The 72,089-nt window shown below is 37.4% G+C and overlaps 3 protein-coding genes across 7 annotated transcripts; all 3 read left to right on the top strand.

The window, feature by feature from the left end:
• The first annotated feature begins 5,053 nt into the window (after positions 1-5,053).
• On the top strand, positions 5,054-12,052 carry LOC109150894 (putative late blight resistance protein homolog R1A-10). 3 transcript variants are annotated; one of them, XM_019298893.1, is made up of 3 exons: positions 5,054-5,078; positions 8,804-11,550; positions 11,688-12,052. In XM_019298893.1, exon 2 carries the CDS (start codon positions 8,841-8,843, stop codon positions 10,842-10,844), a length of 2,004 nt encoding a protein of 667 aa, XP_019154438.1. In that variant the 5' UTR covers positions 5,054-5,078; positions 8,804-8,840; the 3' UTR covers positions 10,845-11,550; positions 11,688-12,052. The 3 variants fall into 3 exon arrangements, with proteins under 3 accessions (XP_019154438.1, XP_019154439.1, XP_019154437.1); XM_019298894.1 differs by lacking the exon at positions 5,054-5,078 and having other exon boundaries at positions 8,771-9,855; XM_019298892.1 differs by lacking the exon at positions 5,054-5,078 and having other exon boundaries at positions 8,771-11,550.
• Positions 12,053-23,999: 11,947 nt separating this feature from the next.
• Positions 24,000-26,512, top strand: LOC109150796 (protein FAR1-RELATED SEQUENCE 5-like). The gene is made up of 4 exons (XM_019298774.1): positions 24,000-24,066; positions 25,336-25,484; positions 25,844-26,190; positions 26,491-26,512. The coding sequence occupies exons 1-4, from the start codon at positions 24,000-24,002 to the stop codon at positions 26,510-26,512; spliced, it is 585 nt and encodes a 194-aa protein (XP_019154319.1).
• Positions 26,513-35,793: 9,281 nt separating this feature from the next.
• Positions 35,794-43,820, top strand: LOC109150871. 3 transcript variants are annotated; one of them, XM_019298850.1, is made up of 6 exons: positions 35,794-35,920; positions 36,029-36,114; positions 36,250-36,452; positions 37,831-38,202; positions 38,497-42,931; positions 43,386-43,820. In XM_019298850.1, exons 3-5 carry the CDS (start codon positions 36,312-36,314, stop codon positions 42,892-42,894), a joined length of 4,911 nt encoding a protein of 1,636 aa, XP_019154395.1. In that variant the 5' UTR covers positions 35,794-35,920; positions 36,029-36,114; positions 36,250-36,311; the 3' UTR covers positions 42,895-42,931; positions 43,386-43,820. The 3 variants fall into 3 exon arrangements, with proteins under 3 accessions (XP_019154395.1, XP_019154396.1, XP_019154397.1); XM_019298851.1 differs by lacking the exons at positions 36,250-36,452; positions 37,831-38,202 and having other exon boundaries at positions 35,796-35,920; XM_019298852.1 differs by lacking the exons at positions 35,794-35,920; positions 36,029-36,114 and having other exon boundaries at positions 36,358-36,463; positions 37,831-37,924.
• Positions 43,821-72,089: the final 28,269 nt, after the last annotated feature.

Here is a 72,089-nt window from a genome sequence, read left to right as displayed (position 1 = left end):
TCAAGAGCATCATATAATCATCAAGGATATCAAGAACACCACATAATCATCAAGAACATCAAGAACACCATATAATCATCAAGAATATCAAGATCACCCACGGAATCACAACACCAATATAACGAATCATCAACACACAAGAATATGGGGGAAATCCTAAGAGGGGAATCATAGCTATGAAAATAGGTTTTGTTGAGACATGGGTTACCTCTTAGCCTTAATTAATTCCTTGGCTATGAAGGGTCTTTCTTTAAGCTTTCTTCTTTCTTGATTTCTCCTAGGGGAATTCTTGGAATTCTTGGTGTGGTGAGAGATTATTGTGGTGGGGGTTCTAGGTGCCTCCTATGTTCCCTATTTATATATCTAAGAGTCTTACTTAGGGTCCAATTACTATAGGCTTGCTAACTCTATTCCTTTTAGGACTAGGGGTTGGGTTTAGAGATGATGGCCCACAGACTATGGTGGGCCTTTTCCTAATTAATTATTGTAATTTAATTCTTTCTTTTGGGCAATTGGTTAAATGATTAATTTGGTTTTAGGGGTCATAACACGGGGTGTTACATGAGTTCACAAGACCTTGACCAATTATGATTTTCTAGATGTAGGCTTTTCTTTTAGGAAAGGAAAATGGAATGAGTCCATTTGTGTTTTAAAAATGAGGTGGTTGTTCAGGAGGCCAGGAGCTTTCTAAGTTGTAGTTGACATGGCCGATAGATAGATTTTTTAAAGAGTTTTGCAGCTTTGTTGCTTTATAATGTTAGAATGTTACAATATCTGATTTGCTCTTTGCTCATATGAACTTATTTGATTTTTGTGGGGTAAGGTTTAGTATGATTCTAAGTGGAATGTACTATCTCAAATGCTAGGTGATACTGGAGAATTATTGTTTTGTTATGTTTTAAGTTCAAATCTATAGTATAACATGTCAAAGCAGCAGTTCAGCAATACTACTTTAGCAGTTTGGTCTATTTATATGCCTAATTGATTTGTAATGTCTGTTAAGTAATATTTGTTCTAACTTACTTTTGTCTGTATTAGCAAGTGCACATTTGTTGACTGCAGTTACATTTTACAAATACGGAAATGCTAATGTGTGGAAGACTTTCACTGATTTGTTTGATTTGGTTAGTACTGCATCTTGACCCCTAATATTTATCTTGATACTAGGTATAAGATCTAACTCCTCTCTTTAATTGTTAGCATAATGGTGGTGTATATTTTAGAATGATCATCATTCGTTATTAGATTTTGACTATTAACCCTAATCATTTGAAAGCAGCTACTACTAAAGCAGAGTCTGAACTGCCATCTACACATCCAATACGATTAGGCATGGCTTTGAACTTCTCAGTCTTCTACCATGAAATTATGAATTCCTCTGAGAGTTAAGTTATTGTTTTGCCTTCCATAGTCAAGTCTTTGTACTCTTCCCCCTCTTGGGGTTTTCTCTGTAACCCTTCTTGGTTTGACTTGCATAACAGGGCCTGTCACTTTGCAAAGCAGGCTTTTGATGAAGCCATTTGAGAGTTAGATAACTTGAACGAGGAGTCCTACAAAGATAACACATTAATCATGCAGGCTTTTGATGAAGCCATTTGAGATTTAGATAACTTGAACGAGGAGACCTACAAAGATAACACATTAATCAAGCAACTCCTAAGGGACAACCTTACATTATGGACTATTGATGCTCCTGAGGATGGAGGTAATGATGTTATTAAATTGTGAAGTCAACGAGAATGTATTATTCATACAAAATGTCTAAGGAGATGACTTTTCTTAATTCATAATTTACTTGAGAAGGATTGTTGTGGATGATTATTAGTTAGAATATATTAGTATTGATGAATGTAATTGAATATTATTATTGGATTGAATTGATTATTGTGGATAATTGAATTGCGGGTTATGTTGAATATATTATTATTCATAGATGGATTGAATTGATTATGGATTAAATTAGATTATGTGAATATGGTATTGTAGTAGGTAGAGTTTTCAAAAAAGAATGGGCGTCTGTAAACTAGAACCATTATGTGAATATGGTATTGTTTACAGACGACCATTCTTATTTTTTAATAGAAAAGGCGTCTATTCTTATCAAGATCAGACGCCTATGCCCTATAGTCCTAGGCGACTGTGAACAACAGACGCCTAATGTCCGTACTATTAGCGTCTTGTTCATAAACACTAGTTGTAAAAAAGACGCGTTTTGCATTTTACAACAAATGTGAATGGCATGTTTTGTACTAGTGTTCGTGGCTTTTAGCCGATCCACTAGCCAACACAATAGGTACCAATTGTATGCCACTAGCCACAGGTCTACCGATTCGTAAACCAAAGTTCTCCGGAGCATCATCATGTGTTTTTGCAACTCCAACGTTGCTGCCGTCAACCGGCATCACGGAATGTGCAACATCGTTGCTGTTTTCGACGATTTGAATGTGCACCACGAGCAACATTCACGAATCTAATACTCTTGGAATCTATCGACTTGTTCATACAAAACAAAGTATAAAGTTTTAAAATTGTTGGGAATAGTGAACCAAAGTTGATTTAATATCGTAAAATAGTATTTATATATACACACGAAAATATATATAATACTATTCGATATATATCCGAAATAAATAAATAAATAAATAAATAAATAAATATATATATATATATATATATATATATATATATATATATATATATATATATATATCAACCAAAAAAATGGAACTTATAATCCTCATATTTAATTCCAATCCAACGACAATATCAAATATAGAGAGAGGATTTTTGCTTAGAAGCATAATCCAAACCGAAAGAAGAAAGAGATGGCTCGTGTTTGGGTATAGGGTTTTTAGAGTGAGTCAAGCGATCACTCTTTCCTTAAAACCTTATTTGCCATCTCCTAAAAAGTGTTAGGAGCGTTGTGGCCTAGGTTTCCCAGGATAAAACGTGCTATGGTTCAACGTTTGAGCATCCAAACTTTGAACTCGACGAACTAGAGCAAAGTGTTGAACACAGTTAGGCAAAGAAAGGAGTAGGAGCAGAGTTTTGAGGAGAAGAAACAGTTTCTGTGTTGCGTGTTCTTATCGTGCTTGAGGAGAAGAAACAGTTTATGTGTTGCGTGTTCTTATTGTGCTTCACTTGTAAAAAAACTGCTACGTTCTTATCGTGCTTCACTTGTAAAAAAACTACTGCCCCACTACATTCTTATTTAGGGATGTAGGACATAGCATTAAACTTAGCCTTGTAACAACTGAAACAGCAAACTGGGATTTGATTTGCACCCCCTGCACGCGAAAGAGAGCCCCTATGCTATACAATTCAATAAGCCTTTAAAAGACTCTTGTATAAATAGTGAGGCAAATCCTCTTCCCAAACCAAATGTGGGACAAAAGCTCATCGTTTTCCCTTTATTTTTCCAACTCAATGGGTCTACTTTGAGAATCAATACCTCATTCACTCATTATTCGTTTTGAGCGTACAATATATCAATCTCTTCGTCTCACTACGAAGAACTCAAATCCACTTTGACCCGACCCAAAATGAAAGTGAACCCTACTGATAATTGTACCACAAAATAGCCACTTAAAATGTCATTTTAATGCTATTTTTCCAACAATAAGTACTCTACAAATTCGAAACATATTAATCTATAATGCCTAAAATATACAATAATTCTTAAATTCGAAATATATTAAAAATGATTTTTCTAACCCATAAAATTTCCAAAATTAAAAGTATTTAAAAATGCATAAATCTTACAATGTGGTGGCCGAGTGAGAGAGTGGAGGCGACGGCCGGTGGCGACAAACAGCGACTGAAATAAAGGCAACGACGGTGGTGGCGCGAAGGCGGTGGTATGGAGTCGTTGGGAAAGAAAAAAGGAAGGGAGGAGAAGAAGAAGAAGAAGTTGCGGTGGATTTTTTTTTTTTTTTTTTTTTTTGTTGTTGTTGTTGTTTGAATTTAAGTGAAGAAAAAGAAGAATGCGCGCTAGGTTTGATAGAAGGGCATTCTTTTAAGTTAGTTATACGACGTCGGTTCTTCACTTAACTGACGTCGTATAGTATTAATTTATTAAAAAAAAAAAAAAACAAGTACGACGTCAGTTCTATCCTGAATTAAAAAACAAATTATACGTTTAATATACGCCGTTGATTATACAAAAACCGACGTCGTATATCTACTAATTTCTTTTTACTTTTTTTACAAAAATGTCACAACATTGGCTCGTGGACGAACCGACGTCTTAACCTGAATTAAAAAAAAAAAAAAAAATACGTATACTATACGGCGTCGATTATACTAAAACCGACGATGTATAAATATTAATTTTATTTTAAATAAAAAAGGTTACGACGTTGATTCTTTAACGAACTGATGTCGTAACGTTAAATTAAAAAAAATAGATATATTATACGACGTCAGTTACAAAATAAACCGACGTTGTATATTTTGTTAACTTTTTTATTATTTAAAATGAGTTATAACGTCAATTTTTAAGAAAAATTGACGTCACACCCCTTTTTAATAAAATTATAAACTTATTTAATATTTTGACATGTTTTTATAAGAAACTGACATTATAAGTTCGAAGTCATATGTGATTTGTGTAGTAGTGGTTGTAGTTATAAGTGCATGTATTTCAGGGAAAACAACCAAAGTGGGCAAAACTCAATGAATTCCTCCAATATTTTTGAGTGGCTATATATTTTTTTCCTTAGCAGCAGTAGAAGCAGATCTTGTTTGAGCGCATCTGTTCGCCACATAACAGTACAGTTCAGTAGCAACAGCTAGCGAGTGAGCGCCATGTTTCAACAACATCCATAGCCATACATTAGCAGCAACAAGCAAGGAGGAGGAAGATGAAGAAGAAGTAGTGCCGCCGCCGCGACCAGATTTTTTTCATCGCCGATGTCGCATGATGAAAATCAGTGCCGTCGATCAGCACCATCACCCCTACATTTTCTTCAAGGACTCAATTACCGCCATGTGGAGATCGATGAGCTTAGGCTTGACTTGTGGTGATCGATAGGGTGAAGAGAGACTGGCCGGGATTTCTTAATGTTGCTTTAATTTAGGTAATCTTCTTCTTCTTCCTCTTCCTGTTATTATTTATATGAAGACTGAAGAGCTACAAACTTCTGTTAAGAATATAGCGGAATAATGCGGAAGCGAACAATCAAAAATTGAGAATTATAGAAGTTAAATAATAGGGAAAATAATATAAATGACAGAATAAGGCAATTGCTAATTTGGGAGATTATAAAATATATATATATTAATCTCTAAATAGAGAATACAAAGAAAATATATATATTAAATATATACTCTACGTGAGAGAAGATAAAGAATTGAATGAATTAAAATTGATGCATGATTACAAAGGAATTCTAGCCTATTTATACATTTCAAACTAGAGACAAATGTGGTGATTGTAAGAAGACCCAAGAAATTAGGTGAAGATGTGAAACATGGATGCTAGTTTCATGGTGAGTGGTCTTCATGATTTTGAGCCACACAATTTGAGCCACATATTATATCTAACAATCTCCACCTTGGATCAAATTCATTGTGAGAATTAACATTTGGAACAGCCGACTAAACTCAAGCACTACTTGAACTTAGCAACAGGAAGAGCCTCATAATAGCAGGATGGATCATCATCAACCTCCTGTGCGACTGAAAGAGCATAAGCAACCAAGTTGGTTTCATCATCACTAGCATACCTAGCAGGTTTTTTAATTGTCCTCCTAGGACGATCCATAGCAATGGAATACTCTCGTTGTGGCTCGACGAGAGGTGCGGTGCTAATAGATGCATCATCTTTAGTATTACCATCAGCAGTAGTAACACTATCAATAGGCCTGAACTCAAACTCCACCTTCTCACCAGTACTTTGCGTCTCATCTGTACTGGGAACTTTTCCAGAAGAACGTAGTGCATTTTCATCAAAAGTGATATCTCGACTCAGAATGATTTTCCGAGAATCAAGAGACCATAGACGATACCCTTTTGACTCAGAGGCATAACCAAGGAAAATGCATTTGACAGCTCTCGGGTTCAATTTACCCGTACTGGAATGAGCATAAGCAGGACATCCAAAAACTCTTAAGATAGAGTAGTCAACAGGATTACCTGACCAAACTTCCTCTGGAATTTTGAAATCAAGGGATGAATGTGGAGATCTATTTACCAAATAGCAAGCAGTAGAAACGGCCTCGGCCCAAAAATCACGCCGTTTCCATAACCCAGCATTAGAGAGCGTACAACGAGCTCTTTCCAATAGAGTCCTGTTCAAACGTTCGGCAACACCATTCTGCTGGGGTTTACCAGGCAAGGTCTTGTGCCTGGCAATTCCATTTGCCGCACAAAAGTCATTGAAATCTGACTCACAGAACTCAAAGCCATTGTCTGTCCTGAGCTTCTTGACTTTTTTACCTGTCTGAGTCTCAACAAGTATTTTCCATTTCTTGAAAATAGAAAATGCTTGATTTTTATGTTTCAGGAAATAGACCCAGACTTTACGAGAAAAGTCATCAATAATAGACATAAAATATCTACAGCCTCCCATAGACTGGAATTTAGTCGGTCCTCATAAATCGGAATGTATATATTCCAATACATCTTTGGTACGGTGTGTAGCAGTAGAGAAACTAACCCTCTTTTGTTTCCCAAAAATACAATGCTCACAAAATTGTAATTTACCCGTACCTGAACCACCAAGGAGGCCTTTTTTGCTCAGGAGATGCATGCCTTTCTCACTCATATGCCCCAGACGCATATGCCATAATTGAGTGAGATCCGCATCAGACATCGATGAGGATACCGCTACTGAACCCGTCACAGTACTGCCATGCAAGACGTACACGCTTCCAGAACGAGAAGCTTTCATGAGAACAACAGAGCCTTTTATGACCTTCAAAACTCCACCTTCAGCTATGTACTTGTACCCCAGAGATTCCAAGGTGCCCAACGATATCAGATTGCGTTTCAAATCAGGAATATACCGCACATTGGTAAGAGTCCTAATAACGTTATCATGAGTTTTAATCTGCACACTTCCAATTCCACTAACCTTGCATTGGGTATCATCACCCATCAAGACAACTCCACCATCAACCGGTTCCAGAGAGACGAACCAGTCTTTGTGAGGACACATGTGGAATGTACAACCAGAGTCCAGAATCCACTCGGTTTCGCTCCGTTTGCAACCGGAGCTAACAGATAACAAAACATCGCCTTCTGAATCACTTTCAACAACACTAGCTTCAGCGGACTTCTTTTCTCTCTCTTGCTTGTTTTTCAACTTGAAGCATTCAGTCACATCATGACCATGCTTCTTGCAGTACTTACAGGATTTGTTGGACTTATGTCCTTTGGACTTGGATCTAGAATTTTTATTGCTACTCCCTGATTCAAGTGAACGACCCCTTACAGTCAAGCCTTCACCTTTGTCCTCAGACTTAATTTCAAAGTCAAACTTTTCTTTGGACAATAAGTTTGACTTAACACTGTCGAAAGTAAGGGTATCACTACTATTACCATACAGCATAATTTCTTTGAAATGCGTGTATGATCTAGGGAGAGAGACAAGCAATAAAACAGCGCGATCCTCATCTTCAATTATAACATCAATATTTTCCAAGTCCAATAAAATAGAATTGAATTCATCCAAGTGAGATTTAATAGAAGTACCTTCCGTCATACGGATTGTGTACAGACGCTCCTTCAGGCGTAGCGTGTTCGCCAGAGTTTTGGCCATGTAAAGCGTATCCAGCTTGGACCATAAATCTGACGCAGTCGTCTCACTTAACACCTCACGTAGAACCTCTTTAGACAGGCACAAAAGAATGGTTGAACGTGCCTTGTCATCCAGATCTTCCCAATCTACATCTGTCATTGTAGCCGGTTTCTTCTTCTTCCCAGCTAGCGCTTTCTTCAAACCGTTCTGGGTTAGAACGGCTTCCATCTGAACCTTCCAGATAGAAAAGCTAATTTTCCCGTCGAACTTCTCGATATCGAACTTGGTAACAGTTGACATCTTTGAAAATAACTCTCAATTAAACTTGGCTCTGATACCACTTGTTAGGAATATAGCGGAATAATGCGGAAGCGAAGAATCAAAAATTGAGAATTATAGAAGTTAAATAATAGGGAAAATAATATAAATGACAGAATAAGGCAATTGCTAATTTGGGAGATTATAAAATATATATATTAATCTCTAAATAGAGAATACAAAGAAAATATATATATTAAATATATACTCTACGTGAGAGAAGATAAAGAATTGAATGAATTAAAATTGATGCATGATTACAAAGGAATTCTAGCCTATTTATACATTTCAAACTAGAGACAAATGTGGTGATTGTAAGAAGACCCAAGAAATTAGGTGAAGATGTGAAACATGGATGCTAGTTTCATGGTGAGTGGTCTTCATGATTTTGAGCCACACAATTTGAGCCACATATTATATCTAACAACTTCAATTTGGGGATTTCATTAATATGAACAGCTAGAAGCTTCAATTTGGGGATTCCTCCGTGGAAAAAATTAAACATTTCTTATTATTTTAGAAAAAAATCTACCTGACAATCCTAACTAAGCACAAAACGACAAATTGCCTGTTAAAATAGTTGATTATACGGAGTAACATTTTTCTAATTTCATAAATTTATTCAGAACTTATTCAAATTGAGTCATTTAATTGCAGTTTTCCAAATAGTTTACTCACGAATTCCAGCTATCAACATTTTAGCGTTGACTAACGAATTTTTATCACATCTTTCATGTTTCTTAGTACTGCTCTGACTACCTTACCAGAGAGAGAGACACAAATGGCTTACGCTGCCATAACTTCGCTTATGGGAACTCTGCATCTACATTTCTTGCAATCACAACCACGTTTCCCTCTTCCACACAAACAAGAGATAGTTTCTCTCCATGAAAATCTTGGTTTCCTCCAAGAAATTCTTGAGAAATCTGAGATTGCCTATGATGATGCGGGGGCGATGAAAGATTTAGAGGCACAGATCAAAGATGTATCATTCAAAGCCGAAGAAATGATTGAGATGGAGTTGAGTAGCATATATCTTCAATCAAGCAGTATAGAGGCTTGCAGCCTCCTCAGGCTTCATGGAATCTTCAATCAAGCACTTAAACAGACTGATTACCTCAAGACAAAGATTATAAGTGAAAAGCAGCTTGCAAAAGGTTCATCACAAGTTGAAAGAATTGCTGACGTTTCACTCCTTGCTCGGATTCGACAAAGAAGACTACACCTTGGTTCAACATCATCACAGCCTGATCTAGAACTGGAGAACATTAAGATGAGTAAATTTTCCAAAAGTACTTCAACTTTTGACAGTAGAATGGTTGGATGCGACGAGGAGTTCGAGACGATATTGGATCAGCTCACCCGACAATCAGTGAAACATCTACAAGTTGTATCAATTGTTGGCATGGGAGGAATAGGCAAGACCACTTTAGCTAGGAAAGTCTATGAAGATCCATCAATTACTTCTCATTTTTACATGCGAGTATGGGCTACTGTGTCTCAAGAGTATAATGTGAAGCAAATGCTTCGATGCCTTATTGGTTGTGTTATTGCAGCATCAAGAGATGAACACCCTCAACAGAGCAATGTACTCAAAGAACAAAGAAATCCCAAAGAAAAATTAGCAGAACGTTTGCGTAAACTCTTGAAGGAGCAGAGATATTTGATTGTGATAGATGATATATGGAGCACTTCTGCTTGGGATAGTGTGCAAAGATGCTTTCCAGATGATAATACTGGAAGTCGTATACTAATGACTTCTCGGCTCAGAAAGGTAGCTGAATATGCTAGTTCAGGTAACTCTCCCCTTAAGATGTGTCTCTTAGATATGGTTCAAAGTTGGAATCTCTACTGCAAAGTGTTTGGTAAAACGGAATTCCCTTTTGGGCTTGAGCAAATTGGTAGATACATAGTGAAGAAATGTGAAGGATTACCTCTAGCTATTATTGTAGTAGCTAGTCTTCTCTCCAAAATGGAGAAGGAGGAAAAGTGGATGAATGTTGCCAAAAATGTGAGTAGATCAGTGATTGGTGGTTCTAATGATGCATGTTTAAGAATACTATCTTTAAGTTACAACCAATTACCACACCACTTGAAAGCTTGTTTTTTATATTTTGGTATTTTTCCGGAAGACTATGAGATCCGTGTGAACAATTTGGTTAGGTTGTGGGCAGCCGAGGGATTTTTGGGGGCTGTGAAGCATCAGAATCCGGAGGAAGTGGCCATGGAATGGTTGCAAGATCTTGTTGATAGAAGTCTTGTTATAGTTAGCAAACAGAGGTACAATGGGGAAATGAAGACAATAAGGATACATGATCTGTTGCGAGACTTTTGCTTGAGAGAAACTCGACGTGAAAATCTCTTGAATGTCATTGAAAAGCTTCCATTTTACAAGAGGATATCACAGAACCTGTTTTCAAAACCTTGTCGTTGGATAAGTTATAGACCAGGATCTTTTTTGTGGTTGGATAATCAAATCAAGTCTAACTGCTTTCACAAATCCCATTCCTTACACTCTAGTGCTGTTCACTTTAGAGATATGAAACATCTATTTTCACACTTCAAACTACTAAGAGTACTAGACATTGAAATTGTATTCGGGGAGGGTCATGATAACGCACTAAATGTGCTTGCAAATCTTGTTCATTTGAGATACTTAGCTTTGTCCACAAGTGAAGATGCCTTCACTTTTGATGTAAAGCTCTTTGAGCATTGGAATATGCAGAGTTTTATTGTTCGTTCTTGTGCTGGTATATTGGATTGCTCTCAGGCATCTCAAATTTGAAAAATGTCACTGTTAAGGAATTTTTATGTTCGGGTATGTTTTTCATTAGAAACTTCAGAAGTTATTCATAGAAATTTACAGACCATATTTTGGTTGGATCGCAAGTGTTGTACAAAGGATCTCTTTACAAGGATTCCGAATTTAAAAAATTTGGGGATTCGGGGTGGAGTGTCTTCTGGAAATCCGGATTATTTTTATAATTTATTGCAGTTGGGGCAGCTTGAGAAACTAAGCATCAGAGGGTGGCATCCCAAAGGTATTCTATGTAGCGGCATTCCATGGGAAACTAGTTTTCTACCAAATCTTAAGAAGCTCATCTTCAAAGAGACTGGTCTGCCATGGTGTGATATGAGGTTTATTGGTATGTTGCCAAATCTAGAGGTTCTAAAACTGATAAATGCTTGTGAAGGCCCAAAGTGGGAGCCATCTGAGGGTGGATTCCGTCGATTGAAGATGTTAGTAATTGAAGAAGTATTTCTCAATTGTTGGGATGCCGCGGGTGACCATTTCCCTGTACTAGAATGCTTAGAGTTGCGTAAATGCTATTGGTTGCAAGAGATTCCTAGTGGTTTTGTTGATATCACCACACTAGCATTGATTCAGTTAAAAAGCTGTGGGGATTACCTTTTGGCTTCTGCAAAAAGGATTCAAGATGAGCAACACAGCTATGGAAATCATGCCCTCCTTGTCAGTTTCGAAAATATTGGTCTCTTTCCATCCCCTCTAATAAATCTCTGACCATTTCTGTATCTGATGGTTGCAATTTATATGCTTTCTCTCACTCGATCTCATTTGTCTGTATCTGATATTTATTCCTTACCTATTCATTTTTGCTTAATTTAGGGTCCCGAACCTAAAATGTTTTACAAGGAAGGATGGTATGAAGCATGGATTGTGATGGCCGATTTTAGAAATGCAGAGAAACCACTTGATCTAATTGAAGCTCATGGCTGATGGACATTCTTGAATCTGCACAGGAAGATGGTTTCTGCTTCTGAGAAGAAGTTGCTATTGCAATTTATCTTACTATATAGGAGACATGAAAATAGATAAGTATGTGTATGTGTTTTTGGTTTATTTTCAGTTCAAGTGTTCTAAGTCTTTTAGGATTGAGATTTTTTCCTGCTTATTACTGTATTGTGTGGCAAGATGATACAAGTGTATAAATTCCCTCTGTTATATATATAGCTCTCCCTATTTGAGTTTCACATTAAAGTCTTGTAATCTCATTCTTAAACACAGACAAGGGGTGGAGTGTGTGTATGAAACCTTCAATGATCCCAAGTAGCTTTTAACTTTAATTTATGCTCAAAGTAAACAGATTCCTTTCGCGCACCGGAATTTGGCCATGCCTGCTGAACTATTGAGTCACCATAATTTACGTTTTTCCAAATGCGCATTTGGCTATGTCTGGTGAGCTATTGAGTCACCATAATTTACGTCTTCCCAAAAATGAAAAACCCCCCAAAACCATGGCTCTAAAACATATTATTACAGACACACATAAGTCAAAATGCCTTCATCCAACATGTTACATAAAATTTCTGCCTCTAAACTTTTGATTGCCTCGATCTCCATCTCTGGACATCTCAGGTTCATCGAGAAAACTAAGTACTCTGCTTTTGCAAATTAAATTAAGTGAATTTCAAATTCTACTCTCTAAATCAACTCTATGATGAGTAATGTTATTTTTATTCTTAAAATTTACTATGTTTCAAAGTGACATCCATGTCACTGTTTATTAATTAAAAATAAAAATAAATTAAAGTATGAGGTGGCTTGCAATCCTTGCAAGACTTATTGGAAAGTGTGGCAAAAGTACAACGCCGAGCATCTCCAATAGCTGTGGCAAAAGTATAATGCCTTCAGAACATTTTCAATAGTTGTAATTTTTGAGAAGTTTTTGTTGGTGTGACTAGGAAATAGAAGATGAGAGGGGAGAGAAAAAAAGAAAAAAAAAATGAAACAAAATCTTAAAAATGAAAAAAAGTTGTGTCAGGTTAAGGCGCCCAGGCACGTGAAGTGCAAGCGCCGGCTGTGTGTATTTTGTGTGCATCACACGGCAAATGGGGCAATTTTTTAAAATTTTTATTTTGGATGGATCCCACTTTGGAGACAAAAGACCATGTCTTTAGCTAAGAACTCAACTCTTTCTCTCTCCTCTCCCTCTCCCCTCCACTTGAGCATTGTCTCCTCAAAAACCTTCCCAAAAATCATTGATGGAGATGCTCTCAGTGGAGAATGTGTTTTTGTCAGTTTTTAATTTTTTTAATCATTTTTTAATAATTTAAATAATAATATTAATATTAATGAAAGATAATGATTATTTAATGTGATGTAAAATGGGAATCCACTTTTGAAAGTGAATTAAAATTACGTAAAAAAAAATAGTGAAAGAATTATAAATTTGATGATGTGGAAGTATGACTCATTTTTGAAAGTGAGGGAGTATTGCAATAATAAGCATAACCTAAGTTTAGATAGAACATCTTTATCTTGTGGATCCCTGACAAAATTGTTTACGGTCATATATTTGGGAGTAGGGAGTACATGTACAATTTTTGTTAAATTAAACTCCACAAAGATGAAATTTCTTCATCCCCAGACCTCACCGGATGGTGAAGTGATCAGTTCATTAAATGAGAGGACCAGTGTCATTACAGGTATCATGTTCTGGATTCTTATTCACAATCTATCATTAAATTGAACTCGGTATGGATTAAATGGCATAGTCTCTTAATTTAACAAGAGATTTGACGTGTGAATTTAATTGACTAGTTAATGAAACTTGTAGTTAAAAAATATTATATTTAAAATAAAAAAATTATGTTATACTCTTTTTTTTTTTAAATATTCATGATTCCTTACAAAGTAATATATGTTATATACTTTCTTAAACTTTTTCAGTCTAAAGAATCAATGCCCCTATACTGGAATTTGATTCGGTAACTACTCATTTGAAAGGGTAATAAATGTGTAATCATATTACATAGTACTTAACAAAAATTATATTCTACTATTCAATTGGAATGAGAGATATAAGATGTGCGTTGTCTTAAGGAAGATGAAGAAATTGAATGTTGTTTTAAAAAAAAAACAAAAATCCAAAAATGAGTACTTTATTTTTTTAAAGAACGAGACACCCTATATATTACACCAAATTAAACCAAATGTTTCTACTAAGGTTCAAACCTATCACCACCACTTAAAGGAGCAATGTGGTACCATTAGACTGCAAGGTCTTTTGTTTCAAAAATGAGTAGTTAGTACTAATGTTATAGTTCAAGATATTAAGACCAATCTTTTAACTTGAGTTAGGTTAAGTGGTTAACTAAATTTTCACCCATTACTTTAAATAACATTAATAATTTATTACTCGAATTTGAAACTCCTTATGAAAATTAATAAAGATGTTACTCCAATGTTTGGTACTCACAAAGAGCTCACCAAAGAAGTAAAATTGCCAAGGTTTAATTGCGAGATGTAGCTTAGTGACTTAGGGCTAGGCTAAGATCCTCTTCTATTTAGGATTCAAATCTGGGTATTTGATGAGTCACTACACCACACTCAATCTTGTTGTTGTTCCCAAAAGGTTGAATCCCCAATCCTAAGAGCCCCCATGCATGCCCTGGCCTGACAGAGCATCTGAGATGATGTAAATCATAGTAACTGCGCATAAGGAGTCCCCTCACTTTGAGATGTTGCTCCCACACTACCGCGGGTGAGACTCGATTATGGGTCATTGTTTTCAAATTACACCCATGTGACCAACTAAGCTGCCTATGAGGGCCACACTCCATATTTCCATCACTAAGATATGTCCTGCGGATATCTACAAATCTAATAAGAGTCAATAAAGTTAGGCCTTTAAAGAGAACAAAAAAAATGTTGGTGTAATTGTTTTTTGAAATGAACGGTTCATATTATTTTGATTTTAATATTTTTTTAATAATTTTCTTTATTTACCCTCTATTATATTATTTCATTAACTATTTATTATTCTTAACTTACTCATTAATTTTTATAAGAAAGGTCTTAGGTTCGAACCTCATCCCCATCAAAGTTGACATAATTGTTAAACATATACTACGAATATGTTTTAAAAATACAATGTAAAATTTAACATAAACTTTGATCAAATAATTAGCCCGACTAAATACATAGCATTCAAAGTTGAACATCAAAGATTATAAATCAGGAACTTTGAAAATCATTTTCATGCATTTAAAAAAAAAAAAAACAACAAATTTAGGTTAAGTTTTTTTTTTTTTAATTAATCTTCTTTTGATTATTTAGAACAAGACTCAATATTTAAATTATGCTTTTGCATTATTGGAATGATTTAGGTCCTTATGGCATTAATATATATTTATATAATTGTACAATTGTACATTACTTTACAAATACAATTATACTATTATTTTTTATCGGACAAAATTATTCGTACATCATTGTCAAACCTGCGCGACCTAACTACAAAGTTGTTGATCAAAATACAACTACACATGAAGTCTAAAACGGTAGGACCATTTTTCAAGGAATTGACAAGGTTAACATCTCACTGGCTCCAATTGAATAAGTTTACTCATCACTCTCAAAATTTTATCAATGCATAAAAATTTTTGAAGAAATTTGTAAAGTTAATTTTTACTATATCATTATAACAATATCTATTGTAACCATATATTTTGAATTATTTATTATCATCCTCTATTAACAGCAATTGTAGCAATTGTCATTGACAAATTCCAAGAAATTTGACGTGTGAATTTAATTGACTAATTAATGAAACTTGTAGTTAAAAAATATTATATTTAAAATAAAAAATTATGTTGTACTCTTTTTTTTTTTAAATACTCATGATTCCTTACAAAATAATATATTTTATATACTTTCTTAAACTTTTTCAGCCTAAACAATCAATGCCCTTATACTGGAGTTCGATCTTATAACTACTCAGTTGAAAGGGTAATAGATGTGTCATCACACTACATAGTAGTTAGCAAAAATTATGTTCTACTATTCAATCCCAATGAGAGCATCCCCATTAGGGGGATTGTTCACAATTGTTAATAAAAAATTGCCACCATGGATGAAAGAGAAGCAAGTGAGAGAATGCTAGTGGTCCTCCTGCAAAGAATGAGATTTTTATGGTCCCGATGCAAGATAAAGATAACAATTGGTTGTTCTTTTTTTCTTGCATTAAAAACCTCTTTTCATTTTTTTTTAACTTTTTTTTTTCTTTTTCCCTTTCCTCCCCATCTCTCGTACTTGGCACCTAAAAAGCCACACCAAAATCTCCACTATTGAGGATGCCCTGAGAGATATAGGATGTGCGTTGTGTTAAGGGAGATGAAGAAATTGCTCATTATTCTCACTATTTAATGTAATTAGCTCATATTTACTATATATACTCAGTATACTAACTTGCTCTCAAAAGGTGAAATTGATCACTCCAAGAGCCCTCAGACCTCAAGTTCACAAGATGGTGGATGGGTAAATTATAGTTACTCAAAAGTATTATAGGTGGGATAATGGAATGTTATGTTGTGCAACCGTGTGCACCATGCAAGATTCACACAGAATTTGATTCATAATTTCTATACTATAGATTCATAATTTCTATACTATAAATTCATAATTTCTATATTGTAGATTCATAATTTCTAAACTGTAGATTCATATCTATACTATAGATTCATAATTGCTATACTATAGATTCATAATTTTTAAATTGTATAATTATCAAAGAGTTAATTACCGATTTGGTCCCTCGACTATGAGGATTTCACCAATTTGGTCCTCGACTACCAAAATTCCTCAATTTGGTCCCCGACTATGAAATTTTTACCTGATTTGGTCCTAAGTGTTATTTTCTGGTCAAACCTAAAGAAAAATTTGGGGATTATTAAAAAGAATTATTATTATCTCATCATCTTCAATCCAAATTATTATTATCATTCCCGATTTCCAGCCAACATCATCATCATCAACACCAACATGCCATTTCTTAACTAGACTTCACCCTTAATTCTCAACATCAACTCAACACCATAGCCGATCACCTCTCAACTACACCGCCGGACATCATCACTATTCACAATCTCACGGATGCTGCCGAAACGTTCCGCCATCGCTGCACGCCAGTCAACGCTATCTCCAACTGCTATTGCTAGGTTAGCTGAGAGAGGAGAATGATGGTAGAAGGTGGGACCAAAGCTCCTCCAATACTGCCACCGCGACAGGAAGCGAGAGAGGGAGGTCGTTGCTCGCCACTGACCTGCTATACTTCGCCGGAAAAGGGCATCGCCAGACTTGCTTTTGAGATGAAAGGGATAGCGAGGGAGAGAGAGACGGATGTCCACCGCCGTGCATTTTTTCTGCCACTGGTCAACACTTCGCGGATCTACAGTCTGCGTCGTCGACGAGTGATGAGCGAGGGTGAGAGGTCGCCGGAAAGGAGCTAGCCGAAACCAGAAGTCACCGCAGATCCACACGCGTCAGTGCTCTGCTCGCTCACTGATGTAGGGTTATAGTTGTTGCTTGAAAGATTGATTATTTCTCAACTCATTGCTCAAATTTTCGACTGGAGTTGTGCAATTAGGGTTTCGTATTTGGAAATTCAAGAATTAGAAGGTTTTGTTTTTCTGAAATAAGGCAAAGTGTGGAATTAACTTAGAAAGCCGAGAAAGGAAACAATGTGCAATTACAAAAATGTCCTCAAGTTTATTGTCTTAAAAAGCTAGTTTGACTTTAGGACCAAATCAGGTAAAAATGCCATAGTTGGGGACCAAATTGAGAAATTTTGGTAGTCGAGGACCAAATTGGTGAAATCCTCATAGCCGAGGGACCAAATCGATAATTAACTCGTTATCAAATTATGAACATATATAGTTCAGCGATTTGTGAATACAGAGTTCAATAATTGGAAATATGAACATAGAGTTTTGTAATTGTGAATATAGAGTTCAATAATTATGAATTTATAGTATAGAAATTATGAATCTATAGTATATAAATTATGGATCTATAATATATAAATTATGGATCCCCAATTCTGTGTGCACCATGCATGGTGCACACGGTTGCACAACATAATTTGACGTGGGAGGACCAGTATTTGGTAGTCACAAAGAGCCCACCATATTGAGTGTAACTCTCACGTTTGGTTCGTAAAAAAATGAATTAAATTTAAATTTCATGAAAGTTGATGATGGGAAATAAATTCTTGGAATAATCCTTTATATAATAAAGCTATATGGTTTGGGAAATAATTAATGTTACAATTAATGCCACAACATCCTTTATTATATAAAAAAAAAAAAAAGCACAACATTTAAAAAATAAAATAGCTATATATTATATAATCATATAAAAAAATATACTCTTGAAAAATAAAATAGCTATATATATTATATAATCATATAAAAAATGTGTTCAATTAGAGTTTAAATTTACACATACAAAATTTGAAATTTACTTTTCAAATGTAATTATCTTAGTTATTATTTGTATTGTGAAAATTATAATATAGATGAAATACAATTAAGAATAAATCAATGTAATTATGTAAATTATCTCTATAAGTTTATTTGAATATGCACATAATTAGAGATTATATTAACCATACAAAATTATAATTATAATTTAATTTTAATTTTAATTTTAATTGTAATTTTGTATTCTATAAAAATAATAAATACTTGACCAATGGAAGCTAAAAAATATTATTATATTAAATAATTTAAAATATTTTAATTTTTCTATTTTTTTATTTATATTTATAATAACATAATTTTTTTTCCGTGCATCGCGCGAGTGAATTACTAGTTAGTATAACAACTCAAATGTCCTTAATTATATAGTAAAGATATATGAGAATAATATATTAATTTATGCTCTAACTTTTACAAGGCATTTGGTTGAAGGGAATTTAAATTCACTTCCCACTTAATTCTCACCTAATTTCAAAGGTCACAAAATTCCCTTGTTTGGTTGAAAGGAATTGCAATTCCCCTATTTTCATGGATTAAAATCCCATGTCCCCCTGCGATTTTAATTCCTGGGATTTTAGGAAGAAAAAAAGATAGTGATGAGTCAAAATTACCCCTTCCTTTTTTAACCTAAAATTAATGCCTAACGACAACAATGGACATTTTTGACTTTATATTAATTATTCCCTTTCAATTCTCATGTATACCAAACATTGGAATTGAAATTCCAGTAATTCTATTCCTGTAAACCAAACACTGGAATTTAAATTCCACTTTATTCCCAGTAATTCATCTCCTATGGAATTGCAATTTCTTTCTCACGTAATTCCCCCTCTCGAACCAAACGCCCTGTTAGATGTGAAAAATAAAGTACCAAAGGGGAGTAAGGAATCTTTTTTGAATGCTCCTGGCTCTATTACAATGTAGTATCTGTTCATATATTTTCTCAACCTACTGAAACACAAAGAACTAATAACGCCTCCGCTGAGGTTCGAACTTACAACCTTCCAAATGGAAGAACAACCACCATAAAATAGAGTAAGGAATCTATTTTCATGAAATTTGAAGAATTCATTTTTAATGGAATAAATTATCCACGAACCAAACAATGTAAAATATGTTTTTTTTTCTCAAATATAAAAACGGAAACCTTTGATTAACAACATAGGTAAAATATGATATTAATGTGTCTGTTACAATTGATGTAACAACATATTTCGTTGATTTATATGAATGTAAAACCCTGCTATCTGAATGTGCATTATGGGTGAAGTCTATGTTTTGACTTTAGTCAGTAAAGGATCATATTGAGATAAATCAATATAATAATATATTTCTTTTAGTGTTTTGAAAACTTGAAAAATATTTTCTGAAAAATGATTTATATAAAATGACTCATTTTATGATAATAATTTAATTTTCAAATATTTGGATGAAGGCGGAAAACTATCTTCTTCTGTTTGGCTCAAAGTTAAGAAATTACATTTTTTTTATTTGGTTTATTTTTTAAAAAAATAACATATTATTTGTTATATAATAATAATAATAATAATAATAATAATAATAATAATAATAATAATAATAATAATAAGTGATGGTGGTGGTGGTGGTGTTTGTGGTTGTATTGGTGGTGGTTGTGGTGATTTGGTGGTTGATAAGTGTATTTATGTCCATGTTTCTATCACATATATATACCTATCTTGAGTGAAAGATACATTGATTTTAAGTAAAATGCCCCTTTTTCATTTGTTTATATCTTTAGGTGCATAAATTGTTGAATTGAAGACAATCATATGTCTTTCAGGACATTTTGAATGAATCTCGAGTCAATGGGAGCAAAGGTGAAACTAAGGAGGTGGCTAAAATACTTCAAAGGGAGCCAAAAAGTGTTACTTTCAATGGATGTGATCACAAGGACAAAACAAGACAAAAGTGGAGCAAAAGATCATAGAGTTGTAATTCCCACTCAATATGTCGACATGTATGTTAGTATTTCGATCATATATCATCCTAGAAAATGTCCAAATCAAGTGGTTCTTGCGCCATTGAAAAGAAACCTCAAATGGCTACAACTCTTATGAAGGCCTCAAAGTCTAGTTCTGAAGTTAAAAAGGATCAAAATCATCATGGACGACAGAGCTGCGTTGCAGAGCATTATCGACGCGTCGAGAATAATTCTGGACGCACCGAGAGTTGGCATAATGGTCCAGATTTCATTTTGTATTAGTTTGACGCAATGAGCCCATGCCTCAACTAAATTTGACATGTTCCTAAAGTTGTCTCTAACATTACGGTCATTCTATTAATTTTTTAAATTTATTTCAATATTTTAAATAAAATATTTTTTCAAATATGAAAAACCCGCCTGCCTCCCTGTCTTCGTCTCCCATCAGAGACAAAAAAAAAAAAAAAAAAAAAAAAAAAAAAAACAAAACAAAAAACAAAAAAACAAAAAAAAAAAACAAAAAAAAAAAAAACTTTTTTATTTTTTTTTGAATGCTACTAGCTCTATTACAATGTAGTATCTGTTCATATACTTTCTCAACCTACTGAAACACAAAGAGCTAATAACGCCTCCACTGAGGCTCAAACTCACAGTCTTCCAAATGGAAGTCCAACCCGGGTACCATTGGACCACATAGTCCTGGCACACCACGTTAGCGATAACATGAGGAGCATGTCAAATTTGGTCAAATTGTACAATTTTGGATAATTCAGTCATTTATACATCTAATTGTACTTTTTTTAGTTGATCGACCTAAATGCACTTTTGCATGTAATTCAGTAGTAGCTAATTTAAACCTTTTTAAAATTTAACTTTTTTCTAAATTATATAAATAAAAAAATATAAATATTAAAATAAATCACCCTACCCAACAACACTCAATGTTGTACTATGGATCAAAGTTCGATCACGTAATAAGTTGAATTATTGATACATGTCCATTTTTAGTATATTACTCCGTACTAATTTATTATAACTTACAATAAAACATGCATTAGATGGTCTATCTTACAATGTCAACTTAGGGGGCACAATATAATTTGCCTACAACACTTGGGCGGTTCATTGAGACTAAGTACATCCCATAATTCCCATTTATGCATTTTAATTTGGGTAGGTTTTTGAAAAAAGCAAGCTTATATGATGGAGAGAGGGTGAGGAGAGAGAGGGGAAAAAAATCCTTCAGGCAAGCACTTGATTTTTGGCAGATTTATGGGACCCACTCCAATATCTGATTAAGCAGCCCTGGTCGCGTGAAGCACAACCCACTGCCCACGTGTTAATGACGCTTTTCAATTTTTTTTTGTTTTTTTTTGGAGTGGGGATGGGGGTGGTGGTTCAGCTTTATTATTATTATTATTTTATCTTACCCTATTTTGTCTTTCCTAATTACATCTACAAAAACTCTTCAAAAATTATAACTATTATTGAAGATGCTCTAAGTAGCTATTTATACAATAATTTAAAGAGTGAATTAGAAGCCAAAAAAAAAAAAAAAAAAAAAAAAAGTGAAAACGAGATAGATATGTCGTGTTCTGGCACAACAAAATAATGAAGGGAGTGGTGTAAAAAAGCATTCATTTGTTGCTGACTCCCTGGTGGCAGTCAATTTCCCTGCAGGGCATACAGCAACTAACACATGTTTCATCAATTGTTTGTACCACCCAAGACAACCTTAACTCGTTCCTGCCATCTTCCATCTCAATTCTCAATTATGAGTGTGAGTGAGCCTCAATCATCACTCTTTAAGTTTCGCTTCTCCAAATTACAGTTTAATCCCCCACTTCAACTGCCCATATGTATTCAACAACAATGCAGAGCTACCAATTAATGCAATGCCCATGCAATAAATGCAACCGTATATATTCGATTATAGGAAATGTACAACTTTAAATTTAATAATATGATATCTTGGAAACACCGATAAAATAAGTAGCACATGATTTTTGTACTTAATACTCACAAGTTTAATGGGGTTTTCCTAGTACGGACTATTACTATACACAAAAAGTGCAATTTCCAATTCCCTTGTTACAAATATAAAAAGGAAAGAAAAATGATATATATTTAATCAATTAAAATATTTATTAAAAATTTCCTCAAAAAAAATATTTATTAAAATTTATATTTTTATTAATTTCTATTTAGATCATATGATATTTTTACATATGATATTGTTACAATTTTCAAAATTAATATATTTTACAACAATTACAAAATTTCTTCTTCTTCTCCTTAATTACCGGGAGAGGAAATACGTCAAACACACTACTAATTTCCCATCATATAATCTTCTATAGGGGTGTTAGCAAACATAGTTTTCGATAAACTACTCATGTTCGTGTTTAGTAAGCGTTCGTTTATTAAGGTAAACGAACATAAATAAACAAATTTTAGAGTTCAGTTCATAAATGAAGAGAGTCTGAATAGTTGTAAGCTCGTTTGCTAAATGCTCGTGAACAAGATCATTTGGTGTTCGTTTAATAACGTTCACGAACAAGCTCGTTTAGTGTTCATTTAATAATGTTTACGAACATGTTAATGAACAAGCAGTCAAGCATGTGTGTACTGTGATATATATATATATATATATATATATATATATATATATATATATATATATATATATATATATATATATATATATATATATATATATATATATATATATATATATATATATATATATATATATATATATATATATATATATATATATATATAGTGGCGGACCCAGAAAAATAGTTGAGTAGGTGTGAAGTTCAAATAATAAAAATTGTCTATAAGTCTATAACAAAATGTCAAAGCATCAAGATCTTCTAAATCGGGGACAGATCCATAAAATTTTTTTAGTGGGGCGGCGAAACATTAAAACAAAAGAGATGGCTTTAAAAAATGAAACACTTAAAGAAGTTAGCCATAAATATTGTTAGATATGAGCAAAAAATAAAACACATCAAAACTTTAATATTATTAGATATGAGCGAAATATAAAACAAATCAAAACTTTATAAAAAATATTTATAACAAAATAGGAGACATAATTAATTTGATAAAATAATTCTAATAGAAAACATATTATAAATTACACATCTCATTATTAATATAAAAGTATATATATCACCATTAATTTGTTTTTTGAAAGCCTCACCATTATTATTCAAATAGCCATAAAAACTACATTCACACTAATACGCCATAACACAAATTCAAACCCTTGACCTACAAGCAAATACATGCACTCAGCCATCTAAGCTAACCTATTTCTTGTTAACATTTGTTGTTTTCTTTTACTTATACTAAACCTTGTACTATATATATATATATATATATATATATATATATATATATATATATATATATATATATATATATATATATATATATATATATATATATATATATATATATATATATGGTGGTTTTCTAGTGCAAACCAATTATTTATGTGTGAACCTGTGCACCCATATGGAGCGTTGGTTATGTGCATCTGGCGGCACACGACGAGCGTCCACCCCGCTACGGTGCACTGGCACGCGTGATGATGGGCCATGCAAATATGTATTATTGGTTATTAGTGAATTCGACTCCAGTTACGACTCTTCCCCCTTGAATTCTGATATCAACACCGCTGAGAATCCCGGACACGATGGTAACATGGTGACGATGGAAACTCACGGTGATGGACACCCGACAGCTGGTGCGACAGAGCACGGTGTGACAGGTATTCTCCCCACCCCTTGTTCTCTTTTGTTGTGTTGTTGTCTAATCGCACTGCAACGTTTTTAACCCCTATCCACCCCGTCATCGATGGGTTCGCACAGTCACCGACATCTAAACAGAACCCGTATCCTCTCCCCGCCACCATTTTGAGTCGTAATCTTTTGCAAACATTTTTTACCGCCCCTCCAACACCCCCAGTTGAAAGCCCCAGAGTCCATAATCTCTTATTCCCCCCATCTGTTAAATGGTGTTTTAACGTAGAGTAAGTGTCCCCCCCCCCCCCCCTCCCCCGGTTTTGTGGGATCCTGTTCATTAGTTGTGCATTGCTGCATACTCAATTTAGGATGTTGATGTTGATGTACGTACCCGTTGGTTAACGTTTCTGTGTAAACAGGTTGTTCATCAGTTAATGAGTTTTTAACAATTCGACTAACGCAACAACTTGCTTTAACAATTCAACTAAAGCATTGCATTAAATTAGAATGCATCCTTCTAGCAGTACCTAATTAATCTCTTGACCTCTACAAATCTATTCTATAATATAAATATATTCTACAGAATAAATCGAAATATCAAATTAAGATATCTTGTAATTAAGTAATAAAATAAATCGAATGAAAAATTTGAATTGTTATTCAGTTCGTAGATAATTTCGTTATTCAGTTTATATAGTTATAGAATTATTAGAATTCTAGAATTAATGTTTTGGTGTGACTACTACTGGGTCAATTGACGGTGATTCAGGTACTAGGGATGTAACGCACTACTCGACGGGGAAAACCAACACCCTCAAACAACTGGAAGCCCAACGTGGACACTAAAATCATACCTGTACTTGAGCAGTATTTTAAATCACTATCCGAAGGGATCGAATTCTACAAGATCTACGGACGAGCTAGTGGTTTTGACGTCAGGCACAACAGTGTTAAGAGAGATCCTAGCGGAGAAATTATCCGACGTTCTTTAGTATGTAGCAGACAATGAGCCAAAGGAGGTGGTGGGAGGAAACCCACCTAAGACGTTAGTGGTACTAGTAGTAGCAATAAGCAACGACGGAGAAGGGTTTCTAATAGAGTCGGGTGCAATGCGAAGCTTGGTTTGAAGAAAAATAGTAGTGGGGAGTTTGTGGTGTCTAAATTTGTCGAGGACCACAACCATAGTTTGTGCTCTGAGGGTGAAAAATTATTTATGCGGGGTAACCGAAAACTTAATGTAGCCTAACATGCATTTTTAGCAAATTGTATTAAAGCTAATGCGGGCCCTTCTACAGGGTTCAGATTATGCAGGGAAGTAGCAGGTTTGTTTGAGAACGTTGGTGCAACATATGTGGAGTTTCATAATTTTAAATGGGACTTGCAAGCATATGTCGATGTGGTTGATGGTGAGATGATTATCGAAAGGTTCAAAACCAAGCGTGAAGTCTGTGACAGTTTCTTTTTCGATTGCCATCTCGACGAAGAGAACCGACTCACACGGCTCTTTTGGGCCGACCCTATTGGTAGGCGGAGTTTTTCCTGTTACAGTGACGTGGTTTCGTTTGATGCCACGTACAACATGAACAGGTGTGCAACGGATTACATTTTAACGGCATAGTAATAGGTTTGGTTTTTTTTTTTTTGTTTTGTTTTTTTTTTTACTTTAGTTTAATATCTCAGTCGTTAAGTTTGCCCATATAATGCCCATCCTACATTACTTACTGAGTAATAATTCACGGTTAACCCCCATATTGATGACAATACTTTTCATCTTTACTTGTTCACATTGCCTTCTAATTGTAGGTACAACATGGTGTTAGAGAGGATGTGGAATCGTATAGTTGGCTGTTAGAAAGATTCAACCGTGTAATGGGAAAGGCCCCTCTATGTGTTGTCACCGATCAGGACCCCGCTATGAAGATTGCTATAGAGCAGGTTTTACCAGGGTGCCGTCACCATTTTTGCATGTGGCACATTATGATGAAGGTTAGTGAAAAAGTCAGTCCTGGGTTATCAAACAATGAGGAGTTTCGCAAGAGTTTGAATGATATTGTGTGGAACGAAACAACCTCCACTGGTGACTTCGAGGTGCAATGGCGGCTATTGATGGAGAAATACAACTTATCTGATCAACGGTGGTTTCAGAAACTGTATGCAAAAAGGAATAATTGGATTCCACTTTTTTTAAAAAAATTTTCCAATGAGTGGGTTGGTACGCACCACATCCCGGTCCGAAGCACAGAACAGTGTTTATGGGAAGTTCACACGCCTCCACTCCAGTTTGGTAGAGTTCTACATATAGTTCGAGAGCGTCCTTGAAACTCAGCGCCACAAGCAAGCTAAACTGGATGCACAGTGCGAGGGGTCCTTGCCCGAGTTTAGAACTCCCTTGGCATTAGAGCGGCACGCTGCAGATTTGTTCACACTAACTATTTTTTTACGCTTTGCAGAAAGACCCAAAAAGGAACCTAGCACCGTAATTCGTCATACGCATGAGTTATCATACTAGTGCGCGGCAATGAGGTTTTTTAGACACAAACCTGGGGAGATGTTGTGGCCACATCCGATAGTAAGCCCAGGTTTCGCTCTAGATTCTTCGTTGCCAAGTCCTGTGTGATCCCAAGGCTAAAACTAGGAGCATTAACGCCCCCGATAGTGTCCTTCGCCTTCGCCTCCAATCGGGCCAATTCCCTAAAGAATTATGGGTTATGCCACATAGGGTCGTCGTGGTGATCTGGCGTCGGGGCAGGGGGTTGTTGTACCTCTCCAGTTGCAGGTTCCTCAATTAAACCGAGCAACAACTTCGCTGCAGTGGCAACCCGATCGAAATCAGGGTGGTTACGAGCTAGATTGGGGTGTTGCCGTACCGTATCAACAACCCGTGAAGCAACTGAAAGGAGGTCCCCAGACATGGTTGCAAACTCCTCGTCAAATCCCTATATCAAAATTGTTTTCACCCTATAAAGTCAATGTTTACGAGGATAAAAGACACGCTGAGGGCGATAATATAACTAACATACCGTGTTGTTTGCCAAGGCGGCCACATGGGTCACTGGCTGTATCCCCGTGTTTCATTGTTCTTCTGGTCGGACTGCCCATGACATTGGCATCGGTGATACCGTAGTATTTAGATGGCCAGATGCATTCAGAGGTGCATCCACCTGACCGTTGTTGAACCCCCCTGTTGTAACCTCCCGACACTCCCGTGCTTTAATCAGCTCTGTGGTCCACCCGTCCAACACTGGGATTGACCTCGGGATATCCCGTGCGGCCACCACCACCCTATCAACATATAGCAGCTGCACCAAGAAGAATACCCACAAATTAGGACAAGATAATTCACAAGGTCATTCATGTATGCGTTTTAAAACAAAGACTTACAATTAGAAAGAGCAGTGGTCTCGTGAATTTGCGGTTGGTGTTCTTGGTCCAACTACCGTAGGTACTAACCAAGGAGTGCAAGAGATAGTCACACCAATCCAATTCACTGATCTTGTTACATCGCTAAACATGTGCACAATCTTCTGGTTTGCATACCCATTGGGGGTGCTTGCAATAAGCGTGCTTAAAACCACGACACTAAAATGCCGTTTAAATCAAACCCCCCATCTTTGAGCCCTAAAAGTAGTGTGCTCAAAGCCTTAATCGTGACCCTCCCTTTTTGTTGCTTTACCTTAGTCCTCCATTCTTGCAGGTCGCGCCCTACGACCTGGGGATCGCGCTCTATAATCGGTATTATACCATTCGGGAGCCCCAACACAGCTGCAACATCCTCCTTGGTTATTTTGATGATTCTTCCATTGCCCAAATCCAATTCCATTTTCGAGGGGTCAAAGCAAGTCACTAACCAATAGCCGAGGCGTAGTGGCAACTACTTGATGCGCAAACCCAGAAGACTCCTCATGCCAATACTGCTGACACCCTGCCTCTAACGTGGCGTTAGTGATTCGACGACCAGACGAGTTCCCTGGGCATCCCCCTCGTCTTGATCGGGGGGAACAGGCAGTCCTCGGGTCCAGGGACAGCACGTGGAGATCCTTCATACTCCACCACATCGTCGAGGCGCTGTGGCGTGGTGTAGAAGTCCTCGCCAGAATCACTTCGATCACCACTTACTACGACCATCTGTTGTGCATCCCCACCTGAGGTAACCCAAACGGGACAAGTGAGCATTAGACACCGTTATAATACATAGACCCTAATTTTCGCACACAGGGACGACCCCCCACTGGAAATTGCAACAAATGCACTAGAATTGGTTAAAAATATGGAAAACATATCTCAATCATGGTAGATACAACCTAAACACAGAACATAAGCTTAGCTTCATTATATACGTTTCTTCGTTATAATTGGTTAAAAATAGGGAAAACATATCTCAATCACGGTAGATGCAAACCAATCACAGAACATAAGCTTAGCTTCATTATATATGTTTCTTCGTTTGTTTAATGATATCTCACCCCCCCCCCCCCCCCCTACTATTTCAGCTACCTTTCGCACACCAAAGAAATCTTGTCAATATCTCAATTTCACTAGTTTTCAAAGCAATCTTGTCTTGTCCCGTTTTTATTTTTGATGGGTTAGTTTATAGAACATAAGCTTAGCTTCATTATATACGTTTCTTCGTTAGAATTGGTTAAAAATAGGGAAAACATATCTCAATCATGGTAGATGCAAACCAAACACAGAACATAAGCTTAGCTTCATTATATACGTTTCTTTGTTTGTTTAATGCTATCTCACGCCCACCACCCCCTACTATTTCAGCTATCTTCCGCACACCAAAGCAATCTTGTCCTATCTCAATTTCTCTAGTTTTCAAAGCAATCTTGTCCTGTCCCGTTTTTATTTTTGATGGGTTAGTTTATGCACTTGCTTTAACTAATATTATTGATTTATGGCGGTCTTTATTTAATTGTAATAAATGCATGCTTTAATTGATATATCACACTCTACATTTTGGGATCAGCTAGTTTCTATCAGGATTATATTTCAAAAGACCTTTTGCAACTCCTCTAGATAAAAATGTGGAAGAAAAGATCTTTAAAATAAAAAACCAAATTACCCCCTATAACTAAAATCAAGCTTCAGAATAAAGGATCAAAATACAGAATAGTCGTCATAATTCATTACAAGCCATCAACATGCAATTAATGCAAGTGCAAGTGTGCACCAATTTAATCATAAGATTTATTCTAGTTAATTATCTAAAATCAACCAATAGCAAACACATATGTGAAAGAGATACAAGCTAGAAAGAACCCTAAATGACATCAAAAGCATTGTCAGCAGTTTGCATCTTGATAAGTTATATACCCCGGGTCCGTGCCATCGCTTACAGTTGGGTCGAGGTCTCGCGGTTCGGGTCTTGACCTACGGGTCGGGGTCAGAGGTGACGGGTCAAACCCGAGATGGGTCAAACCTGCCACCTCGGTGGCCCTATAAAAGGGCCAAAGGCCCTCTAGGTGAGGGGATCTTTTCCCATTTGGAGCCATGAGCTCTCTCTCTCTCTCTCTCTCTCTCTCTCTCTCTCTCTCTCTCTCGTCTCCCTCTCCCTTCTCTCTATAATATAGACAAACATACAAATATTCATATGAATAAAAAGACCACTTTCATCTATTTCTTGTGTTCTTCCTTTATAGATTCATATATATATATATTCATTTAGTACATACAACCGACATCCGGGTGAATTAGTACTATCAAATGGCGCCGTCCGTGGGGACCGTGGCAAGAAGCTGTGTTCCGGCAATCAAAGAAAAAGCAAAGCAAGGGAGAGATTCTGGAAAGAAGATGTGGAAGAAGATCGGGAAATTCCGATGCAAGATTCAAACCCCGCTGATCAAGCTACAAGACCAAATTCCCCGACCATTGCACCACTTCATCTTTTCATTTTCTTTTTCCGTTTGCTACTCCTTGGTGAATTATGGATCTGATGAAGGAAGAGGTGAGATGTTTTTCAGCCATGCAATTTCCGGTCTGACGCCTGAGGGATCTGAGGCGAGGAATCCTCCCATGTATAGCCACCCCGTCTTCGTCAAGAAGCGGCTGTAGTGATGAGGTTCAACCCCCTCATTTCTCCGTAGCCTTTGCATGGAACGGGAGGAAAAAATCCTTCCAGTTAAAATACCAGAAGCTATCAGCATAGTAAGAAGAACGCATGCACAGCCGGAAACTCTAGCTCTGCCGACCACAGCCACCCCGCATCTCTTCAACGTCCGGCGATGATCAGGTCCATTCAGGGTGTGAAATACATCCACAGAGTTAGAGCATCGGCTTCTGAAGAGTGTCCAGGATCATGCAGATGATCCATCATCACCGGCGGGAAAACAATTGCATGAGACCCCGGCCCGGTTCACGCGTGGAATCATTAGCATAGCTACTGCAGCTGTGAGGCTCGGTTAGTTCCATCGCCGCCATCTACGCCATGCACCCAACTGGCGCTACACCATCATCTTCATTTTCAAAAATCATCATCTCCATCACCGCTTCGAGGGATGCGACGGAGGAACTCGTCTAACGCGGACACTGCCGCGACCCCAACCATTGTTACTGCCTCCGGGCCATTAGAGAAGAGGTCTACCGAAGTAATGTTTCTACGGCAGTCTCAAAGCTTGGATTTAGGGAATGGCAATGGCTTAATGTTGCATGCAATCCTATTGGTGGCAAACGGCGGTGGAGCGCAAAGCTTAAAATAGTGCGGAGATTAAGACTTAATTGTGGCCGCTTTTGGGTGATTGCATGTGATAGTGTATGATTTCAGATGTAGCAGGCAGATGGTAATTTTGAAAAGTGTGAGTGCATGCATGTCTATTGGTTATGGCTGGCGGTGGAGTGATGATAACGAGAAGGTGGAAGTACAAGCTGATTTCACTACTCAAAATCAGTTTATTATAATTTGTAAATTGTATTAATTGATTGTATTAGTCAGGTCCATAAATTAAAATGGGCCGAGGCATTTTAGATAGTAAGTTGTATATGCCCAACAACAAATTGTATAAGTTATGGGCCTATATTTAGAAAATTGTAATAGTTAGATTTAATTGTAATAAGCCCGGTTAGGTTGGTATTTCCACCACCGGCACTTAGAGCCCGGTCAGGTCGGCCCCGTCACCACCGGCATTTTTAAAGCTCGGGAAAAGCCCCTGCACCAAGCCCTACCACGTAGGCAATTTCGGGTCTCCGGACCAATCAGACGAGGCTCCGACTTACGACCGCAATGTCGTTAAACTTCTTTCCGGTCACCGATCGGTGATGGCAATAGCCGCCCGACAACCGCAATGTCGTTAAACTTTTTTCCGGTTAAAGCCGGTGAGGGCAATAGCCCGGTAGCAAGACCACGCCCTGAGTTCGCCCGGTCGCTAATTCCACTACTACACGCCCTTATACTTAAGTGCGTACGACAGTGGGGGGCTGGACAGGGTAGGGCGACAGTCGTTTGATGAGCGGCCGGATCAAATCGTCTACTTGAGTGACATACTAGTATGTGGATCGCCTGAGGCCATGCGCCCGGTCAGTACCTAGGGTAACATACTAATATGTGGATCGCCTAAGGCTGTGCGCCCGGTCGGTTTATTGGTATGGAGGTCGCCTGAGGCCATGCGCCCGGTCAGTACTTAGGGTAACATACTAGTATGTGGGTTTGGACCGAGTAGGTTGGCACTGCCGCCTCCGGTGTCCCGAAGAAGGCATGCTGGCGTGGGGGTCACCTGGAGGCTATGAGCCTGGTCGTCTAACGCGCTTTTCCACCTCGAGCAGGTCGGCACTACCACCTCCGATGAGAAAGGAAAGTGAGCCACGAGCCTTGTTAGACCAAGTAGGTTGGCACTGTCGCCTCCGGTGTTTCTAAAGACCAGTTAGGTTGGCCTCGCCATCACTGGCACTCTATGACCGGTTAGGTCGGCATTGCCACCACCAGGGCTATGAGTCCGGTTATACCAGTTGATACCGCTTTTTAGCGATGCCGCTTCTCAGCAATGTATATACCGCCTCTTGGTGATGCCGCTTCCTAGCGACGTGTATTCTGCTTCTTAGCGATGCCGCGTTTTAGCGATGTTGTTTCCGCTTTTAGGCGATGCCGCGCGATGTATTTATTCCGCCTCTTAGCGATGTCGCGTTTTAGCGATGTTCTTTCCGCTTTTAGGCGATGCCGCGCGATGTATTTATCCCGCTTCTTAGCGATGCCGCTTTTTCAGCGATGTATATACCGCCTTTGGGCGATGTCGCGCAATGTATTTATTCTGCCTCTTAGCGATGCCGCGTTTTAGCGATGTTGTTTCCGCTTTTAGGCGATGTCGCGCAATGTATTTATCCTGCTTCTTAGCGATGCCGCTTTTTAGGCGATGTATATACTGCCTTTGGGCGATGCCGCGCGATGTATTTATCCCGCCCGCTTCTTAGCGATGCCGCTTTTCAGCGATGTGTTTACCGCCTCTTGGCGATGCCGCTTTTCAACGATGTGTTTACCTTCTTTGTGCGATGTTTTACCGCATTTTTAGCAATGTGTATGTACCGCTCGTTAGCGATGTCGTTCCCGATCGTCGACGTAGTAGTTGTAGTCGGGTGCACTCACATCGCGGACCTGGTCGAGTCATTTCCGGACCGCGATGTCGTTTCCCGATCGGCAACCCGTCATATTCACTCCCTTGTGCTGACGATTCTTGCACCTGCGGGAGTGGGGGCTACACCGGTCCAGTAACTTGTCTGCGTTTTAGTTTGCCCGAGTAGCACGTTTATCGGTCAAAACGGTCGAATCGCGTTCATTTCCCCCGTGTAACGTTTCGCTCGGCTAAATCCAGTCTCTCGATCGTAAACAAATCCAACCCCGTAGTTGGTTAAATAGATCCCCAGATCGCGGTCGAATCGGCAACCCGGTCGTTGAACCGGTTGAGTTCGACCCTTCGCAAGTTGCGTTGCAAGTCCGACCACTGTGTTTAGCGTTGTACTCTTTTTCCCTTGGCTAAAGTTTTTCCCACTGGGTTTTTTGTTAGCCTAAGGTTTTTAACGAGGCAACCGGCATATGTCACGGATCGTGTAACCAGTTTCCAGCCCGAACCCTTCCTCGTTAACTCGTCGTCAGAGCACGGGCTGTGGAGGCTTTATGATAAGTTATATACCCCAGGTCCGTGCCATCGCTTACAGTCGGGTCGAGGTCTCGCGGTTCGGGTCTTGACCTACGGGTCGGGGTCAGAGGTGACGGGTTAAACCCGAGATGGGTCAAACCCGCCACCTCGGTGGCCCTATAAAAGGGCCAAAGGCCCTCTAGGTGAGGGGATCTTTTCCCATTTGGAGCTATGAGCTCTCTCTCTCTCTCTCTCGGCTCCCTCTCCCTTCTCTCTATAATATAGACAAACATACAAATATTCATATGAATAAAAAGACCACTTTCATCTATTTCTTGTGTTCTTCCTTTATAGATTCATATACATATATATTCATTTAGTACATACAACCGACATCCGGGTGAATTAATACTATCACATCTAAAATGGACATGCATATAGAAGCTGATCTTTAATATCTTTCAGATTATATTCTGATTACATACAAAAAAGATCAATCAGAAAAACAAGTTAAACACAAAAACATAATCGAAGCTTAGCTAAATTATATACGTTTCTTCCTTTGTTTACTCCAATCTCACACCCACCCCCCCTACTATTTCTTGATTTAATTGTACTAATTGCATGCCTTAATTGACATAGCACATTCTGCATTTTGGGATTGGGTTGTTTCTATTAGCCCTGGAAAATTGTTTCACACTGACAGCCCACAACCAAATTTGAATAAAAATGAATTCTAAAACATGAGAAACAGAGTTAACCTTTGTGAGCCCTCCGAAGAGCCGACCGTGTCCTTGCACCGACCCTAGACGGGACTCCCAACACTGCACATTCGACGATCCCTCGCAAAGACGACCGCGGAGGACGGAAGCCTGACCGCCGCTTGAATGGGCGGTTCCCCACCGTGAGTTTGCGTGAACCAGCTGATGGCGGCGTCGTGGGCGAGAATGCGCGCCCAGACCTACCCCACTTCGACCGGCAAGAACCACTTGATCGCACAATGAGTTATCGCACAATCGGCCGACAATAGAGAGATGAACGCAAAGATGTGAACTAACGCACAATCGGAAGGCAAATATCGATACAAACGAGAGAATAGACAAGTAGAATTCGAATCGGTTACGTCCACGTAGATCCCAAAGTCCAATTCCAAACAAGCCCCCCAAGAGATGCACCACTGACGTGCGGTGCATTCGACTAGCATGCACCCTCACCCACGACCACTGATCACCAAAAAATGGACGCGTATACCGCACGTGCCTATGAACAAAGAAAATTGAATTATATATTTTAAAATTCAAAATTATGTTACAAGTAGTATCAATATGGTATGGGTACAAGATCTCTGAATGGTGTTCCTTCAATTGGATGCCTTGAACTCCATTGAAGGGCCTCTGGAATTCAAGAGGCTTGATGCTTATATGTTTCTTAGAGGTTTGGATCAACATGATTGTCATGATCTTCATGGAGGGTTTTTTATTTTTATTTTTATTTTTATTTTTTTTCAGGATCATTTTATTGTGATCTCCCAAGATGATTTTTAGGATTTTTAAATGATTTTTCCTAAGATGAATGAGAGTTCCTATTTATAGTTAGGATACGAAGAGTTTTGATAAGTTCAAACTCTTTTGATATTATCTAATTAAACGAATTAGACCTGATAAATTATCATTTTAGTCTCTCAATTGTCAATGTAATCCATAGTTTCAATTTCAACCAATTTGATCATCGAATTATTTAAAATTTCATCAATTAAACCCTTTTAGGGACCAAATTGACGAAATTATAAAAATGTGAAAATTACTATTTTAGTCCCTGTAAGGATTTATTTGACGAAATTTTACAATTTGATAATTAAATTGGTTAAAATTGAAAATTAGGGACTACATTGACAATTGTGAAACAATTGAGGAATCAAAATGGTAATTAACTCAATTAGATAATATCAATAGTATCCAAAATATATTTGTATATTTTAATATTATTTTTATCAAATTTTCAATATCAACAATGCCCCTTGGACGCGTAAACAAAAATAGACACGTATCTTGCATGTGCCCGTTAGTCGTTAGATGTGTAAACCAAAATTAACTTTTTTTTTTCTCCTTTCTTTCTCCTTCATTTCTCTCATACTTGATAACAAAAACTTTGGACAAAATAACTTCATTATATTGTTTAGGTTGTTCTAAAATCTTAACAAAACTAATGAATGTCATGAGTATATGCAATTAACCATATTTCAAATTCCACCCATAGAAACTGAAGTAGAATGAAAACCAAAGAAAAGGTGGAAGTCTATTCTTAGTAAAGCATCAAAGTCAAATCCGCACGCTACCTTCCTAACCAAGTCAACTCAACCCGGCCCAACCACGAAACTTGTCGGGGCTGTTTTGCTATTACCGCATTCTCGGGGCCCCATCTTGCAAATAACATAAATTCCCAGTCCAGTCGCATTCGACATCTCACCACATCCGAGTCATCGCAACGCCCTCCGCTGGTGATGTTATCAAAGCCCTGCCCGATCTGCCCGAAGCTGCCCGGTTTCGCTTTCTCATTTCTCTCTCTCTCTCTCTCTCTCTCTCTATTTATATACCCAACCCAAGTACCAAGAACACCTTTCCTCTTTTGCCGTATACGAGCCATCACGACATCTACATACATATATATATGCTAATATATATAATTATACGGTATTTATTTATTTTGTAAAATCTCTCTCTCTCTCTATATTTCTCTCTCTCTATATCTCTCTGTCTCTCGATCCTGCGTTTTCTGAAAAAAAATTTCTGTCGTCCTAGGTCGAACGATTTCAAAGGTATGTGTGATTGCGTGTAATTTGAAACGTCTGTGTGAGTAGTTGTAGGCTTGTTTTAAATGAATTGATTGGATCTGGAATTTCTTAATTGGGAGTTTACTGGTGCAGATCGGAGAATTAGCGGTGGAGTTGGAATTCAGGTGGGGGAGCTAGGGTTTCTGTGGAGCCGTGGGCGATCGAAGCTTTTTTGCGAGGTGAGAATTGGGATATCTAGGGTTTTTTTTTGGGGGGTCCGGGTGAGGAGAAAATTTTCGATTTTTCTAGGGTTTTGGTGAGGGGCTGATTGGGAATTAGGAATTAGAATTAGAATTGGGTAATTGATGTTTCAGGGTGAGTGGGTAAGACGAGGTGTTGAAGCAAGACTAGGAGAAGATGCAAGGGAATTGTTATTATGCATGGGAGGCAACAGCGGGGAGGTGAGCCTTGTCGACGGAGGAGTTTCGGTCAACACATGCCGGCGACGACCGCGAGGACTGTAGCCGCCGTTGATTCGTCTCGTACTTCTGCTATTACTGCTGATTCGTTCTGCAAGGTATTGCCTTGGTGGGTTTTTGTTTTTTTCCTGAATTTCTACACCTATCCTCTTGTGCCGTTAGAAATTTTTGATTCATTTCACATGGCAGCTAGAGTGCTTGTTCCTTTTGTTTTTTTTTTTCCCCCAAAATATTAGTATACGCACACCTTATCTTCTGTTTTTTAATATATACTGAAAGCTGAAGAATTGGATTGTTTATTTGTATATGTCATGTAGAAACGAGTGGCAAATTCCTTATTAGTGATCTTGAGGCACTTTGGGTTCTTTAGTGGGCCTGGACTTCTGATGCCATTTTGGTCAGGATTTTTTTTATCCAATAGGGGTTGATGGATTAATTTCAAGATTTTTTTTTTTTTTTTTTTTTTTTTTTTTTTTTTTTTTTGTGTATACCATTCTGTGCATAAAGGGTAGAGCTTCCTCTCTGATTATCTCAGTGATTCAATTTTTGAATGTGGTACAACTTATTTTGAATTGCATGGAGCCATCAATTCTTATGTACTTGTACATCTTGGTGTCCTTGATGCCAAGATATGAGTTTCAAATTGTCTCTTTGTGCCTCTGCTTATTTCTTAGCTTGATTGTTGTGATCAGTATTTTTAGCAGAACTGAGATTTTTTGTTGCCAAACGTCAGCAGTTTAGCCTAATTCCCCATAACATGACAAGGTCATGTATCCTATTTCTCTTCTCCTTTCCCTCGTGAAAATATACGTTTTTTTTTAAATCAAATTTATCAAATATCAACCATTTTGTTGTCTGGCAGTGATCATTTATTCATTTTTTAATGTAAGTGTCTTTCCTTCCCCCTTTTCTTGGAGGGACAGGGATGTATGAGAGGATCTTCTAAAATTTATTTCTTAAAAATTATCCATTGATCTCACTTACTGCTTTATTGTATGATCCTTTTAGATTTCCCTTTCCTGATTTGTGAGAGGAGTTCATTCTGGCTTTTATTACACATTTAGTGAAATTATTGAGCTAGACAAATGCTATTTACGGAGTAACATTTATTATGTTATTATTATGAGCTTGGCTTTAGTTAGCTTTAATAATAGCCTTGATGGGTTTTCTTTGGGAGGAGGCATATGAGAACTGATAAACTATATGAAAGTCAGTTTTTGAAGTGCTCCACCTATAAGAGCACATTCTTTTTTGTGATTTCATAGATGTATAACCATGCAGGTGCCACATGGACAATTGCTTCTGTTCATTGGAATCTTTAACGGAATATCATTTCTTTTCAAGTTTGTATGACTTATATGTACAGTTGTACACTTGTTGCTTGTATGCATTTATAATGTTGATTCGAGGCTACACTTCTATATTTGGATCACTTCTAATGTGGATAACGAACATTATCTCCTTTTCATCCTGCAGGATGGTCGCAAGATCTGCGTTGGTGATTGTGCTCTTTTCAAACCACCACATGATTCCCCTCCTTTCATTGGAATAATCCGTTGCTTAATCTCAAGTAAAGATAATAACTTGCAGTTAGGTGTTAATTGGCTTTACCGACCAGCTGAGCTGAAGCTAGGCAAAGGCATCCTGCTGGACGCCGCGCCAAACGAAATTTTCTATTCTTTTCATAGGGATGAGATTCCTGCTGCATCATTACTCCATCCGTGTAAAGTTGCCTTCCTTCCTAAAGGGGTTGAACTTCCAACAGGGATATCTTCATTTGTTTGCCGCCGAGTTTATGACATTGCAAACAAGTGTTTGTGTTGGCTAACTGATCAAGATTATATTGATGTTAGTCCCTATTGCTTGACAGCTCATCTTTCCACTGCTTAAGTTACTCACTAGTTTGAATATGTTTGGGAAAGATATGGAGGTTTGGAGTGAGGGTGGGGGTGGGATAGGCTGAGGGGTTCCAGAGGGATGGAGGAAAGTGGAAAAGGGACTTCAAGTCCACCTTATTGTTAAATTAGGAAGGAGAAGGGGAGAGGGAGGGATGTTTGCAATGCTGACTACTTTGCTAAAACTATTTTCCTTATTTTGCTTCAATTTTTCCATTTTATAATTTAGTTATTCAATTTTTTGCAGGAGCTACAAGAAGAAGTAAATCAACTCTTACACAAGACTCGAGTAGAAATGCATGCATCATTGCAACCTGGCGGTCGTTCTCCAAAACCAATAAATGGTCCAATGTCCACATCACAATCAAAATCTGGTTCAGAAAATGTGCAAAATAATGTAACATCATTTCCTTCACAAGTTAAGGGAAAGAAAAGGGAACGGGGAGATCAGGCTTCAGATTCTGTGAAGCGAGAGCGTTCTTTGAAAGCAGATGACAGTGATTCTGGTCTGTACAAGACAGAAAGTGCTATAAAATCTGAAATTGCAAAAATAACAGAAAGAGGAGGGCTTGTAGACTCGGAAGGAGTTGACAAACTAGTTCAACTTATGCAACCAGATAGAGGGGAGAGGAAAATGGATTTGGTTTGTCGGTCACTGCTTGCTGGAGTGGTCGCTTCAACAGAAAAGTTTGACTGCCTTAACCGGTTTGTGCAACTCAGGGGATTACTGGTATTGGATGAGTGGCTTCAAGATGTTCATAAAGGGAGAATTGGTGATGGTAATCCAAAGGATGGTGACAGACAAGTGGAGGAATTTCTTCTGGTTTTGCTTCGTGCACTTGATAAGCTCCCTGTGAATCTTGAAGCACTAAAAATGTGCAACATTGGCAAATCTGTTAATCATTTACGGTCACACAAGAATATGGACATCCAGAAGAAAGCTCGTGGCTTAGTTGACACATGGAAGAAACGTGTTGAGGTTGAAATGAATATGATTGATGCTAAATCAACTCAAGGTGTTGCATGGCCTTCTAAATCACGCATTCCTGAAACTTCTCACAGTGGTAACAAGAATCCTGGTGGTTCCAATGATGTTACTCCAAAGAGCTCAGTGACGCAGATCTCCTCTAAAACTGCTTCAATTAAGACTTCACAAGTGGAAACTACTGCAAAATCTGCATCTTCTTCACCTGGGCCAGTGCGATCTGCATCATCACCTGTACCTGGGAAAGATAGTCAGGCTAGAGTTTCACTTTGCGGTGCTTCAGATGTTCCTCTAATGAGGGAGGATAAGAGTAGCAGTTCTAGTCAGTCTCATAATCATAGTCCATCTTTCTCTGGAAAAGAGGATGCAAGGAGTTCTACTGCAGGATCAATGAGTAGCAATAAGCTCTCAAATAGCAGTTCTCGTCATCGCAAGGCAATCAATGGATTTCCTGGGACATCTGTATCTGGAAGTCAGAAAGAAAACGGTACAGGCCGAAGCACTTCTCTGCATCGGAATTCTAACCCTGAAAAATTATCCCAGACTGCACCGGTGGGTGATAAAGCTGTTGATGTGTCAGTTGCTGAAGGGAGCAGTCACAAGTTGATTGTTAAGATACCAAATAGGGGACGCAGTCCTGCACAGAGTGCAAGTGGAGGGTCTTATGAAGAACCTAATATTATGAATAGTCGAGCTTCTTCTCCAGTGGTTTCAGAGAAACATGAGCACTTTGATCAAAATGTAAAGGAGAAGAGTGATGTATATCGTTCTAATGTAACATCTGATGTGAATGCAGAGTCCTGGCAAAGTAATGATTTCAAAGATATATTAACTGGATCTGATGAGGGTGATGGGTCACCTGCTGCTCTTCCTGATGATGATCGAAAGGATGAGAGGAAATCAGGTGAAGTATCAAAGATTGCTTCCTCATCTTCTGGAACTGAACTGAAGTCTGGGAAACTGCACAATGCTTCTTTCAACTCCATGAATGCTTTGATTGAGAGCTGCATTAAATATTCTGAAGCAAATGCATCGATGTCACTTGGCGATGCTGTTGGCATGAATCTGCTAGCCAGTGTGGCCACTGAAGAAATGTCAAAATCTGATGTGCATTCACCTTCTGTTTCCTCACAAAGAAATTCTCCTGTAGTTGAGGAAACTTCTATGGCTGAGGATTCCAGATCCAAACCTCTACCCCTTGATAGCTTTGCAAGTGACAATAGTCAGAGGAATGATAATATGGATTGTGATAATAAGAAGCAGCTTGTTGCTGCTTGTAGTTCATTGTCACAGGATAAATTGCATTTGACCACATTTTCTGCACCTGAGTCATTCGGAGAGAGAAAGCTCAGTGTGTCTCCTGAACTTGTGAAGGCTGGGGAGAAGAGTGGTAAGAACTTTAGCTCTTCTTTTATTGATACTAAAGTTGTTGCAGAACCTAATGTGGAGATGAATGACAAGTCGGGTGAGAGGAACCAATCAGTGTTATCACCAACCATTGGAGCGGGCAAGGCATATGATGGTGAATCGGACAAAAAATTTGATGTGGGCAAGTCAGTTGTGGGTGATTCAAGGCTTGATGGCATTCCTGATTCTAAAATGGGTGACATTGATACTTCGTTAACAGAGGACAAAGCAAGTAATGCACTTGTAAGCTTGGGTGACCAAAAGAGATTGGGTGAGGTTTCATCTTCAGATTTTCCGTTTGAAGGTAGCAACAAAAAAGATGTGAATAGAGGGTTGAATGAAGAGGTGAAATCACCTGCAGCAACCGCAGATTCTGAAGTGAATGAGAGACCTATAAAGGAAGAGCAGTCAACAATCTCTAGTAGAGATATGAATACAGATAATGGAGGGGATGATGAAAAAGTCCACCCATATCTTAATCAGTCTGAAAGGAGAACATATGATAAAATACATGATGGAGCTCCAGCACCGGTGGATAAAAACATAGTCAGTTTGGATTCTACTGTTAATAATTTGAAGACTGAATGTAACGAGCGCCATGCTGAATCTAAGGACAGGCAGCTTGATTCTGGTGGATCACCATCTCAGAATGAAGGGCCTGGATTTTCTGGCCTTGTAGTGGAGAAACACATTGGATCAAGAGAATCCAAGTTCTCTCGTGTTGAATCAGACAAAACAAACAATCCAGTTTCCAATGGGGTGACCTCTGTTGCTCCAGAAACAGCTTCAAAAATGAAATTTGATCTAAATGAAGGTTTTGTTTCCGATGATGTGAAATGTGGTGAGGCAATAAGCTCATCAGTCACTGGGTATTCATCAGGTGTTCATGTAATCAATCCATTACCATTTTCTGTTAGTTCTGTGCCCACTGGTCTCCCAGCTTCCATTACTGTGGCTGCTGCTGCCAAAGGCCCTTTTGTTCCACCAGAGGAGTTACTGAGATTCAAAGGTGAAAAGGCTGAATTTGGATGGAAAGGTTCTGCTGCCACAAGTGCATTTCGTCCAGCTGAGCCCAGAAAACTGCTTGATACACCTTTTAGTTCAGTGAGTATATCTCATTCTGAAACTTCATCTGGTAAACAAAATCGTCCTTGTTTAGATATTGATCTGAATGTACCAGATGAAAGCTCTTTAGAGGACTTAGGATGTTCTGCTCTGGAGATTGGTTATATGTCTAACCATCCAAGTAAACGTGATGTACATAAGAAGGAAGAACCAAGTTCTCCATCTGTTCGTAGTTCAGGAGGGCTTGATCTTGATTTGAATAGAGCTGACGAGCCTAACGATGTGGGGCAGTGCTCAGTTAGCAGTAGTCATATGTTGGGGGGACCAGTTGCACTATCCAAACCATTACCATCTAGTAGGCTAGCTGGTGAGGTTAGAAGGGACTTTGATTTGAATAATGGACCTGGTGTTGATGATGCTAGTGTAGAACAGTCTTTATTCCAGCAGACTAGTCGTGGAAGCATGCACCTTCAGCCAGCTACTTCCAGCCTCAGAGTGAACAATCCAGAAATTGGGAATTTTACTTCTTGGTTTACTCCTGCGTGTGGGTATTCAGCAGTCACAGCTCCGTCAATATTGCCTGACCGCGGAGACCAGCCATTTCCAGTGATGCCCCCTGGTGGACCACGTATTTGTCCTGCCCCTGGTGGTAGCACATTTGCTCCTGATGTCTATCGAGGCTCAGTTTTGTCGTCTTCCCCTGCAGTCCCTTTCCCATCTGGTTCATACCAATTTCCAATGTTTCCTTTTGGGCCCACCACCTTTCCTCTCCCATCAGCAAGTTTCCCTGTTGGATCTGCCTCTTATATCAATTCCTCATCTGGTGGAAGAATGTTTACTGCTTCTGTCAATTCACAGTTGTTGGGCCCTGTCAGTGCTGCCGCTCCTCAATTTCATAGGCCTTACATGGTTGGCCTTCCAGACACTACTAGTAATGCCAGTACAGACAACAATAGAAAATGGCCCAGACAGGGTCTGGACCTGAATGCAGGTCCTGGATCTATCGATATTAATGGAAGGGATGAATCAGTTCCATTGGCTCCGAGGCAACTATCTATCACTGATCCACAAGCACTAGCAGAAGAACATGGAATATACCCAATGGCTGGAAGCATCCTGAAGAGGAAGGAGCCTGATGGAGGGTGGGATAATGATAGCTTCAGGTACAAGCAATCGTCATGGCAATGATGGTGCATATAAATTCTGCAATCTGCTGAGAGCTGCAGTAAGTTCTATTTCCTTCTGGTCTCTGGATTATTATTACTACAATTTTTTAAAGAACTTATCATTTATTGCTCCTCTGTTAGATAGCCAGTCTTTTGAAACACTGCATATTGTACTAATGTAAGTAATTATAGTTTCTGGTGGTGGGGGATGGCCGGTGGGGGCATTCACACCTCACTAACATAATCTTAGACACCAGTGAAGAAAGAAAATTCTCTCTATCTCCCCCTTCTTCCAAGTCTATCTCAAGTATCAACTGCTCATATTTCACCTTTGTCCTTGTTATTGTGTTGTGAATGGATGTAAGACTCCACGAAAGCATATTTTCTGTGATTTAAATGATTGCTGGGGTTCTCAAAGATGGAAGTCATACGCTTATAATTCCCTGCCCCCCACCCCACCCATCTTCTCTTCCTTCTTACCTACTTACCAGTTTGTGTGTGTTTTTCTTGTAGTCAAAGGGGATTGGATGGTGGCCACCTTGAAAGCAAGATCTTCTTGTGGGTGGGTGGTAACAAGCAAAGTTGATGCATGCAGCAGCCTCTTGGATTCCCGCCACTTCTGGATCTCGATGAAGTTGTTGGGAGTTGCGAGAGAGAGCATACAACTTAGGTCTTCGGCTATCTCGTTTCTTGGTGGGTGCAGATGTGTTTTCCCTCTGTAGATATTTAACTGTTGGAAAACTTTTAAAATCTGTGACCCAGAAAAACAGGAGAATTAGTGGCTTAGTGCCCCCTTTAGTTGAATACAGCAGCAGCAGCATAAAACAAAAAAAAAAATGACCTTTGACAGAAATCTGGTAATTGGGTTGGAAACCGGGTCTGAAAGCCATCTTGTATGCACTTTGTCCTTAATTATCTTTGCTCCTTTCATGGCTTTTGCTGTCTTTTCTCTATTAATATCATCTCTCTCTCTCTCTCTCTCTCTATCTATTTATAATAAGCGCAGGGTGACTGGATTTTGGTTCTAATGGTTTCTTTGTACATTTTTCTTATACCCTGGATTTTGGTTCTAATGGTTTCTTTGTCTGACATTTTTCCTAATGGATAAAGCTCGCTTTACTTCAATAACAGCTGATTGCAGATACTTTCTGAGATACAGGAAGCCTCTTCAAAGTTTTGTATGCTGGAAGCACTCTGTTTCATTATGAAGAAGAAAAGAAAAAAAAAAACAGTTGAATCTATTACCCGTAAAGTTTTGTTCTCTGATTGTTATACATGAATCACATTTGGTCTTTTTCTAATTATGTGCATTTTTATGTGTCGACTACTGTTGGAAGTGCTTCTGAAATAAGTAAATGCATGTAGTGGTCCTTCTGGAAGAAGCAAATGCATTGCTCTTTCTAGAAGAAGCGCTTTCAGCAATAGTTGATCGAAAAATTAGATGATATAATCAAATGTGATACAAATTATATAGTAATGCACATAATTAGAAAATTTTAATAATCAAGGACTAAATGTGATTCATGTATATAGTGAAATTGTTTCAATTGATAATTACTGTAAGAATATGGCCATGGCGAGTTTCCTTCTACAATTGTTAAAATATTAGTTGTTTATACTTTATAGAACAATGAACGAGAAAATATTGTTTGAGGTTTTAGCCTTTTAGGTGCCTGTTTCCCCACTCAGTCCATCTGATCCAAAAAATAAATTGAGAAAAAAATTACATTTTGGTCATTAGAAAATTGTAAATTTAGTTTTGGTGTTATGACTTCCTTTTAGTCTTTGAGTTATTAGTGATTAGTGAAGTATTGTTTTTGTCCTTCCAAAAGCTCCGTTAATGGACTTGACCTTTTAATTTTTTTATTACTAATTCATAAATCTTAGTTAATCAAGATTGCTAATGAAACCTTCACCCCTGTTTTTATTTTGCATGTAAATAGCATTCCAACTTTGTACTTATTGTTGACTTTTAAAAATTTAATGGATGCCAATAATTTATACCTTTGCATTTATAACTACTACGAGTACATTGTATTAGAGTGTGATTTGAAAACCCAGCAGGGTAGCTCAAGTGGCAGATGAGCTCTCTTTGTGGGGGAGAATTTCGGGATAATCTGGGTTCAATTCTCAATTCCCTTTGAGCCAGCTTCTGTGCCTCTTAGAGCGAACTAAACGAACAGACAAAGACCCGGACCATGCTGTGGTTTACATAAAAAAAGAAAAAAAAGAGTGTGATTTGGTAAAAGATGAGATGTATGAAGTAAAATTGTACTAGTAATTTTAATTAATTAAAATTTTAACAAAAAGATTAAAAGCACCACTAATAATGTAATTTCTTTATATTGATGAATAATTGGTAATTTTAATACAATAATTGCAGTTTAGTAAATTTTCTTTATTCTTTATATTGATGAATAATTGGTAATTTTAATACAATAATTACAGTTTAGTATTGTGACGGGGAGGTAGAGAGTGAGAGAGACATAATTCATAGTTAGATGATGGGGGCATGATCATTGCCCCTATTTTTATTTTATTTTTCAAAAGTTTATTGGTCACGGAGCTAGGTTGGGCTAGTTCAACCAATGAAAAAAGAAAAGAAAATGATAGCCTAATCCAAATTGTAGTATAGATTGAGCCATCCCTAGTCTAAGCGTTGTAGCAACGGCAATTTATATCCTACACCACGGCGCGCGTTGCACTATGCGCCCAGATGCAAAACGACGTCGTTTTAATTATTATTTTTTTTTTTGAAATTTCCCGCCCCAGTGAATGACAGTAGTTTTTTCTTTAAAAAAAAAAACCCGCTGTTCAAGAATGTACATAATGTTATACTAGAATACACATAATGTTATACATGAATGTACATAATTATATATCAAAATTTTACATACTCTTTTTAAAAGATAATACACATAATCTAACATAATACATAATAAACATAAACTTTTAACATAATACACATCAACTCTTAACATAATACACACAAATTTTCTGATTCGGATGTACATAATTGTATAAAAAGAATGTACATAATTGTATAAAAAATACACATAACTGTATGAACCAATACACATAACGTTGTGAACAAATACACATAATCTCAGCAACTTCCTACCGCGCCTCCCAACACTACCCCAAAACGACGTCGTTTTGGGAGACGCGCGACGCACAGTACTATGTGCGCCGTGGTGGAGGATATAACGATTGTGTAGCAACTAGGTCGGCCAGAGCTAGCCAAACGGGCTGGACTTGGAATTGCTTTCAAACTAACACACCAATTTGACACATTGACTAGGAGCTACAAGGCAGCCTTTGATTGGTAAAGTACCAATGAATTAGCTTTTAGATCTTCAATATACAAGTGGAAAGCTCTATTTACATTATGTAGGGAATGATGTGTTACTTACGAGTTTGACTTACATGCTTTGGTTGGATACTTAGGTCAATTATGTTACATGAAAGTGGTTAATGTGATGTTTGATGAAGTGGTGACCTTAATGTGATGTTTGATGAAGTGGTGACCGATGTGACCATTATTAGTGGCAGTGCTTGATCCTTGCAATCAGTTTCTTGACTAAACATGACCGAGAAGAGCCCATGAGCACATATGTCCCAAATTATTTAGTTAGTAAATTTACCATATAATCTCATTACTTACTTTATTGATAATGTAGACATTGAAAATTTAAACCCGACAAATGGGCTGATTAAAGTGTTATTGAGCCAATATTGAGATTGATGATTGGGCCAATTTAATTAATTGAATCATAGAAATTAATTTAAGTTAATGAGTCCAATTAAATTTGGTTTGGCCTATTGAATTGATTAATTAATTAGTCCAAGCCCATTTCATATTTGAATAATAAATTATAATTATAATTTAAATATAATATTAATTTTATTATATTTGAATTAGATAATTATAATTTAAATTGAATTTGAATTAGATTATACAATAATGAACCTGGACTTGATTCTGGGCAAGATTCATTTTCTAGAATAATTAATTAATTAATTAATTAATTAAAGGGGGAGTTTGTTGAGGAATGTTGGTTAGGCTCTTACTATAAATAGAGCCTTCACTTTCATTCCAAAACACACTTGAAAGCTGGAAGAACTTGAAGGCTTAAGGAGTTGAGAGCATTTGAAGAGCCCGAAGGCATTGAATAACGCTTGAAGTTGAAGGCATTTTTGTTGATTTTGCAGGCAATTTGAATCCATTGCAGGTACTTTGGAGCTTTGCAGAATTGATTGTCTCGAAGATATTGAAGTCTTTTGAAGGCGTTTGAGGATCTTAAAGCAGCTTGAATCCATTGCATGTGTTTTGAAACTTTGCAGGGTTGATTATTTCTAAATTCTTGACGCTCGTTGTTAGAAGTTACGCCACTTAAATCCCGGAAGCTACGCCACTTGAATCCCGGAGGCACGCGCAAATTGAATCCCGGAGGCACTTCCATAGATAACGTTAGTGAAGAATCAGAGGACTAGACAGAGATTTTGTACCTGCATTGAATTATACACACACTGTACAAGGAATTTTGTGGAATATATACAAAGTTTACTTTTTTTGTGTTTACAGATTTTGGCACGCCCAGTGGGACTACTCTGCCTCTCATCTCTTCACTATTGATTCACGAGCTCTACAAGGAAGGAATCCAGATGGCATCAAGAAATCCCTTCTCCAAGATGACCTATGCTCAAGCTACCCGCTCCAAGGCATCATCCGTGGCCAGTTCCGGTGATAGCCAAAATGTGGAAGGAGCAATGACTCGGAGCCGAGTGAGGAACCTAGGGGTGCAACTGAACGAGACCCAGAACATGGTTCGTAACATCGTCCGAAGGATTGAAAGCAACTCCACCAAGTCATGGGAAGTTGCATATGACAAGGGTTCATCTTCGACGAGGGAAACTATTGGCAGCAAGAGTATGACTCCCCCAAAAGGAACCCCTAGTAGCGGTAGCTCGTCTCCTACATCTCAATCATCACCTCTGCCGAAAACATCGTCGGAATTGACTCACACCTACACAGTCATGCCCGTTATGACGACGAACGCAGCTTCGGTGGAGGAACAACTAGCAAACATCACCAAAGCTCTTGAGGGGATAACTACGTTCATGCATAACCAAGAAAGGAGAATCAATGAGCTCAGTGAAAAGGTTGAAAGCGGAAGAAACGGCGAAACAAGTCGAGCTTCCGAGAAGCAGCCTCAAACCCAAGAGGATGAGATTGATGTCGAGTCACCGCGTCATGAAAGTAGGCCAGGAATTGAAGAGAGAATCTCTCGTCCACCACCCGCTGAGAAGAGTATTCCAATCTCTGAGGGCATGATACCTGTAGACCAGTTGAACGACTACATAATAATAATAATAATAATAATAATAATAATAATAATAATAATAAGAATAATAATAACAATAACAATAACAATAACAATAACAATAACAATAACAACAATAACAACAATAACAACAATAACAACAATAACAACAACAATAATAATAATAAGAATAATAATAATAATAATAATAATAATAATAATAATAATAATAACAATAATAATAATAATAACAATAATAACAATAACAATAATAACAATAATAACAATAACAATAACAATAACAATAATAATAATAATAATAATAATAATAATAATAATAATAATAATAATAATAATAATAATATAAACACAGTGGACCAACAGAAAGGTCCCCTTTTGAGTTTCATATACAGGAAACAAAAACACATGAAAAAGCTAACATAGTGGTCCCTTTTACATTTTAATTCACCTGGGAACACAAACACAGCTCACAAAAGCAGACACGATGAACACATGGACATCCATTTACAATTTAATATACTTGTTAAAGCATTAAAGAACATATAAAGCATGAAAGCAATATATAGAGCATAAACTACATATAAAGCAACCGTACGTACCGCAATTTGGCAGTTCGGACCCATGGATTCGTCGTTGGCAGACCATAATTTGGCAGCACGACTGTAAAATTTGGCAGCACACCGTAGGGTTCTTCTTCGCTGCAAGTTGGGGAAGAAATCGGTTGGGGAAAATATGAATTCTACGTTGCAAATTTGGGGGAGAAGGTTGAACACGCAATTAGATTTATATTATTTAATTTGGAGAAAATGTTTTCACTAATTTGGGGAGTAATCGGCATGTCAAAACTCTAAACAACAAATAATATAAAATTGTCATATTTGCCCTTATTTTTAAATGCAAGTTTACACCAAATCTAACGGAGACCATTTTGACTTAAAATTTAATAGTGAAATAACCATTTTAGATGCAATTAAAAGTCAAAGAACTAATTTGAGAAAAGGCTATAGTCGGAAGACCATTATGGAAATATTATATATATATAGGATCAAATGAGGTCATGTTTCTACATGAGGTTTGTGGTCAAATATTGACCCTTGATTTTAGTTTGATCTATGGCTATTGTTTTTTGATTTATTTTTGGGAGTATTTTTTTAATTATTGCCGCCACTTTTGTTGGTGGCTTTTTAGTCTTTGTATTTTTTTTCCTTTAATTGTTTATTTTATTTTGGGTGATCTGCATGTTTGTAGTTGGCTTAAATATGGTAATTAAGGTTTCATTTGATTCCCTGAATTATTTACCGTGAACTTTACATTATATTTGACTGGTAGTAGTTTGGACTTATGACCCTAGGGAAACTTTTCTGCATTGGTTGGAGTGAAAGTCATGAGACCTCCACACAGAAGCAGCATCTATCGTCCCAGTACTTGATTTTCCTTTTCCTCACACTTCTGCGAACTAGAACAGATTGAGCAATGCTTTGGTGCACTTTTTCTCCCAAAACACAAGAGTTATCCAATATTCCAATGTATTTATTTTCTTGACATTAGTGGAAGTAAAATCACAATGATCGATAGATTTTGTTGCCTGTGCTTGAGTAGTTTCTACAATAATGAGGAAGTGCTTGCAATGGTTTCTTAGATTTAAATCGCTCATTATGGAGACACCTCTACAAATTGGCTTTTGCTTTGCCATGTCAACTTTTTCTTCTTCTTATTTCTCCATGGAACCTAGCTTTATTTTAATTTATTGGAGAGTTTGGAAAAAAAATTAAGTTAGGCATTTCGAATTCGAATATTCGAGTCGAGTCGAATATATTAGAATAAACTGGTCAAATTGAATACGAATCAAATTTAGGATTCGAATATTAAACAAATATGAATACGAATATTCACCTATATAGTCGAATTCGAATTGAATAGTAAAATATTTGACTCAATTCGATTTGTTTACATCCCTAGTTCATAGTGTTGAGTTTGAATGTAACTATAGATGTTAACCACGCAAAGAGACGAACATGCTGGTTGAGAATGAGACGAACGTGCTGGCTAAGAATGCTTAACATTAAGATAACACAATTGCATTGAAATCCCAATCACAAATGGACTATATATAAAACAATAAATTCTCCATCAGACTGCTCATTTGTATTGTAAAAATACTCCCAGAAAAAACACTATAATGCACAAACACTAAAACGGGAAAAAAAACGCAACCATTTATTTGTTATTTACCCTACTTTACAGTAATCCCTCCTTTTGTTTGAAATGCACATTATAGTACTTATGAAGATTTTTAAAAGTATGTCCCAACGTATGCCTTTTGCTCTTATCACAGCGCAATGCACCCATATGCATAATCACAGTGTGAAAAGTTCATCTCAATTTGAACGGAGCCATATGCACATGAGCTCAAATATGGTAGAGTAGTTCCACACGACATAGAAATTGTTTGTGAAATACATAAGACTTGAATATACCACCTAAAGCTGGAAAGTTAAATACATACAAATAACAACAATGTGTTTACCACTATCCAGATTCATATACTTCAAAAATAAGGAAAACGGTTGTGAAGATCATGTGTCACTAACCACCACATTTAAGACAATCATTTCAGACCACCGCAATCAAATAAAAATAGTTCACGTCCACAAAACCAAACGGTGTAGTGTATTTTTGTCCCATTTGCGGATTGGAGCCCACATTCTCAATTTGCAGCACTACACTCCCATAGGAAAGTCTCTATGTGTCTCATGGCAAATACCCCGCAATTGACCTTATTCTTGGTATCCCTTCATCGCATCTGCATACGTTTCGACTCTAGAAATTGCACCGTCACCGTCTTCTCTTTTTCAAGCATATCATCTAGAAAAGTGGCCGGCAATAACGACAAGTCTTTCTGTCTGAATAAAAAAAAATAGTGTTAGTTAAGTGATTCCAATGTTCAAACCTGGTTGTCGTAGACAATCCCACACTCCAAACTGTTGCCAAAATGCACACATTACTACAAATGCACAAAACCAACTGCATCACATGCACACTAAGATCCTAAACCCAAACACATTTTGTCCCTGGGTTATCATCCACAGCCGAAGATTCGTACATACATGCACATGCATTCCAAGCACAAATGCACCATTACAAAATAACCAATTTAGACAACTACTTGCACTCTACAAACACACTCAAATGCATCCATCAAGAACATAGTAATGCACATATGCATTTGCTGGATTTAAATCGAAACAACATCCATTTACCCCACCATGCAACGTACCCTCTTACTACTCAATGCATTCTACGCAGTTGTTTATGCACCCACAATGTTACAAAAGTAGAGTATATACGCTCAAAACCTCCCCACATTAATGCCCTCAATAACTGCTATATGTGAAAAAAAAAAAAAAAAAAAACAAAACAAAATGCACAAACAAGGTACACAAATACACACTATAAACAACCTAAAATGCACAAAAGAAAATATCAAACACACACATTATGGATTCTATGGTGATGGAGTTTGTTTTGTATGATAGTGCCGAAGCCAATCCAAGAAAAAGTGTGTCCTCTTGAGACAGTTCAAGCCATCATCTGATGCTTCCAAAGGAGAATCAACTGAAAATCTTCTAGGGGGTAATAATGAATCATATGGTAAAACAAAGCAAACTCCAAACTGTTCCTGCTCCTTTGAGTTTTCAATGTGTATCTTATATTTATTATGCATTTTTCACAATCTCAGAACTGCACAGAGCTCTTCCCTATATTCCACATCAGTTCTATACTACCAGCCCTTTTATTTGGCTCTTATCGCACCACTCTAAACCTCCCCCTGTTAAACAGCAATAAAAAAACAAAAAAAAATAAATAAATAAAAACAAATACACCCAGAACCAATATCCCTTCCCGGCCTTCACCCCTCTTTTTCGACCCTCACTTTGCCGCTCTCACCCACCGGCGATACTCGAACAGAGTCCAAGCAAGTCGCCACAATTCAACACCCAAGTTCGGTCACTTTTTCTTATCCAAAAGAAAAAAAAAACAAACACACACACAATACCACTGACTACAAACATGCAATTTCATAAACAATGAATCCAATTTCTCAGCCAATCATTCCAAAAAAAAAAAAAACAATAAACAAAAAAAAATTTAACTTTTTGCTTACGGAGTCTACTCGGTGCCTCAATTGATGCTCGCCGGTTACTTCTTTTCGGTGTTCCGTCCGCCATAGCTGCCGTTTCTGTAGTTGTAACCACCTCTTCACCTAATCGGCTTCTGTGCTTTCGTTTCTCTCGCAATGTGATTGTGCAATGCGACACCTTCCCTCCAGTTCCGTCGTTTTAACCCTACTCGTACAGACCCTCCGATTTCGCTCTTTCCTTTCTAGTATTGCACAACCTATTATCCAATTACAGGTTTACCCCCTATATTAATTACTCCTTCCGTCACATGCCTTATTTACTGGATTTTACTTTCTCTCCTAGTGCAATGGGTGCCGTTAGATTGCCTGATCAAATGGATGCAATTTGTCCACAGTCCTCACCTAATACCCTGGCCTCACTTGAACCTCACCCATATATATATATATATATATATATATATATATATATATATATATATATATATATATATATATATATATATATATATATATATATATATATATATATATATATATATAGGCAAGATCAGGTGCGGCTATACACTTAGATGAGGCGGTGAGGTTATATCCCATTCGTTGATCAAATCCAATCTAATGCACCATAATTGTAATGATTGCGCGCTTCACTTATACATCCCTGCGGCATAGGAGGGTAAATTTGTCCATTAATTCAATTCAAAATAATCTCTTCTCCACTTTTGCAAGTAACACCCGTCCCATCTATATATTCACAATCCCAAAGTCGCGAAACCTCTCCAACTTACTCCCGCTCCGGCGACGAAGGCTAGACGAACGACTGCAACGACGAGCAACTTCAACGACGAACAACGAAAATGCTAGAGTCGAACACACCACCGCGTTCTGAGAGGAACAAGAAGCCTATTCTACAACACCGATCCACTACAAAACATAAAAATGGCGAACAAAGGCAAACAACGAGCATGCAATGGTATATTTCGTTTATTATTAGTGTATTCTGTAATATTTAAATTGAATGTGTCAAATAACATCTTTACCCTACCATCGCTGTATTTTTTTGAGCATTTCAGACTAGGGCACCGCATTGCATGTTCTTTGTGCATTATGAACATGAATGTAGTGTATATTTCGTTTATTATTGGTGTTTTTTGGAATTTGTAACATGAATATTGGGGAAAAACTGTTAGCTGTTTAATTTTTGTACACAGTGCATGTTTATCCTACCATTGGTGTATTTCTGAGCATTCCATGCTAGGGCATCTCGTTACGTGTTGTTTGTTTATGATGAACATGAATGTGGTGTATATCTCGTTTATTATTGGTGTTTTCTGTAATTTATAACTCGAATATTGGGGAAAAATTTGTTGTGCGTTTAATTTTTGTACACTGTGCATGTTTATCCTACAGTCGGTGTATTTTTGAGCATTACAGGCTGGGCATCTCATTGCGTGTTGTTTGTTTCTGATGAACATCAATGTGGTGTATATATCGTTTATTATTGGTGTTTTCTGGAATTTGTAACTTGAATATTGGTAAAAAAAGGTTGTCGTGTGTTTAATTTTTACGCATGGTGTATGTTTATCCTACCATCTGTGTATTTTTGAGCATTTAAGACTATTGCACCTCATTGCATATTGTTTTTGTACGTGATCAACATGAATGTAGTCTATATTTCTTTTGTTGTTGGTGTTTTCTGGAATTTGTAAATTGTGCATATTTATAATAATTTCAGTTATTTCATGCAACAACAAAAGAAAGGCATTAGAACAAGGAGATTCGTCAAGGCCACAACAGCATATAAAACAGGAAGCAATGTCATTCCTTAACAGAATGGAAGATGATACAGAGACAGATGAAGAAGTGCATGAACAAAAATTTGATGATAGCTCAAATGATGAGATAGACACATTGGAGCAAGAGAATGAAGAGACTGGCTTAAAGATAAGGCCACTGCCAACACAGCTAACAAAACCCATTAATGACCTAACCAACCAACAACGCCAGAGTGTAAAAGACATTGGGCTGGGAAGGATTCTTGACCTCAAAATCACAAACCTTCCAAGGAAATTGGGGATGTGGCTGGTTGAAAACTATGATGCAAGGAGCAACACATTGAATCTGCAAAATGGCCAGAAACTACAGATCACAGAAGAAGATGTTGCTGTGACATTAGGACTGCCGCTTGGAGACATAGAAATCACTAAGAGGGAAAGTAAAGCAATATCTAATCTCCTGACAGACTGGAGAAAAATCGTTGGAAGGGCTGACGGCCACATCACCCCACGCAAAATGTCTAAAAATATGTTGACATTGAGACCTGCTGACCCTTGGTTCAAATGGCATTTTGCACTACTTGTTATGAGTGTGTTGGTGGAGCCACAGATAAATGGTTATGTGAACCAAAGCTACATTGACAACTTGCGTCAAGTTGACAACATCAAGAGGCTCAATTGGTGTAGAATGCTGATCAATTCACTCATTGCAAGCAAGAAGGCATGGCTGGAAAGCTGTGATGGAAGGTTTGGAGGACCAATTGTTTTCCTAACGGTAAATAGACACTCAACAAGCTTGTAATTAATTACACGTCACCCTATTAATAATCTAAACTACCAAATGCAGGTATTCTATGTTGATCGTGTGGTGCTCTACCGGAGGTCTGTCCCAAGAAGCTACCCTGTCATGAATAACTGGACATTTAAGCTGCTCTGTCAATGACAACAGGATGAGCTCAAGTCTGGAGGATTTGGATATGGACGCGTTGATACTGCCTTACCACTGGAGATCACAACACATTGTGAAGCCCCACCCCCACCCCCACCACAAGAAGAGACCCCACCACTGCCACAAGGATTACAGGTAAACAAACACTGCAATGGTAATTGGTGCATTATGTGTGTAATATGGTGCATGATCTGACTGTGGTATACTTTTTAGAAATATTTGGTGCATACTACAATATATATTGGTGTGTTTATACTATAGTGTTTCATATACAGGAGTTTGTTGATGAGATTACCACCCACACTAGGTCAATTGCACAGAGTCTACTGAGAATATCAAGGCTAATTGAAAATGCACCTGATTCAATCATATGTTTGAATCTGCTAGGCAAATGCTTGGATTCAGAGCACAAGAGGATGGAGAACTGACATTTACTCAGAGAGAGGATGCCTACTGGAGTGACCCTGAGTTCTTGAGAGCAGTAGATGAGATTGTCCGTGTATTAAACAAGAGAAATTTTCTAAATGATATGCCATCTTTCAGTCTGGGATTGACACCAGAGGAACAAAATAGACGTTGGACGGAAGTGAATGATATTGCACGAGACTACCAAAACATTGATCAGGCTATAGAAAATGAAGAAGTTGAGCTGAATATGAATGAGGGTGAAGAAGCAACTGAAGGTCAACAAGATGTGCATGGGGCTCAACCAGATGCACCAGCTAACAACAATGATGAGGTAATGCACTGTATTAAATTGACGACAGAACAAAAGAAAAAAAAATTAAAATCTGAATGTTACAGGTCACACCAGCAGACCAATTTCAAGAGGGCCCTGATTCAGATCCACCACTCCCACCCCAACCATTAGACAAAGGAAAGAGACCAGCTAGAGGGAACATCCCAATCAGACCTAAAGCCCGCATATATGCAACTGATCTGGAAGCCCCAATAACATCAACAGAGGAATCAATCAGACAATGGGTATTAGAAAACCCTAACCCAGAACTGTAAGCACAACACATATCACTTGGTGTATTTCTAAAATATATTTGGTGCATTGTATTATAATATTGGTGTATAATTATCATATATTAACTAGTGCATTATTCGATAACTATTGGTGTGTTTATATGATTGTTTGTGCTGACACATCGGGTGGTCACATTAGTTGCTTAGGTGTTGTGTGATACTCAATAGTTATTAGTGTATATCTCTATATATGTTGGTGTATTCTCATAAAATGAAATATTAACTTCTAATGGTGTGTTACTGCTATAACTTTGGTGTATGTTTTAATAATGTTGATGTATTAATATTTTTGTTGCTTATACAATACATTATTACCAGTGAGCAGGAACTATTCAGGTATGAAGGAAGGGTAATCGACTGGAGAGATATGCTGTTAATGGTGCCAGATACAGAGATTCCAGTATCTATAGTTGATGCTTGGGCAGCCATACTAAACATTCGTGAAGGAGAAAGAGGATCTACAAAATTCGTTGCTTCAACCTGGACAAGTGTAAGCAAAGAATATGAAACTAACTACACCTTTAAAACACCTACAATTCTAGCAAATATATCATTGAACTTTTCAGCTGTACACAATTGCGAACCCGCAGGGAGATGAAGATTTAAGATTCAAGAGATTCAAAGAAAAGTTCCTTCAAGACAAAGCGATTGCTGTAGACATCATGTGGCACAAAATTGTATACGTAAGATGTTAACATATATATATATAATATTTGCCTATTTGTTATACATCAATTTGTACATTCTAGTATTTACCTATTTGTGGTGCATTATTAATCATATTGTGGTGTATATTATGACACATGTGGTGTGTTTTCGTTATGACAGTTTCTGTTTCCCATATGGCATCCAACCACTACTACTTGCTGTCTATTAGCCCAATAATGGAAATGTTTGATATCATTGACAACTCTTCAACACCTGTGAAGAAAACGGACAAATACGGATATGTGCTTGACAATTTGGTAACCCACTAAGCACTAACTGATTATATATATTTAATACACAACGACACAAAAAACTAAGATTATTGTACAATTCCTTGATGCAGCAAAAATTCTTTTCAAATATGTTGATCGAACAGAAATCCGCGTACAAAGGTGAAAAGGTAAAGAAACTAAAGTCTAAGATAATGAAGATGCCTTAGAGAGATGCGCATAACAAAAAGGATTGTGGCATCTTTTTAATGCATCGTTTGGAAACCTTCCGTGGACAGTCAACTGACGAATGGGATTGTGGATTGCAGAAAAACAACAAAGAACAATTGAACAAGTTAAGAGTGAGATACTTGGCTGCCTTGATCACCTCAGATGTGAATGAACTGAGAGAAATAAACATACAGAAGGCAGCAGAGTTTGGTGTTTAAGGAGACTTTCAAACATGTAAGTGTTTTTTGTGATGGCATGGTATAGACCATATGACTACTAGAAAAACGATATTTTGTGATGGGTACTTGTGAAGGCCTAACCCATTTGCAGTTCTATAAATGCAGTATTATCATGCATACACTTCATTTTTAAAAAGACACATCAAAAACACCATTATAAAAAATAACATGCACCATTCCACTTTTACTTGCAAAATACACCAACATATGAAATAAAATGCACCACACAATAATTAACAGCCAACATAATTCTACATATAAAAATGCACCACAATACGGAATAAAACACACCATTCCAAACATAAAAACATTCGACATTCTTAAATGCACCACATTGTGTACTAAAACGCACCAAGTATTGTAATAAAATATATAATTGTATGACATTTTTAAAAGACACATCAAAAACACCATTATAAAAAATAACATGCACCATTCCACTTTTACTTGCAAAATACACCAACATATGAAATAAAATGCACCACACAATAATTAACCGCCAACATAATTCTACATATAAAAATGCACCACAATACGGAATAAAACACACCATTTCAAACATAAAAACATTCGACATTCTAAAATGCACCACATTGTGTATTAAAACGCACCAAGTACTGTAATAAAATGCATAACTGTATGTTATAAGAATTGTGCGCAACTGTGAAAATATATAGGTCCAAAATCAAACTACACAACTGTATCTAATCATTTAAAGGGCATGTCCTACTATTATGACCATATTCATCACAAGTATGGCATTTCCTTGATTGCTTTACAACTTACTAGCAGCTTTCTCCTTGTACTCTTCAACCGCTTACCGCTACCCTTGTTCTTAGCTTGAATAGGATCGCGCACCTCCACTGTTGACCCCTGAGACACAGCTCCACAAAATGAATTGATACACTTTGTTTGCTACCACCAGCCACCACCCCACTGCCATCCTCACTCCCATCTTGGAGAAATAATTGCCTTTGCTCACAAATAACACATCGTAGCTGTGCCAAACGTTCTATATTACCATCAGCCAAGCCCACACAAGCATATATGTCAGACCACAATAGATTAGTAAAAATCCTAACGTTCTCCACTTTAGAAGATTGATCAACAATTGTATCATCAATACGAAATATTTGCTTCAAACAAGCACCCTTTGTCCACCGAGACACCAAATACCTAGAAGGAATACTCTCAAGCCCACGATATTTAAAAACAAAAAAAAATATGCCTACACAACAACCCCATCCGCTCAAACATCTTGCAAGAACACGTAGCGGTGTAATCAGACAAGACTAGCTCCACATACCATGCCCGTTGGGCACCATCTTTTATCCCATAGGACACATGACCATCACAATCACACAAAGACACCACTTGACACGAATAACAAGTTGCACAAATCTCTACTTGAACATCATAAAATACAGAAATGGTGTAAACATCCATTGCATGCTTCTCCAAAGCCAATGGTGTCTTCAAAACAGGAAAACAAGATTCACAATCAGCATTCAATTTTGCCTGTGCATGACGCTGCGCACCAACAACACTTCCAAAATGCACCAAGAACTCAACCAAACTAGAATGACCATTAGAGAACGTACCAAAAAAAACTATTTTGAGACTCTAATCGAGACGTTGTCCTAACCAATCCTGACATAAACTCGTCATGAAAATATGGGGATGCCCAATATGTACGAGACTCAAACAAGTAACGAAACCAATCATTGTCACCCAAACCATATTCCTCCATAATACAACTCCATGCATCCTCAAAAGACTTGGAGTCCAGAGATTTGTTCCAAACGATGCCATTCAACTTCCTCCTAAACACTTCATCTTTAGACAAAATCGGTCCAACCTTCTCACCAACCTTGCACATTATATATCACATGCAAAATCTATGTTTTGATGTACCAAACACACGAGCAACAGCAACCTTGAGAGCTGGATCTTGATCAGTAACAACACAAATAGGGTCATGACACATAATTTTCTTAAATTTCTCCAAAAGCTACACATATGAGTCTACATCTTCCCTCGTAAGCAAACTAGCACCGAAGATGATGGATCTCTTATGGTTATCAATTCCATTAAATGGAACAAAAACCAACTTATACCTACAGCACAACAATCAATTAACATCATACTTCTAACAATACACACCATAAGGTATGGAATCATGCACCACAGAAATATACAACATGCACAATAAAAATAAATACTAACCTGTTAGTACGGTATGTAGCATCGAATGAAACAACATCACCAAACAACGCAAAATTCTTCCTAGATACTGCATCCGCCCAAAAAACCCTTGAAAGCTGATCAACTTCATCAACATCATATTCAAAATCAAAAGCCTCACACAATTCACGTCTCTTGAATATCGTATCTATGAATAATTGAGCATCACCATTTAGAATGTACGTCATCAGGTCACGCTTGAAATTCTTAAAATCCACACCTGTAGGCCCAACATTAGAATACTCACCAACAATCTCTTTAAACAGCCTATATGACCGAACAGAGCCAATATTTGCCCGAGCACAACTGGCAATAAACATTTGGTGCCCAGCATCAAGGCTACGATTCACCTTTAAAAATTGCCTAGCAATAATTGAACACATTGAATGGGTGTGACGTTCCTCAAAAGAATGCACAACATACAAACCATTACACTTAAGCTTTATCACAACTTAGCCTTACAACCAACCTTATTTGTCACCCTCCGTCTCCTCGGCAAAGTAGTTTTAGCAGCACTAGAAACCCTCTGCTTAAAACCCTGACAGTTACATACTACATGCTTCTCCACAGCAACACCATCCCTACTCTTCCGAATTGAGTGCTACCTACAATCAAACCCAACAGTCCCAGCATATTGTTTATAAAAAACAACAGCACCATCCAAGGAAACGAATTGTTGCCCAACGATAGGCTTCAAACTGTCACCACAAACTGGGCACCAATACTTAGTCAGCCCAGGAGAAATTTCCAACACACATAAATTGCCTTGTACACCCACATCAGTAAAATAATCTTCATCACAACCCACACCACTGCCTGCTACTCCAACATCAGTCGCATTACCTTCATCGCAACCATCACCGTTGCATTCTACACCAACATCAGTGGGATTACCTTCATCACAAACACCACCACTGCCTTCTCCACAAACATCAGTTGAATTATCTTTATCGCAAATACCAAAAGATTCCAAATCAGCAGCTGCACACCACATGTTAACTAATAAAGCACCACACCTTATCCAATACCACATGAATAACCCTACTTACATGCACATTATACATGCCTAAAATCTAATACTGCCAGACACACCAACAAATAATATATGCACCACGAGTATACAAAAAGTACACCGTAATCACAAAACAACACACAACAACATAGTCAAGACCGATACACAGCAAAACCCGAAAAAAACATGCGATAAACTTCCAAATCATAACAAACACAAAATAATAAAAAGACAAATTAAAACTACAAAATAAGCAATTCAAACATACCAGGCTCCATCGCTCAATTTCAATATTCTCCCAACTGCGATATTCTCTAATTGCAATCGCAACTGATATCTCGTCCAACTTCCGATTGTGATCTCCAGCGATATTCTCCCAATTGCGACGCGATCACGAATACGATCGCGATCTTGATCTTCTCCCAATTACGACGCGATCACGAACGAGGTCTTGATCTCTCTCTCTCTCTCTCCCGTGCTTAAAATTACACAAAATAAACCAGCTTATATACATGCATGTCCCCATCCAACGAAATTATTGAAACGCCCTCGCTTACCAAAACCGCGACAAACTTTACTTAATTCAAATAATGTGCCGCTGCCGTTACATTAGAATTGATCAATGACTGGGATATGACCTCACCGCCTCACCTAAGAGCATAGCCGCATATGAGCATCTACATATATATATATATATATATATATATATATATATATATATATATATATATATATATATATATATATATATATATATATATATATATATATTGGATCCGGTGAGGTCGTGAGGTTCAATTTTGTTTGTTTATTAATATTATTGAACCGTTCAGATTTGCACTATGATTAACCCATGCGCTATGTCTTTATTAGAGATAGGGGGTATGTTTGTCTTTTGTTTATATTGTTATTAGGGTATTAGGATTTGATTAGCCGATTTTATGGGTCTGTGCGCGATATTTATGGTCCTAAATCACTTTCAATATATATATACACGCGACAAGCATCACGTAATTGAGAGAGAGAGAGAGAGAGAGAGAGAGAGAGAGAGAGAGAGAGAGAGAGTGAGCCGGAGGTGATAGAAAATTATAAGAAATGTGGCGACAGTGCCGGAAACTGAGCGACAGCTTTACTGCGAACTCGGAGCGAGCTTTGAAGGTGAAGAAATGGGACGCACTGGTGATCAGCGGTGGCCATAACGGCCTAATCGCTACCGCCTACCTTGCTCGCTCCGGTCTCTCCGTTGCCATCCTCGAGAGACGCCACGTCATCGGCAGTGCTGCCGTCACCGATGAGCTTGTTCCTAGCTTCAAATTCTCCTGGTGTAGCTACCTCCAAAGCCTCCTTCACCCCTGCGTGATCTAGTTACTCTCCTTCCATATCTCTATCGCAAACACATACGTATCATTCAACAATCGTACAATATTGCTAGGACGATTGTTTAGAAATTTAATTTTATCAATTTCTGATTTTGTTATTATGCTCTTGCTGTTACTGGAATAATAAATAACTAGAGCTAAAATGACATGGATTAAAGCTATTAAAGAGAAATCCATCATCGTTTACTCCCTATCGTGATGGACGCTATCTCCCTTCCATGCATAATATTATGTTAGTTAATATAACTACACGTTGCTCATTTACGCACACACGATTGTCTTCTAGTATTATAGTCATTGCTTTTGGTTATTTTTCCCTGTTGTTTTTCCTGTTTTTTATCAGTCTACGATTTTAGTTTCGATATTCATTATGACTGATTAAATTGTTTCATGGCATATTATTAACTCATCTTGGTCCCTCGGTTAGTTGCACACACCTTCATTATACAATGCACAACATTCTCATACTTAATATAACTTCACATACCTCATTTTACGCACACACGACAGTCAATTACTAATGCGTTCATTTTCTAAACGAATGATTAAATTGTTTTAATACATATTAATACCTCAAACAAGTTTCGCCGGTGATTTGCACACACTCGCATTTATCAAAGCACACCGGTCGTGACGCACCCCCTCTAACGCGTAGACGCAAACAATTAAAGGTTTGCTCCTATTCACTTGGTCATTGACTTTGGTGTAATCATACTAATCTGGTCGTTAGGGTAATCAAATACATATTTAAAAAAAAAATAACACTACATTGTTATTAAATAATATCCAGTATGTTGCTTACACCTCGGTACACGAATGCACACACCACTGTTAATATGACATTAAACCTCACCACTACGAAGTTTCTATAACAACAAATCCGTCTTGTAGTCGTACACATATCCAAATACGTAATCATTAAGTCACGGCTCACAATTGTTTAACTATTCCATTACCGGTGTGTGCAATATTTTGAAAACGTTACGATCACTACTTCTGTGGACAGTTTCGGTTATTATGGCCAACAACCAATCCACAGGTTTTGCAAGATCGCTTCTTTTTAACTTAGCTTGTTCCATAATTGCTACCTCCTTTGCTGACTTCATTCCTTTCCCGAACCTTTGCTCTTAGCTACTGTAGGTGGCGACACTTCGATCGTCTCTAGGGCTGAAACACTACAATATGCTTCCATAACTGCACGCTTCCCGTTATTTACTGTCCCGTCTTCTTCTTCCACGCACAGCGTTGCTTCTAATTCTTCAATCGCATGACTGATCTATTCCAATTTTTCAGGCCTACCTCTAGCGATGCCCAAACATTTGTACAACGAGTTTATTACTTTTCCCTCCGCGGTGCTGTTGTGTGTGGCCTTATTCCCCCCTTCCCGTCTCTCTTCGGCCATCTCAATTTGTAGATCTTTTTCTGCTTCTCGTGTCCATCTCGCTCACCTCCATCCACTCATACCGCCCACAATTTTTGTTCACACTATCTTAAAAAAAAAAAAACACTGTATTCATCAACTACACCAAGTCGCACACATTGAAACATAAACACGCACACACCATCAACTCCCCCACTTATTATCGACTTTTTACCTTTAACGAATAAATTCTTCCCATATTATCGCTGTACTTCATTAACGGCCATACACCATGCATCCACCCCCACATGCAATAGTTGTTTTTTGATAACCTTACAAAAAATAAATAACATTGTAAAGCTTCGATTCTACGTTACGCACACACCTAAACAAATAAACGCACACAGCTCATCCTACCCTACCCCAAGCTGCTATATGAATTGTTGTTTTCTCCCATCACCAAAAACATCAAAAATAAAAAACCAACAGCCACTCAGCTCCATCCACCCATACCGCCCATAATTTTTTTATCACACTATCTTTTAAAAAAACAAACCATTGTTTTCATCCATTACACCAAGTCGCACACACCGAAACATAAACACGCACACACCTTCAACTCCCCCACTTACCAACTGGTTTAGCTTTAACAAAAAATTCTTCCCATATTATCGCTTTACTTCATTAACCGCCATACACCATGCATCCACCCACACATGCAATAGTTATTTTTTGATAACCTTACAAAAAATAAATAACATCGTAAAGCTTCGATTCTACGTTACGCACACACCTAAACAAATAAACGCACATAGCGCATCCTACCCTACCCCAAGCTGCTATATGAATTGCTGTTTCTCCCATTACCAAAAAAATCAGAAATAAAAAATCAAAAGCCGCTCAGCTCTATCCACCCATACCGCCCACAATTTTTTTTTTATCACACTATCTTTAAAAAAACAAACCACTGTATTCATCCATTACACCAAGTCGCACACACCGAAACATAAACACGCACACACCATCAACTCCCCCACTTACCAACTGGTTTAGCTTTAACAAAATTCTTCCCATATTATCGTTTTACTTCACTTACAGCCGTACACCATGCATCCACCCACACATGCAATAATTGTTTTTTTGATAACCTTAAAAATAAATAACATTGTAACTTTTCGCTTCTACGATATGCATACGCCGAATAAAAAAAACGCACACACGTACAACTAACGTCCTCCATCAACTATATCAATTTTTGTTTTCTACATTTAAAAAAAAAAAAAAAAAAAACCTATTTCCGGAAAACCCAAGCAAGACAACGACTTCAGTAACCCAAAAAACTTCCGAACCAACATATTCAACATCCCGCACATGCCCCATTATTTGAAGTTGCACAGGCATATCGACCGAATGCACCCACCTCCGTAGAAAAACAAATAACAGAAAAGTCCAAAACCACATACCCGTGTTGTTACTCGCCATTCACAAGCTACCATGGATGTCTTCCTCACGGTTCTCTGCGATGTGTACTTCACGTTCTACTTTCATACAAAAATACATACTACTTATTACCATTCATATTTCCCCTAAAATTAGGCTAAATATTCCAATTTTATTCTAACCAAAATTAACCACATTATTACAATTACTCTTTTCTCCTTATGTTTAAAACCTATCCTTAATTTAGTCATATATCTCTTTAAATCTCTACCATCAATTTGTAATGAGTTAATGGCCATGATTAGGCCTCATGATCTCAATTTTAATAGAGACCTCATGGGAATCAAAGCCTATATATATATATATATATATATATATATATATATATATATATATATATATATATATATATATATATATATATATATTCTAACCTATATTCTAACCATTACTTAGGCTAAATTAGGCTAAATATTCCAATTTTATTCTAACCAAAATTAACCACATTATTACAATTACTCTTTTCTCCTTATGTTTAAAACCTATCCTTAATTTAGTCATATATCTCTTTAAATCTCTACCATCAATTTGTAATGAGTTAATGGCCATGATTAGGCCTCATGATCTCAATTTTAATAGAGACCTCATGGGAATCAAAGCCTATATATATATATATATATATATATATATATATATATATATATATATATATATATATATATATATATATATATATATATATATATATATATCTACTATACTAATAAGAGCCCAAGAGAGTTAGGCATATAATGGGTAGAAAAAATGGCGGTCAAATTTTTTAATCAAATGAATGGCTCAGATTCATCAGATTTTAATTTTTCCGTAAGATTTACTAATTTATCCTTAATTAATATGATTATCAGTTAACTTTTCCGTTAAATATTATCTTTTTCGTTAATTTCTGTTAGTTCACCGTTAACTTACTCATTGATTTCAAAAAAAAAGGTCTTAGGTTCGAACCTCATACCAATCAAAGTTGGCATAATTACTACTCTATTTTACTCTTATTAAATTATTATAATAATTTAGTAGCTACAACAAAAAATAATACATATGCATTTCTTTAATTTAGAATTATATATCTACAATGTCTTTATTCAAAAAAATTTATTCATTATCAATAAATTAAATAAGTGAAATAATTTCATTAGTTATATTGTCTTTATTTTTCTCCAATATAAAAATTCTTTACATTAAAATTCATCAATTGATAATATTCGCTACATTGTCCCTACAATGTCTTTATTAAAAAAAATTATTCATTATCAATAAATTAATTAAGAGAAATAATTTTATTAGTTATATTGTCTTTATTTTTCTTCAATGTACGTAACAACTCTTTACATTCAAATTCATCAATTGATTATATTCACTACATTGTTTTTTTTTGTGCACTATTTTTTAATTAAATATCAAAGTTGTAATACAAAATAATGCTATATATTTATTTACCAAGTATTTTATTAATACCATAAAAAATTAAAAAAATATATAATTAATAAAGTCAATCATATTAACTACTTGAGAGATTTGTTGACAAAGAGAGTATTTAAATCACACAACAAATTGAAGTGAGAACTATCTCGCAATGTCATTGTTTGACAATTAGCAGTTAGCAGTTAGCGTCAACAGATTGTATTAACGGATTTGACCTGCGAATTATATCAACGATTGGTAAAAATATATTTGAAAAAATTAACTGTTTAGATTAACATGTAAAATGACATAAGGGTATAATAATAATAATAATAATAATAATAATAATAATAATAATAATAATAATAATAATAATAATAATAATAATAATAATAATAATAATAATAATAATAATAATAATAATAATAATAATAATAATAATGATAATAATAATAACAACAATAACAACAACAATAATAATAATAATAATTTTTTTTAAAAAAATAGAAAAATCTAATGAAGCCAATCATATTAACTACTTGGGGGTTTATTGACAAAAGGAGTATTCAAATCACACAACAAATTGAAGTGAGAAACTACCCCGCAATGTCCTTGTTTGCCAATCAGCAATTAGCTTTTCAATATTAGTATATATTTAATATTTTGTGCCCTAATTTTTATTTGCTCTCCCTTATGTCCCGTATTTGGTTTCAACCATACCTATACAATTATTTTATTGACAATTATAATCAATCTTGATTATATTATCTTGCATTTGTAAACTTAGAATTACCTATTCAAATATGCAAATTCAATATTCAATTATCTATGCATGAACAATTTCGATATAATCTTGCCTTGATATACTTTAAAGTACTTATTTAAAAAAAACATTGGGCATTATCTCAATCGCTCAATGCGCGTAAAAAACTAGTATATATATATATATATATATATATATATATATATATATATATATATATATATATATATATATATATATATATATCACTGTTGCAAAAATCACGTCCAACCGCGTCGAAAAATGCTGGAATTGGTCTCCTACCCGATTTTTTTAAGGGTTCCTTTTTGTTGGGCTATATACATTCATTTGTCTGAAACTCTGAACTATAGACCTCCCCGCATTTTCGCTGCTTAGAATCTCTCGTTTCTCAGTAGGAGGATCTCTCAGGTAAGTCCCGAACCCTCAGCGCAGTAGGAGGATCTCGTTTCGTAGTAGGAGAAAAAGCACCTATAATCTCTCTGTTTATGACTCTCTGTATATATGTGCGTGCATTTTTGTTAGCCGTGGAGCTGATCTAGTTTTTCTGGGAAGCTAGGGTTTTGGTTCAACATGGCCTCAAAGCGAATTCTGAAAGAGCTCAAGGATCTTCAGAAAGTCCTTCTTACCTCTTGCAGTGCTGCTATGTGTGATCCTAATAAAAAATAAAATAAAAAATTGAGCGCATAGGCATCGAAAAATCAGTGTCTAGGCATTAGGCGCCCCGAGCGCCTAGCGTCTTTTTCAACACTGGTGTGTGTGTGTGTGTGTATATTACCGTGCGGGTGCATGTTTCTCGTGCGTTTGTGCGGTGAGTAATGTGTGTGAGTTTTATACTTAAGGTGCGTGGATGTGTACTGTAGACACCGAAAATTTGAACCCGATAAATGGATAGATAAAATTATTATTGGGCCGGTGTCGAGATTGATTATTGGACCAACTTAATTATTTGGGCAATAATAATTAAATTAATTTAATGAGTCCAATTAAATATGATTTGGGCTATTGAATTACTTAATTAATTGGCCCAAGCCCATTTCATATTTGAATTTGAATTATAAATTATAATTATAATTTAAATAAATATAATTTTATTATATTTGAATTAAATAATTATAATTTAATTTGAATTAAATTAGATTATACAATTATGAACCTGGACTTTATTTTGGGCAAGGTTCATTTTCCTAAATAATAATTAACTAATTAATTAATTAAAAAGAGAAGTTTGTTGAGGGATTTTGGTTAGGCCTTTTAGTATAAATAGGGCCTTCACTTTCATTCCAAAACACAACAATTGAAGACTTGAGAAGTTGAGAGCATTTGAAGAACTTAAAGACGTGACGGCTTTGAAGGCATTGAAGAACGCTTGACAACTTGAAGGCTTGAGAGCTTAAAGGAATTGAAGAACGCTTGAAGATTTGAAGGCATTTTTGTTGATTTTGCAGGCAATTTGAATCCATTGCAGGTACTTTGGAGCTTTGTAGAATTGATTGTCTCGAAGATCTTGAAGTCTTTTGAAGGCATTTGAGGATCTTAAAGCAGCTTGAATCCATTGCATGTGTTTTGAAACTTTGCAGGGTTGATTACTTCTAAATTCTTGACGCTCGTTGTTGGAAGTTACGCCACTTAAATCCCGGAAGCTACGCCACTTGAATCCCGGAGGCACGCGCCACTTAAATCCCGGAGGCTACGCTATTTGAATCCCGGAGGCACTTCCATAGATAACGTCAGTGAAGAATCAGAGAACTAGACAGAGATTTTGTACCTGCATTGAATTATACACACGCTGTAAACAGATTTTGTGAATATATACAAGTTTACTTTTTTGTGTTTACAGATTTTGGCACGCCCAGTGGGACTACTTTGCCTCTCATCTCTTCACTATTGATTCACGAGCTCTACAAGGAAGGAATCCAAATGGCATCAAGAAATCCCTCCTCCAAGATGACCTATGCTCAAGCTACCCGCTCCAAGGCATCATCCGTGGCCGGTTCCGGTGATAGCCAAAATGTGGAAGGAGCAATGACTCGGAGCTTAGTGAGGAACCTAGGGGTGCAACTGAACGAGACCGAGAACATGGTTCGTAACATCGTCCGAAGGATTGAAAGCAACTCCACCAAGTCATGGAAAGCCGCATATGACAAGGGTTCATCTTCGACGAGGGAAACTGTTGGCGACAAGAGTCATATGGGCCCCACTACCCCAAAAGGAACTCCCAGCAGCGGGAGTATGACTCCCCCAAAAGGAACCCCTAGCAGTGGTAGCTCGTCTCCTACATCTCAATCATCACCTCTGCAGAAAACATCGTCAGAATTGACTCACAGCTACAAAGTCATGCCCGTTATGACGACGAACGCAGCTTCGGTGGAGGAACAACTAGCAAACATCACCAAAGCTCTTGAGGGGATAGCTACGTTCATGCATAACCAAGAAAGGAGAATCAATGAGCTCAGTGAAAAGGTTGAAAGCGGAAGAAACGGCGAAACAAGTCGAGCTTCCGAGAAGCAGCCTCAAACCCAAGAGGACGATATTGATGTCGAGTCACCGCGTCATGAAAGTAGGCCAGGAATGGAAGAGACAATCTCTCGTCCACCACCCGTTGAGAAAAGTATTCCAATTTCTGAGGGCATGATACCTGTTGAGCAGTTGAACGACTACATCATGGGAGCGATTAAAGGGAAGCTCGTGGGAGGAAAATCTTCATACACTTACACTAAGCCCTATACTCAGAGGATTGAAGAAATGAAGATGCCGCTGGACTATCAACCTCCCAAGTTCCAGCAGTTTGATGGAAAAGGCAACCCGAGGCAGCACATCGCCCACTTCATTGAAACCTGTAATGATGCTGGAACATACGGAGAGCTCCTCGTCAAGCAGTTCGTCCGCTCTCTGAAGGGAACTGCCTTTGATTGGTACACCGACCTGGAGCATGGTTGCATTGATAGCTGGAATGATATGGAGCGCGAGTTCTTGACCCGCTTCTATAGCACAAGAAGGACTGTCAGCTTCTTGGAGCTCACCACTACCCACCAATAGAAGGGTGAACGTGCAGGAGCCTTCATCGAGAGATGGAGGGAGTTGTGCCTTAACTGTAAAGAGAGGATATCACAAAGCTCCGCAATTGAAATGTGCATCCAAGGCATGCACTTTGAGCTCTCTTACATTTTGCAGGGAATCATGCCTATAACATTTGAAGAACTATCCAGTCGTGCTCATGACATGGAATTGAGTATTGAAGCTAATGGGGGACTAAGTATGTCAAGTATGCCCGGCTCATCAAAGGCACCTGCAAACCAAGGCGTCAACAAATGGAGTAAGTTCTTTCCAAAGCAAGAGGAAAAAGAGACGATGAACGTGATGACAGAACCAATGCGGGTTTTCACCAAAGTGGCTGAGAAGCCCAAGCAAAGATCATTCACTGGCCCATCAAGGGGAGCTAGAAAAACAATTGTGGAAGAGTGGCAAGAGAAACAATATCCATTCTTGGATTCTGACGTTTCTCTTATGTTTGACGAGTTGCTGAAACTCAAATTAATTGAGTTACCTGAGATAAAGCGCCCCGAAGAAGCTTCTAGGGTAGATGACCTCAACTATTGCAAGTATCATCGTCTCCTCGGACACCCGATTGAAAAATGCTTCGTCTTTAAGGATAAAGTGATGGGGCTTGCTCGTGATGGAAAGATAGAGCTTGCGGATGCTAGCGCAAGCATAAACCAAATTTCATGTGGGAGGTTTGCTCCATTACTTATAGAAGATGAGGAGAATAATGGGGGCAAGCAACATAAATGCACACTTCCATTTAAAGTAAAGCATGCTGGCGTCCAGTATTTAAAACCATCACAACTTGATCCTGCTAGTCATATTAGACCATTGAAGAAAATGACAAAGCAATGGGTTGAGAAGAAGTCGGCAAGGGACCCTGTCCATGACTCGAAGAAGAAAGGACTTCCCAACAAGCCACGGGCACCAGTTATCCTAGCTCAATACATGCCAAAGGGGTTTTGCCTGAGTAGAACAGACATTCTTGGAACTTGCTTGAATACCAATGAAGAACATGTTGAAGTGGGAGAATCTTCATTCCCCTTGATTGAAGGAAGTAGCGAGGTCCAAACAATCGTCCGTTGTTCGTCTTACACTGCGGAGATAATTTTCAAAGATGAAGATCTATTACTTGGTGGTGCACCACACAATCGTCCGTTGTTCGTAGATGGTTATGCACGCGAGCAAGGAATCAAAAGGATTTTGATTGATCAAGGATCGGCTGTGAACATTCTGTCACTCCGAGCTATGAAAGAACTTGGCATCTCTACCGACGAGCTCTCTCAAAGCCGCCTGATGATTCAAGGTTTTAATCAAGGTGGGCAAAGGGCACTAGGTACCATCAGACTCGATCTCAGGGTCGGAACGTTGAACTCAAATACACTATGTTATGTGATAGATGCGAGGACGTCTTACAATTTGTTGCTAGGCCGACCTTGGATACATGAGAACGGAGTAGTCCCCTCATCATGGAACCAGTGCCTCATGTTTGAAAAAGGCGGCGTGATAGAAAAGGTGGTCGCTGATGAAAGTCCGTTCACCGAAGCAGAGTCCTACTTTGCAGACGCAAAATTTTACTTGAAGAAACAAGTTATTGTTGAAGAGATTGACAAAATCAATGTTGACGCACCTCCTGATCCAAAATGGAAAGGCAAACAAGTCGTAGACCAAGCTCATTGCAATAAGGAACTTGTTTTCCCGCTTACAAGAATTGAACCATTGAAAGCTCCCCCAGCCAAACCGCTTGGAGAAGAAACCAAAGATAACGATGCTCGGGATGGAATAGATGAAATGTTGCCTGTTAAGCGCACTAATGGCTTCGACCCCAATGCTTATAAACTTCTAGCTAAAGCTGGCTACAATCCCAATGAGCCG

The sequence above is a fragment of the Ipomoea nil genome, unplaced genomic scaffold (genome assembly GCF_001879475.1).
Source record: "Ipomoea nil cultivar Tokyo-kokei standard unplaced genomic scaffold, Asagao_1.1 scaffold2280, whole genome shotgun sequence".
In the NCBI taxonomy this organism is placed as follows: domain Eukaryota; kingdom Viridiplantae; phylum Streptophyta; class Magnoliopsida; order Solanales; family Convolvulaceae; genus Ipomoea; species Ipomoea nil.
The sequence above is the reverse complement of the archived record's forward strand: the minus strand, read 5'-3'. Positions and strand labels throughout refer to the sequence as shown.

Coding starts and splice junctions, on each gene's coding strand:
- LOC109150894 (XM_019298892.1), top strand. CDS start 8,793: ATGTTTCTTAGTACTGCTCTGACTACCTTACCAGAGAGAGAGACACAA.
- LOC109150796 (XM_019298774.1), top strand. CDS start 24,000: ATGGTGACGATGGAAACTCACGGTGATGGACACCCGACAGCTGGTGCG. Junction 24,067..25,335: donor GACAGAGCACGGTGTGACAG/GTATTCTCCCCA, acceptor GCCCTTCTACAG/GGTTCAGATTATGCAGGGAA. Junction 26,191..26,490: donor CAACGGTGGTTTCAGAAACT/GTATGCAAAAAG, acceptor TACGCTTTGCAG/AAAGACCCAAAAAGGAACCT.
- LOC109150871 (XM_019298850.1), top strand. CDS start 36,312: ATGCATGGGAGGCAACAGCGGGGAGGTGAGCCTTGTCGACGGAGGAGT. Junction 36,453..37,830: donor CTGCTGATTCGTTCTGCAAG/GTATTGCCTTGG, acceptor TTCATCCTGCAG/GATGGTCGCAAGATCTGCGT. Junction 38,203..38,496: donor CTGATCAAGATTATATTGAT/GTTAGTCCCTAT, acceptor AATTTTTTGCAG/GAGCTACAAGAAGAAGTAAA.